The 72,089-nt window shown below is 44.7% G+C and overlaps 1 pseudogene; it reads left to right on the top strand.

The window, feature by feature from the left end:
• Positions 1–28,079: 28,079 nt before the first annotated feature.
• LOC118396026 (pyruvate dehydrogenase protein X component, mitochondrial-like) lies at positions 28,080–66,893 on the top strand (annotated as a pseudogene).
• The last annotated feature ends 5,196 nt before the right edge of the window (positions 66,894–72,089 follow it).

Raw genomic sequence — 72,089 nt, 5'->3', positions numbered from 1 at the left:
AAACAGAACTGAACAAAATATGTTAACTATGATCCAATGTCAATTGGGAGACATGTTAAAAGTGCACAGGAACAACATTTAATGGAGGAACATAATTTAAAAAATTTAATCGGGACCTTGGTGATGCAGTACAGGAACGTTTGGATCGCTGTCGTGATTGCTCACACAGAAAGTGCCCCCTGCCCCAATGATTTGGCTATTCAAAGAAGTATCCAGCAGATGGCAGCATCATACCATACCGGAGTCAAGGAAATCAAGTCTGTTTTGAATAACACTGGAAAGATCTCAAATTTATACTCCTTGCATCCTCTCTCCTCATCTCCTTCTCAAAGCCCATTGGAGGAGATGTCAGAGGGGAGGGACCTCTGGCTTTCTCATTCAATGGGTTTTGAGAAGAAGATGAGGAGAGAGGACACGAGAAGTATGCATTTGAGATCTTCCTTAGGTCTTTCTCATTTGGTCTGTCCTGGAATCCTTGTGTCCTCGACAAATCAGAAGGTTAGCTTTCTGTCCTCGCACTTTTCATCTTTATTTGAGTCCTTGTGTCTTCTCACTTAATTTTCAAATCGCATTGGATGAGAAGATCCATGTTATCCAATGCACTTTGAGAAAGAGAGGAATCAAGGAAAGTTGTTGAGAAAGACACACTGTTCCTGGATGATTTGACATGCTAAGATGGATTCATTGTAGTCATACTTGGGAGTTAAAATTGGTCAAACTGTCCAAACAGATGGTTTGTTTCCTGGGGCAAAAAGGTCACCGATACGGTGCCATCTGTTCTCAAATCTCCATGTTATGAATAGTCCAGTGCTGTATGTCTATGATGCGGCATATTTCATGGCATTTTGAATTAAAATAATATTGTCCTTAATTCACATAGCCCACTGTATGGCCTACAGGTGTGGAGGCCTGCTGGTTGCTCAGCATGACTCAATTTTCTCAATTAATTAAAAGTGAGCAGACTCAGGTTGGTGGTCAGAGTTGTGTGACCCAGAACATTCTGGGATGTAATGGTGAGCATGATGGGGCCTTTGGCTTTTGTCGTGGATGTTGCCCTGAAAATGCCTAATGTAAAAACATGATTGCACAAAAATCCTTAGCTATACTCCTTAGGTCATTTGGACCAGTTGCTGCGTGGGGTGCAGAGCTGTTGGCCGGGGTTAGTGTAGCCAGATGGAAAGCATGGCCAGCCGTAGAGAAATGTTTATTGAATTTCTCGATTATCGTGGATTCATCAGTGGTGACATTGTTTTCTAGTCTCAGTGCAGTGGGCAGCTGGGAGGAGTTATTCTTATTCTCCATGGACTTTACAGTGTCCCAAAACTTTTTGGAATTAGTGCTGAACGTTGAAATTCAAACATGAAACCAGAAAACAAAATGAAAACAGACAAATTCTAATTAAGTGGTGACCTGTTGAACTGGTGACATTTCTGCTGTTTGTCTTTACAATCAATGACCAACAATCTGTGGATCTGGTTATGGTAATAGGGCTTTTATAAGGCTGGAAGAAAAAACATACTCTATGAAATAATTTCAGTCAATGATGGAGTGGGGCAGGGCAATGTCTTACAGACAGTCCTCGAGCTGAAAGATCCTGATGTAGCAGGCTCTCTCGTTCTCGTTCGCTCACGCTAACCCCTCCTCAACATTGAACACACACATGCACAGCACACACTCAATTGCACATTGGGTTCCACTGCCTGTTCGGATTCAGAGAGCCAGGATTATGAATGGGGGGGTTTCAGAGGGCATGCTTTCAGGGCATTGCTGTGCTCATCCAGACCTGAGTTCCTTACACATGACATGCAGAGCAGAAGGAGACTGTCGTACATTAACGGCAAAATAAACACATGGACAACCACACGATACAAGGTTCCCTCTTTTCTCCAGCAGCTTTGGCCCACCTCCTTGTATTATTTGGGTCTTGCAGGACCTTTAACCTTTATTTAACTAGGCAAGTCAGTTAAGAACATATTCTTATTAACAATGAGGGCCTTCTCCGGCCAAACCCTAACCCGGACGACGCTGGGCCAATTGTGCACCACCCTATGGGACTCCCAATTCAGGCCGGTTGTGATACAGCCTGGAATTGAACCAGGGTCTGTAGTGACACCTCTTGCACTGAGATGCAGTGCCTTAGACCGCTGCGTCACTAAGGAGCTCAATGAATCAGATTGTTCGGAAATCATTTCTGTAGTTAGAAACAGACAATATTAGCATTGAAATGTTATTTGATCTCTGAGAATCAGTCACCTAACTAGATGATTAATGCTGGGTTCCACATAAAAAGGGCATCAACTAAATATTATGGCTGCTGTACAGTATCAGCTCTCTATGTCTGAGTAGTATGGAGATGCATCTTGGAATGGTATGAAGATGTATCTTCATCATATGTATTCCTTGTGAATCTGGTGATGTTAAATTAGCCATTTAAATTGAGTTCATAATTTACCATGACATTTTACTCTCTAGATGCCACATCATTTTACAGACAGTCTTATTCAGAAAGATTTACGAGCGAAATTAGGATTAAGTGACACATCAGTGGCACATCAGCTCTGGGCTTTGAACTAGCAACCTTTTGGTTACAGGTCCACTGCTCTTAAGCACCAGGCTACCAGCTGTTATACATTTCACTGGTCTTTTCTATTTTACCATTGAAGACTATTAGAGACCATAACATTTGAAACCATTAGAACTGCTGTAGCCTAATGGTTTGATTGTTCACCAGGAATGGGCTAACTAATCCAGACCTTTTTTGAAGGGATTAAACCAAACACAGATGGTCTATTTCCTGGACACAGATTAAGCCTAAGAGAATGATGAACGACATTGCTTTCATGGAGGACTGGCTTGATTGTGAAGATGACCACATTATATATTTTCATCATGAGTTAAAGCTATTGGTTTCCTGTTGTGATCTTTTTAATAAGCTCAGGAGACCAGCAAAATTGATAAAAGGTTGTGGCGGTAGCAGGAACAGCAGCATCTTGTGGGTGAAACCTGGGACTTTCACACTAATTTATGGTAAATATTGTAAGCAACTTCAATTTACAACATTAACAATGTCTACACTGTATTTCTGATCAATTTGATATTTTAACGGACAAAATATTCGCTTTTCATTCATTACAAGGACATTTCTAAGTGACCCCAAACGTTTGAATGGTAGTGTAAGTCGTTTATTTTTGGTATCTGCCCTTTACTACTTTTATTTTTGACTACTTTTACTTCACTACATTCTTCCAGAAATAATGTACTTTTTGCTCCATACATTTTCCCTGATACCCAAAAGTACTCGTTACATTTTGATTGCTTAGCAGGACAGGAAAATGGTCCAATTCACACACTTATCAAGAGAATATACTGGTCATCCCTACAGCCTCTGATCTGGCAGACTCACTAAACACAAATACTTCACTTGTCCTTTGTCCTTGTCTTGTCCTGTCCTGTATATATATAGATATATATATATATATATATGCACCTTTCTTCGCATATCTTTTATATATTTCATTTTCCAAAAACTCAACTTCAAAACACTCTCCTGCAACCCGCCTCACCAATTTAAAAAATGTATTATTTACCTCAAATCTGAAATCCACAATAGAAGCTAGCCAGAAGCTAGCCAGAAGCTAACCAGAAGCTAACCAAAAGCTAGCCAGAAGCTAACCAGAAGCTAGCCAGAAGCTAGCCAGAAGCTAGCCAGTTTACTGGCTAATGTTAGTATTAAGCTAACCATGGTTTGTGGTCATCAGCTATCCTTTAGCTTGAAAATCTATCGGCAGTTTTGTACAACGCGACTCAGACCAGAGCATACCGGACCTATTTTTCTCTCCATGCCCCCGGATTTCAACCGCAAGCTCTGGACATTTACACCTGGATCTCGCAGCTAGCTAGCTGCTATGCATGTGACTATTGGCTTACGTCGATCCCGGAGCAAACATAAATTATTCCGGAGCTAGCCAGCTGAAGAGTTCCATCAGCCACTCCTGGGCTACAATCCCCTATTCGGACCCTATTCAGCCTTCACGACTGGACTACTGACGTTATCTGCCCGAGGGAGTTATCCAACTGGCCCCTCCGTCGCGACGTTACCTGAATGCCCATCTGCGGCCCGCTAATCGTTAGCGGTCTTATCGGCTGCTATCTGAATAAGTCTATCGGGCAATTTTTCTTGGCTTACTATAACTATATCTATTTTGCCAATTCGATTGTTCCGCTCTACCACACGGAACCCCACTAATCTACAGAAGGAAACAAACGAGGTGGCTAAAAACAGACCTCCATCCTATACTAGCTTGCTACCGATGGCTTGGCTAGCTGTCTGAATCGCCGTGACCCCAACCAACCTCACTATTCACTGGATCCTTATGATCACTCGACGAAGCATGCCTCTCCTTAATGTCAATATGCCTTGTCCATTGCTGTTCTGGTTAGGGTTTATTGGCTTATTTCCCTGTAGAGACTCTAGCCCTGCTCATTATACCTTATCCAACCTTTCAGTTCCACCACCCACACATGCGATGACATCACCTGGTTTCAATGATGTTTCTAGAGACAATATCTCTCTCATCATCACTCAATACCTAGGTTTACCTCCACTGTATTCACATCCTACCATACCTTTGTCTATACATTATACCTTGAAGGTATTTTATCGCCCCCAGAAACCTACATTTATTCTTTGTTCAATATGTTCAAGACGACCAATTCCGTACCATTATCCTACTCCTCCTCTGTTCCTCTGGTGATGTAGAGGTGAATCTAGGCCCTGCCATGCCTAGCTCCACTCCTATTCCCCAGGCGCTCTCTTTTGATGACTTCTGTAACCGTAATAGCCTTGGTTTCATGCATGTTAACATTAGAAGCCTCCTGCCTAAGTTTGTTTTATTCACTGCTTTAGCACACTCTGCCAACCCGGATGTTCTAGCCGTGTCTGAATCCTGGCTTAGGAAGACCACCAAAAATTCTGACATTTTCATCCCTTACTACAACATTTTCAGACAAGATAGAACAGCCAAAGGGGGCGGTGTTGCACTCTACTGCAAAGATAGCCTGCAGAGTTCTGTTCTACTATCCAGGTCTGTACCCAAACAATTTTAACTTCTACTTTTAAAAATCCACCTCTCTAAAAACAAGTCTCTCACTGTTGCCACCTGCTATAGACCACCCCCAGCTGTGCTCTGGACACCATATGTAAACTGATTGCCACCCATTAATCTTCAGAACTCGTGCTGCTAGGTGACCTAAACCCCAAAGCAGTAAACACGGGCACCCTCATAGATATCATCCTAACCAACCTGCCCTCTAAATACACCTCTGCTGTTTTCAACCAAGATCACCAGCGATCACTGCCTCATTGCCTGCATCCGTAATGGGTCAGCGGTCAAACGAACTCCACTCATCACTGTCAAACGCTCCCTGAAACACTTCAGCGAGCAGGCCTTTCTAATCGACCTGCCCGGGGTATCCCGGAAGGATATTGATCTCATCCCGTCAGTAGAGGATGCCTGTTTTTTTTTAAACGTCTTCCTCACCATCTTAAATAAACATGCCCCATTCCAGAAATGTAGAACCAGGAACAGATATAGCCCTTGGTTCTCTGCAGACCTGACTGCCCTTAACCAACACAAAAACATCCTATGGCGTTCTCCATTAGCATCGAACAGCCCCCGTGATATGCAACTTTTCAGGGAAAAAGGCAGTTAGAAAAGCCAAGGCTAGCTTTTTCAAGCAGAAATTTGCTTCCTGCAACACAAACTCGAAAACGTTCTGGGACACTGTAAAGTAAGTAAGTCCATGGAGAATAAGAAAACCTCCTCCCAGCTGCCCACTGCACTGAAGATAGGAAACACTGTCACCACCGATACATCCACTATAATTGAAAATTTCAATAAGCATTTTTCTACGGCTGGCCATGCTTTCCACCTGGCTACCCCTACCCCGGTCAACAGCACTGCACTCCCCACAGCAACTCGCCCAAGCCTTCCCCATTTCTCCTTCTCCCAAATCCAGTCAGCTGGTGTTCTGAAAGAGATGCAAAATCTGGACCCCTACAAATCAGCTGGGATAGACAATCTGGACCCTTTCTTTCTAAAATGATCTGCCGAAATTGTTGCCACCCCTATTACTAGCCTTTTCAACCTCTCTTCCGTGTCGTATGAGATTCCCAAAGATTGGAAATCAGCTGCGGTCATCCCCCTCTTCAAAGGGGGACACACTCTTGACCCAAACTGTTACAGACCTATATCTATCCTACCCTGCCTTTCTATGGTCTTCGAAAACCAAGTCAACAAACAGATTACCGACCATTTCGAATCCGACCATACCTTTTCCGCTATGCAATCTGGTTTCAGAGCTGGTCATGGGTGCACCTCAGCCACACTCAAGGTCCTAAATGATATCTTAACCGCCATCGATAAGAAACAATTCTGTGCAGCCGTATTCATTGACATGGTCAAGGCTTTCGACTCTGTCAATCAGCACATCCTCATCGGTAGACTCGACAACCTTGGTTTCTCAAATGATTGCCTCGCCTGGTTCACCAACTACTTCTCTGATAGAGCTTAGTGTGTCAAATCAGAGGGTCTGCTGCCCGGGCCTCTGGCAGTCTCTATGGGGGTGCCACAGGGTTCAATTCTTGGACCGACTCTCTTCTCTGTATACATCAATGATGTCGCTCTTGCTGCTGGTGCGTCTCTTATCCACCTCTACGCAGACGACACCATTCTGTATACTTCTGGCCCTTCTTTGGACACTGTGTTAACAACCCTCCAGGTGATCTTCAATGCCATACAACTCTCCTTCCGTGGCCTCCAATTGCTCTTAAATACAAGTAAAACTAAATGCATGCTCTTCAACCGATCGCTGCCTGCACCTGCCCGCCTGTCCAACATCACTACTCTGGACGGCTCTGAATTAGAATATGTGGACAACTACAAATCCCTAGGTGTCTGGTTAGACTGTAAACTCTCCTTCCAGACTCACATAAAACATCTCCAATCCAAAGTTAAATCTATAATTGGCTTACTATTTCGCAACAAAGCATCCTTCACTCATGCTGCCAAACATACCCTTGTAAAAATTGACCATCCTACCAGTCCTTGACTTCGGTGCTGCCAATGACTGAAACAACTACAAAAATATCTGAAACTGGGAACACTTGTCTCCCTCACTAGCTTTAATCACCAGCTGTCAGAGCAGCTCACAGATTACTGCACCTGTACATATCCCATCTATAATTTAGCCCAAACAACTACTATTTATTTCTATCTCTACTTTGCACATTCTTCCACTGCAAATCAAATCAAACCAAATCAAATCAAATCAACCATGCTGGGTCATTTATGAACATTTGAACATCTTGGCCACGTTCTGTTATAATCTCCACCCGGCACAGCCAAAAGAGGACTGGCCACCCCACATATGCTCTCTCTAATTCTCTCTTTCTTTCTCTCTCTCTCGGAGGACCTGAGCCCTAGGACAGTGCCCCAGGACTACCTGACATGATGGCTCCTTGCTGTCCCCATTCCACCTGACTGCTGCTGCTCCAGTTTCAACTGTTCTGCCTTATTATTATTCGACCATGCTGGTCATTTATGAACATTTGAACATCTTGGTCATGTTCTGTTATAATCTCTACCCGGCACAGCCAGAAGAGGACTGGCCACCCCACATAGCCCGGTTCCTCTCTAGGTTTCTTCCTAGGTTTTGGCCTTTCTAGGGAGTTTTCCTAGCCACCGTACACCTGCATTGTTTGCTGTTTGGGGTTTTAGGCTGGGTTTCTGTATTTGAGATATCAGCTGATGTACGAAGGGCTATATAAATACATTTGATTTGATTCCACTGCAAATCAACCATTCCAGTGTTTTACTTGCTATATTGTATTTACTTCGCCACCATGGGCATTTTTTGCCTTTACCTCCCTTATCTCACCTCACTTGCTCACATTGTATATAGACTTATTTTTCTACTGTATTATTGACAGTATGTTTGTTTTACTCCATGTGTAACTCTGTGTTTTTGTATGTGTCGAACTGCTTTGCTTTATCTTTGCCAGGTCGCAATTGTAAATGACAATATGTTCTCAACTTGCCTACCTTGTGACTAGGGGGCAGTATTTTCATTTTTGGAAAAATAACGTTCCCGTAGTAAACGGGATATTTTGCCAGGACAAGATGCTAGAATATGCATATAATAGACAGCTTAGGATAGAAAACACTCTAAAGTTTCCAAAACTGAAAAAATATTGTCTTTGAGTATAACAGAACTGATGTTGCAGGCGAAAGCCTGAGAAAAATCCAATCCGGAAGTGCCTCATGTTTTGAAAGCGCTGCGTTCCAATGCGTCCCTATTTAGCAGTGAATGAGCTATCAACCAGATTACTTTTTCTCCGTATTCCCCAAGGTGTCTACAGCATTGTGACGTAGTTTTACGCATTTATGTTGAAGAATACCCGTAAGCGGCTACATTGCGCAAGTGGTCACCTGATGCTCCCAGAGTGATTCTAAAATACAGAGGTAGCCATTATTCCAATCGGTCCTACTGAAAAATGAATTGTCCCGGTGGATATATTATCGAATAGATATTTGAAAAACACCTTGAGGATTGATTAGAAACAACGTTTGCCATGTTTCTGTCGATACTATGGAGCTAATTTGCAATATTTTTTGGCGTTTTCGTGACTGCAATTTCCAGGCGATTTCTCAGCCAAACGTGAAGAACAAACTGAGCTATTTCACCTACAAAAATAATATTTTTGGAAAAAAGGAACATTGGCTATCTAACTGGGAGTCTCGTGAGTGAAAACATCCGAAGCTCCTCCTAAATTATTTAATTTGATTGCTTTTCGGATTTCCCTGACCAAGTTACCTGCTGCTAGCTGGACAAAATGCTATGCTAGGTTATCGATAAACTTACACAAATGCTTGTCTAGCTTTGGCTGTAAAGCATATTTTGAAAATCTGAGATGACAGGGTGATTAACAAAAGGCTAAGGTGTGTCTCAATATATTTCACTTGTGATTTTCATGAATAGGAATATTTTCTAGGAATATTTATGTCCGTTGCGTTATGCTAATTAGTGTCAGTCAATGATTGCGCTCCCTCATGTGGGATGGGGAGTCACTAGAGGGTTTAATTAAATAAAGGTAAAATAAAATTAAAAAATTAAAAAATGTAAATTATGTCTGAGTGTTGGAGTATGCACCTGGCTGTACGTAAATGGTGTCATCTGTTTTGCTTAATATAAATTATTTGAAATTATTTATACTTTTACTTTTGATCCTTAAGTACATTTTATCAATTACATTTATTTTGGTACTTAAGTATATTTAAAATCAAATACTTTTAGACTTTTACTCAAGTAGTATTTTACTGGGTGACTCACTTTTACTTGGGTTATTTTCCATTTACTTGTCTTTTACTTTTACGTAAGTATGACAATTGTGTACTTTTTCCAACACTGGGTGAGAGTGCTGGTTCCAGAGTGTTAATCATTGACCCTGTGAAAGGCAGGCAGAGGAAGGAAGGCAGCTGATGGCTGCTGCCATCTAATTGGGACAGTGAAACATGGCCGTTGTCTATTCGTCACCAGGTAGCAACGCTGTTCCCCCTCGCTGCCATAGACACACAGCCATTCATTAGAGACAGGCAGACAGGCAGCCCATACACCACTCCTATTGGTGGCTTTACATCGGTGTAGCCTCTGTGTTGCCATGTGGCTGCTCTAACACTGGAAGGGAATGTATATCGTGGTATAGAGAGAATATTTATCAGCTTTTTATAAAGACTTATGGGTATATGTTTCTAGAGAATGTAGGTGTAACCGATGTGAAATGGCTAGCTAGTTAGCTGGATGCGCGCCAATAGCGTTTCAATCGGTGACGTCACTCGCTCTGAGACCTTGGAGTAGCTGTTCCCCTTGCTCTGTCTGAGACTCACATTTTCCACTTTAGAATGTATGCCAAACAAAAGCCAATGCTTGATAAGTTAAATAAACCATACAACTATATGCACAAAGGTATCTTATTACAATTTCCACAGATAATTCTACGAAAAATGTTTTACTTGAACAACAGTGCAGATGCCAAGTTCTGTAACAGAATTACAGTTTGTGCTGCAATTTTTTTTATGTTGTTGCAATGTAATTATTATACATTTTTTTTAACCTTTATTTAACTAAGCAAGTCAGATAAGAACAAATTCTAATTTACAATGAGGGCCAATTGTATACCACCCAATTACAGTCAGTTGTGATACAGCTGGCTTCGAACCAGGGTGAACGTTGTGAAGCGTATAGCACTGAGATGCAGTGCCTTAGACTACTGCGCCACTCTGGAGACCACTTTGGTTTTAGTTTGACATACATTTTAAAATTGGAAAATCGGAGTCTCTGCTTCATTCCATGGAATTGCCCAAAAGATATTGAATCCTCCCTTTCAGGTTGTGGATTTGATTCACCAGCCCTGTAGGAGACATGAGGTGATATTGGGGAAATCATCCACCAGAACCCATCTTCCCTTCTTCTCTTCCTGTACACCCAGTACTGCTGCTGTCCCCCACTCTTTCTCCTGTGTGTCTGTAGGTGTGATGTGCATAATATGGATGTGGTGGAGGGAAGCAGAGTTTCCTAATTGCAGTCTTCTTTCATTGCTAAGCAGATGTTAATGCCTTCCAGAGATGTAGCCTGATATCAAACTTTCCAGGGACCTCGCCTGGTCTTTCCCATTAAATATTGAACGTGCTGTTCGTTTGATATTTTCCCGAAACATCTGGGTTTTTTAACACCACAGAGTCCGACTAGTTGCTATGGTGCACATTCTGCAGGATGATATAAACTGACTTATTTAGCATATAGCATAAATGTATGATGTATGTATGCATGATGTAGCCAGAAATTACCTAATGATCAGGCTGTTACAGCATTCCTTGGAAATTGACTTTCTATACTACGGTCTATTGCCTATTTTTCATGTATCTTTAATTTCGTATCCCAGCTATTAGCTTAAGTCTTTGATGACATTCTAAGTGGTCTGACTGTTGCTTGTGTCCTACAGGTGAGGCAGTGGCAGCTGGCTCTCTGTTAGATCGAGACAGACAAGGCTGTGGTTACACTGGAGTCCAACAATGATGGTGTCCTGGCCAAAATACTGGTGAGTGAACAGTGTGGGTGCGTGTGGCAGCTCTTCGGGCTTCCCACCTCTATAATTGGCAGAACATCACTGATGAGGTGTGCTTCATGACAACTCTCTCTCTCTCTCTCTCTCTCACTGTTTCTCTGCCTCTGTTTAATGTGGAAATATGAATGGTTTTAACAAAGATGGACAGATCAACTGTCTCTCATTAACACTGTCCCACATGTTTGTCCCTCCAAACAGTGTGATGAAAGCAGTTTATCGTCTGCTGTCAGATTGATCTGGCAGAGATGGAAAACACCTCCTATTACATCCTAACGAGAGAGAGGATGTTGATTGCAACTCAGTGTGGTACTGCTACGGCTGGAAAACACTCCCTCCTTTCCTCCATCCTCTTCATTATCAGAGCTAAATGATCCAGCAGCCATAATTACTTATTTGTTGCCCTTTCTAATTGGAACCCAGCATTCATCAACTAATTAGGTGACCCTGATTATACACACGCACACACCCATGCCTGTCTTAAAGTTGATGTCATTGTCCCCTCCAGTCAGTCATCCGACTAGTGAGTGTCACATCATTCAGAGCAGTGTCCAACTGGCAATTATTAGTGGAATCCAGGCCACTTAGCACAGTGCAGCATGTCCATATTGTTTTAGCGGTTCAGGTGTTGTCTATGAGTGTACCCTAAATAAAGAGCGGATATGGAGCTGGTCTACTCTACCACATGCATATTGGAATTACTTAGATCTTCCAATAGGATGGACTGGACCAAGTTATCACTAACAGCAGGGGAAGTGATCTCTCTCATGTATGTACTTTCAGTTATTATAATAGGTCTCTCCCTCAGCCATGGCTATAAGGGATCCAGCTTTTGTCAATTTCACATCAGATTTGACATTTCATAGCAGGTTAGGAGAACATAAACAGCAGGTTAGGAGAACTTAAGCAGCAGGTTAGGAGACCATAAGGTAGGTTTAAAATATATACATATATATTTCACCTTTATTTAACCAGGTAGGCCAGTTGAGAACAAGTTCTCATTTACAACTGTGACCTGGCCAAAATAAAGCAAAGCAATGGGACAAAAACAACACAGTTACACATGGGATAAACAAATGTACAGTCAATAACACAATAGAAAAGGTCTATGTACAGTGTGTGCAAATGTAGTAAGATTAGGGAGGTAAGGCAATAAATAGGCTATAGTGGCGAAATAATTACAATTTAGCATTAACACTGGAGTGATAGATGTGCAGATGATGATGTGCAAGAAGAGATGCAAAAGAGCAACAAAACGTTTTTTAGGAGGTTAGGAGAACTTAAGCAGCAGGTTAGTTGAACTTAAGCAGCAGGTTAGGAGAACTTAAGCAGCAGGTTAGGAGAACTTAAGCAGCGGGTTAGGCGAACTTAAGCAGCAGGTTAGGAGAACTTAAGCAGCAGGTTAGGAGAACTTAAGCAGCAGGTTAGTTGAACTTAAGCAGCAGGTTAGGAGAACTTAAGCAGCAGGTTAGGAGAACTTAAGCAGCAGGTTAGGAGAACTTAAGCAGCAGGTTAGTTGAACTTAAGCAGCAGGTTAGGAGAACTTAAGCAGCAGGTTAGGAGAACTTAAGCAGCAGGTTAGGAGAACTTAAGCAGCAGGTTAGGAGAACTTAAGCAGCAGGTTAGTTGGAAAATGGTTATCTAAAATTCTCTTGCTCTCGTTGTAGGTCTGTCTTTTTTAGCCCTTGCTCTATTCCTGTATTGCTCATTCTCTCTCACTCTCATTTTGTATTTTTTACTGCTTTCTCTTTCTCTTAAACTCCCCACTCTCTCCCTCCTTCCGATCCATGTCTCAGCTGGGGATGAGGTCATTTCCATGGCAACGGTCTAGGAGTTGGGGGTAGGGGCTTAGGAGGACTGGGAGCTGGCAGAAAAAGAGAGAGGCAGTGAATTATATAAGCCCTCCCAGGCTCAGACAGTATCCAGATCAACACCCCACTCCACTCCTGAAAAACCCACCCCTGAACAACCTGTAGTGGGCGTGTTGGAGAGGAAGCATACCAGTATCTTTGTGTGTGTGTGTGTGTGTGTGTGTGTGTGTGTGTGTGTGTGTGTGTGTGTGTGTGTGTGTGTGTGTGTGTGTGTGTGTGTGTGTGTGTGTGTGTGTGTGTGTGTGTGTGTGTGTGATGTGTTTCTTGGCTGTGTGGGGCATGGACAGTATGGTCTCTGCTCTGTGTAAGTCATATCGGAGATTATCCCACAGTGAGTGTAGTATGGTGGTCTCTAAGTATGTACCCACTAGGATTCTAAATTAGCAGCCAGTTTAATGTGCAGCCTGTGGGGATAGGGCAGGGTATGGGCTAGTCAGGTTGCCTGCAGAGCTCCACTGGTGTTATTTATGAGGGTCAGGCCTTGCTGCATCCTTCAACCTAGCTCCTCTGGCTCCACAGGCTAAATATCTGGTGCCTCATTTATCAATATTGTGTGGAAACTATTCTAAAATACTACTTTCAAACAGAATTTAGGATGTTTGTACATATAGAAAAAGTGTGATATATCAAACAGTCTTACAGACGTCATATGCACACCGGTAGGAGATAAGCAATCATACATATAAATGTTCTCAGCATCAGTGCTTGTGCACGACCTTGGCTATTTGAATTTTGTAAACGCTCCTAATTAACCATATATAGTCAATTATCATTTTAAAGCCCACGGGGAATATACATTGCCATGAAAATAAACTGCACAACCAAGAAAAGTGAAGAAAAAAATATAGTTTTCTGATACTGAAATAGAGGTGCTGGTGTCAGACATTGAGTACAACCAAAATATTTTATTTGGCTCGCTCAGTTGTGGCTTGACCTGTGAAAATAAAAACATAGCTACAAAGAGAACCGTTAGGACAATTCAAGTTGCTTTAGCAATGGCAAATATTATACACTTCAAATGAATAGGCAACACTCATCCATCCTCAACAGCTCCCTCCCATAAGCCTATAGGCCAACATTGCAGTTCTGCAGAATGAATGAGTCATGCGTGCCACCAAATCACCTGCACATTAATTAAGAGTGGAAGTCTTTTGTGTTTACATATTTGAACAGGTTCTGTGGGTTCTGTGCTGTCTATTGATCCGTTTGTACAGTATTTGGAACCCATTGATGGAAAAGAAACGCCTGTTGATGTCAACCTGTTGTGCAATAGTGTATGAAATTGTATGTTAGTTTGTTTCGCTGATAATTGCATCCAAAACATTGGTTTATTGAGGGCTGTGAGACATGTTCCCAATGGAAATAAAATACAATCCAAAAACGATTTTAATTATTACTCTCACAATTTCACACATTTTCAAAATATATATTCCCCATTCTACATTTGACAAACAGTTCCCTTATTCCATCGCTTGTCTTATTCATGGTCATGGCTGTACATACATTTACACACACTCTTAAGCATATCAATAAATCTAGCACTTTGCCACACTTGGTTTATGCACAGATTTGTGCCTACGCATGATTGATAAATGAGACCCCAGGAGAGGGGGATGTTACTCATAGAGGAAGTGGGGTACGCACCAACACCGATAACAGAACCACTACCCCACCCCACTCTCTACCCTGACCGTATGGCTTCAATATGAAAATCTGATCATGATGCGATCAATCACACCAATACACACACACTGGCAAAAACACAAGTAGTATTACTGTGAACCTACAATATATGCATGAACACACAAAAGGCTGACATGGCACATGTAGCGATCCCCCACACATTGATTGGTGGGTGGATGAAGGGCAGGTAGGGGGGCCTGGATTGAGATATGGATTGATACTGTGGACAGAATTTATGTCAACGTTTAGCCATCGAGATTACCAGTGGCGAGACGGATAGATGAATAAATGGAGGTAGGGGTACATGGAAGAAGAAAGGCTAGATGAAGATATCTGACATGGTCCACAGTGCTTACATGATAAAAACCATCATGCAATGTATCACTCTCTGCTTCCTCCTTCTATCCCTACACAGTTTGTCAGGACACTGTTATTTTATGATAGATGAATCTTAATTGACTGGACTTCATCCAGGAGGGAGGTTTTTGGCTATGACACCCACATTCATACTACACAGACATCACAACTGCTAGTACCAGACTCGTGTTATACTGATCAATTTATACACTTGCCCCCCCCCAATACACTGCCTTTTATTTTATGTTCGTATTCTTATATTTCGTTTTTTTCTTATTGTTGTTGCATTATCGAAAAGGAACATGCAAGTCAGCATTTCTTTGAACAATGTATACCATGCATATCCCGTAAATACGACTAATACAACTTGAAACTTGATGTCTCAACTGACAACTTCCGTGTACTGTAACTGGCCAAAGCCTTATGGAGCCCGTCATTTGAGACATAGCTATTGTGTTGAGTGATCCCAATGATGGTTTCCATTGGTCTACTTCTTTCCTCTCTTTGATCTGGTGAGAATGTGACCCACAGGGTAAAACAAAAAAGGACAATTTTACAATATAGCCTACAGCTATTCCCTCCCTGTCAGTGTAAGTCATGTGCACATAAGAATTGGCCTTTAAAACCTCTCTAGGGTAGGGGACAGCATTTGGAATTTTGGATGAAAAGTGTGCCCAAATTAAACTGCCTTCTACTCAGACCCAGAAGATAGGATATGCATATAAATGGTAGATTTGGATAGAAATTACTCTGAAGTTTCCAAAACTGTTAAAATAGTGTCTGTGAGTATAACAGGACTGATTTGGCAGGCGAAAACCTGAGAAAAATCCATTCAGGAAGTAGGATTTTTTTGTTGTTGTAGTTTTCTATTCAATGCCATTACAGTATCCATTGACTTAGGACTCAAATTGCAGTTCCTATGCCTTCCACTAGATGTCAACAGTCTTTATAAATTGTCTTTATAAATTAATGTCTTCTGAGTGCAACCATATGAAGATCATCAAAGGTACAGTGGGGAGAACAAGTATTTGATACACTGCCGGTTTTGCAGGTTTTCCTACTTACAAAGGATGTAGAGGTCTGTAATTTTTATCATAGGTACACTTCAACTGTGAGAGACGGAATCTTAAACAAAAATCCAGAAAATCACATTGTATGATTTTTAAGTAATTCATTTGCTTTTTATTGCATGACATAAGTATTTGATACATCAGAAAAGCAGAACTTAATATTTGGTACAGAAACCTTTGTTTGCAATTACAGAGATCATACGTCTCCTGTAGTTCTTGACCAGGTTTGCAAACACTGCAGCAGTGATTTTCGCTCACCCAGATGGTCATTGGCAAACTTCAGACGGGCCTGGACATGCGCTGGCTTGAGCAGGTGGACCTTGCGTGCGCTGCAGGATTTTATTCCATGACGGCGTAATGTGTTACTAATGGTTTTCTTTGAGACTGTGGTCCCAGCTCTCTTCAGGTCATTGACCAGGTCCTACCATGTAGTTCTGGGCTGATCCCTCACCTTCCTTATGATCATTGATGCCCCACGAGGTGAGATCTTGCATGGAGCCCCAGACCGAGGGTGATTGACCGTCATCTTGAACTTCTTCCATTGTCTAATAATTACGCCTACAGTTATTGCCTTCTCACCAAGCTGCTTGCCTATTGTCCTGTAGCCCATCCCAGCCTTGTGCAGGTCTACAATTTATCCCCGATGTCCTTACACAGCTCTCTGGTCTTGGCCATTGTGGAGAGGTTGGAGTCTGTTTGATTGAGTTTGTGGACAGGTGTCTTTTATACAGGTAACGAGTTCAAACAGGTGCAGTTAATATAGGTAATGAGTGGAGAACAGGAGGGCTTCTTAAAGAAAAACGTTCTGTGAGAGCCGGAATTCTTACTGGTTGGTCGGTGATCAAATACTTATGTTATGCACTAAAATGCAAATTAATTACTTAAAATTCATACAATTTGATTTTCTGGATTTTTGTTTTAGATTCCGTCTCTCACAGTTGACGTGTAACTATGATACAAATTACAGACCTCTACATAGTTTGTAAGTAGGAAAACCTGCAAAGTCGGCAGTGTATCAAATACTTGTTCTCCCCACTGTATATATATATATATAATACTTATTTTCCACCATCATTTGCAAATAAATTCATAAAAAATCCTACAATGTGATTTTCTGGATTTTTTTTCTAATTTTGTCTGTCATAGTTGAAGTGTACTTATGATGAACATTACAGGCCTTTCTCATCTTTTTAAGTGGGAGAACTTGCACAATTGGTGGCTGACTAAATACTTTTTTGCCCCACTGTACATACATAGACGTAGGTGATCATACCACTAGGGAGTGATCACATGTATACAATCAGCTATGCCCTTAAGTGGGGTACAGCACTTACTCTGAAACATACAAGCTGTGTTTCCGTTGTAAATTCCTGTCCGCATGCCATGAACGTCGTCAGGGAAATGACCGGACCAAGGTGCAGCGTGGTGAGCGTACATTTCTTTTTATTATGAATGTCGCCAACAAAAACAAGAAAACAAAAACAACAAAAAACAATGTGAAGCTTGGTAGGGCTATACAGGCCACTAACAAAGTCAACTACCCACAACTAAGATGGAAAAACAGGCTGCCTAAGTATGATTCCCTCACTTCCGTTGTGTCATTCACTTCCTTTATCAGAGTCCCCTTAAGGAGAATTGTGGTTGCTTCTCCATGTTCTTTTGTCAGTGGTATGAGAGGGTAGATCTGTGTATAGTCACCCGGGGGTCCTCTGGGTTGAGTCTCATATGGCGGTGGGGAGTACTCCTGTTCTGCCTCTGTCCTGACTCATTTCTTTCCTCCCGCACTTTATTGTTCTCTCCAGCTTTAGTTTGATCACGGTAGCCTTGTTCATGAAGATCATCATTCCTATCACGGTTTCTGAAACAAGGATACCTTTCTTCTTCCCCTCCTTTTTGTCAATTTTTCTTGTCTGAATTATCTCCTTGACTAAATCCAACCTAGTCTTGTTGAATGAACCATCCAGTGGATATTGTTTTCTCCTGCCATCTCTGTCCAGACATGCCATTTCTTAAAAGTTAATGTAAATAGAAAATAGATGATTATCGTTGAACCATCTCTCCAAAAACAAAATAACTAGTATTTAATTCAATCATAATCGGCCACCCCCGTAGGATAGGGCAGCCTCAGACAGCCTCACAGCCTCATCAAGCCACCTCTACAAAATCATCCTACCTCTACCTCTCTACATTCATTCATCAATCATTCATTCCATTCATCATATATTGACATCATGCATTTCACCAATAGCCAGTTATGTAATATCTCCTATCTAGAATTCGACTATGTCATATTAAAAGTGTATGTATATATTTGGGTTGAGTGAGGTGTCACTTACTTGTTAGAGGGAAACCACACCAGCGAATGCCAATGAATTACAGATTTAGATTAAAACGATGGGTGACCAGAAGTTTGTGTCCATCTATCACCTGCGGAGTAACGAGATTACTGAGAGGGCTAAACAAATGATTAAAGGGGGGCTTGCAAAAGCCTGCCATTCCACAAAAATGAACTGGGTGGAATGCTTGCCCCTTGTTAACGAAGGTATTGGGTGTACACTTTACGGGATGTTAACAGGATGACCCATGAACACACCAGGTGTTCGACCTATGACTGACCGACAGATAGACATAACTGGGGTCTCTCCACTCTGCCCACAGGGAAGCAAACAAGGTTCCCCCAAGTAAAGACCCTGACAAGCTTCCCATTAACAAAGACTGGGTGAAATTCAGAGTCCACAAACAAAAATTGAACCAACCACGATGGATGGGTCTGTTCCAGGTAACCATAGTGACACCAACAGCCCTGTGAGTGGCGGAGAGGTCCGGCTGGTATCATCTCTCCCACTGCAAGCACCCCCCAGAGTGGGAGCCATGGATGAGCCACTAGAGGGAGAGCAGGGCCCCGAGAACATCTGAAGGAGAAAGAAGGTCCGAGCCAAAGGAAAAAAGCAGAGGGCCCAGACCTAAAGGCCGGAAAGAAAGATGAAGAAAAAGGCTCTAGCCAACGAGCAGAAGAAGGAGTCATCATTTCACACTCACAATCAGATTCTATAACTAGGAAACAGAGTCTACACCGGGTCTGGTGGTTTGTTTTCCCCATCATCCTTACCATGGGTCTCCTTGTTGGCTCAGCCACGAGACCCCCTGGGGGATCTGAGGAAAACAACAAATGGATGCAAATGGTGAGAAAAATTGGAAATCAGACTAAGAGGCCAGGAACCCAGGTTTTAGTGTTTAGAAAGCCTACATCAACCACTGAACTGTTTGGGAGACAGGTTGAGCCTATGAGAAGGACGGAGTTTGAATGTGTTTTTTTTATACTTTATGCTGAGAGGTAATGAGAAAAAACCTACTAAGCGAAGGGAGACCACAGGACTGTTCTTTGGGAGAAGAACTGAGCAGTTAGCCGGGGATCATGTGACACATGTACAGTATACACAGGGTCAGCCATTTCCAGTACCATATTTACAATGTGCGGGGATACTGGAGTAATAAGAGTTAGATTTGTATAGGGGTAAGGTGACTAGGGATCAGAATATATGATAAACAGACTAGCAGCAGCGTATGATGATTGTATGTGAGTGCGTATGTGTTTGTGTGTAGAGCCCATACAAATGTATGTGCATATTGTGTAGGAAGTGAGTGTTTGTGTGTAGAGCCCGTATAAATGTATGTGCATATTGTGTAGGAAGTGAGTGTTTGTGTGTGTGTGTTGGAGTGTCAGTGTGTGTGCATATTAACATTACAAAAAATGTATATAATCATATATAATTAATGGTTATTTTCTGAAATCCATGCATAGCCTACTAAAACTGGTGTCCTCATCCACCTCTTGACATATCGTTCTTCACTGAAATCAAGTTATAATGTGAGTCAGTTGTGTTAAAACGGCATTGTTTACCTGTCTGGTCCATTAGATGTGCTGCTCATGTATTTGACTAAATTACTCTGAGTGACTGAATGGCTCAGTAGCTGTCCTTTAACAGCCAGATGATGGCAGTGTTGAGCCCCACTGGTGGTGTTTGTGTTTCGTCTCTCACTCCCTCTGTCTCTCTCTAGTCTAAATGTGTGTTTATATGCCTTTACTTCATTGATGGCGACATCCACACATAAGATGTTATGCCATAATGTGACGAATAAAAAATAAAATGACAGTGGCAAGGGGGGGTGTTTGTGTGCGTGTCCGTGTGCGGGTGCTTGTGTGTGTGTGTGAGTGTGAATTACAGCCCCCAGCAGCAGCTTCTTTGGCAGCTGTATTAAATAAGTCTATAAATACCTGGTTGTCTAATTGATGTTTATGGAGAGCCTATTAGTGGGGAGGGAACATCACTGGGCTTTCTCTCTCCCTCACACCCCAGTCACATGCTTTGTGTGGCACATTGTGGAACACTCCGTGGTTGTACATTTCCTTGTCCACTGCTCATTATGTGTCCCACAAAACATCAAGCTCTAATCTGGAGTAGGAAAAGGCACCATAGTCACAGTGAGAATTTAATGGTTTTATTTTGTAGTACAATAGACTAGCTGCATGTATGTCTATTGGGATGGTGATTGTCAGAGACAGTTTATGATATACTGCGGTGTTGCACTGATCCAATACAATTAAGATGTATGGATACCTCATCTGCCACCTTTCCCCATCCTCCACTCTGGATTATAAGCCGGATAAACACAATCACTGCCCCACTGCTCCATCTCTGTCCTTCTTGCTCTCTCTGTCTCTCACTCACTCATACACTGAGTGTCAAAAACCTGGCTGCAGTCCTAACCAAACACTCATTACAGCCTGTCAATGTGTAATCATTAGTGGCATTTCGTTCTCCACTGCTGTCTTTAGTGGTCCTCATGTTTATAAATATGTTACACGGAGAATCATAATAACCCTTTGGGGTATACACGGATAAGATGGTGGCGCTTAGGAGGGCACCCGTCTTGCCGGTTCCTGCTCGACTTTGCTTCTTGGACTGAAAACCCACAGGACGGTAGATCTCCAGGAAGAGGGTTGTGCAGCCCTGACCTAAGGTAACACCGATGACAAAGAAGAGTAAGGAGAGAGGGAATCCAAGCTACGCTGAAAAGATGGGCTACACAGCCTCTTCCTAGTATCCTGATGGCTAATGTCTAATCACTGAAAAATTAAGTTTGTGAATGCAGAGCAAGGCTTCAAGTGATGAAACGGGGCTTATGGAGAATACACTCGACTGTGCTTTTCAACCAGACTGCTTCTCCATATTCTGAATGGATTGATCGGCAGCTTGTGGTATGAGTTGGGGGTGGAGAGGTATGTTTTTTAACACAATTCCTGGTCAACAAGATATCCCAACATGTATCCTGCCCTACAAGAGGATCCAGTGTGTTTGACCATATATACACAAACATCCATGACCCATACGAGGCCATCCCCCACCCCACTTTGGCCAATCAGATCAAGTCTCTCTTCCTACTCCCCACCTACAAGCAGCAACTCGGTGGACCCACCAGCGAAGATTCATCCACCCACCTCCTGATTTGCGCAGCAGTCTAAGCTGCCACTGCAGCCTCTGGTTCAATCCCAATCCCAGCCAGCCGTGACCGGGAGCCCCATAGGATGGCGCATAATTGGCCCAGCGCCGTGAGGGTTTGGCCGGGGGATTTCCTTGGCTCATTGTGCTCTAGTGACTCCTTGTGGTGGGCCGGGTGACAGCAAGCTGACTTCGGTTGTCAGTTGAACGGTGTTTCCTCCGACGCAGTGTGTTAAGAAGCAGCGCAGCTTGGTGGGTCATGTTTCCAAGGACACATGACTCGACATTTGCCTATCCCGAGCCCGTTGGGGAGTCGCAGCGATGAGACAAGATCTTACCTACCAAATGGATATCACAAAATTGGGGAGAAAAAGGGGGGAATGCAAAAATGTAATAATAAAATGATTTATCCATCAACATTGAGGAATACTCATCGTCAATCACATGCATTAGGAAATGTGTTGATGATGTTATACCCACAATAAAAATCCAGGTATACCCCAACCAAAAATGGAGGACCGGGGATATCCCTACCATGCTGAGAGCCCGTGCTGTGTTTTTCAATGTCAGCAGAACAACCCCTGATGTATTGGTGGCGCACAACGCATGCAAGGCAAGCAGGTACAATCTCCGCAAATCCACTTGGGATGCAAAACGATAATACATACTCAAACATGAATAGACTCGTGTCATATATGGCAAGGACTACAGAATATCGATGCAGTGCCCATTGAAGCCTCCCTCCCAGACAGGCATAACACATTTCATGCTCGCTTCGAGGCAGACAATACCGATCCATCCACGAAGAATCTCGCTGCTATGGAGGACCAGGTGCTTTCACTCTTCGAGGCTGACATGAGGAAAACTTTCGAGTGAATACTCACAAAGCAGCCAGCCAATATGGCATCCCTGGCCGCGTCCTCGGTGTGTGCTGAACGGCTGGGTGCGTCTTCTCGGACATATTCAACCTGTCCCTGTCTCAGGCTGTAGTCCCCACCTGCTATAAGGAGACCACCATTGTCCCAGTGCCCAAGAAAAACAAGGTGACATGCCAAAATGACTATCGCCCTCTCACGCTCACCTCAGTCATCATGAAGTGCTCCAAGAGGCTTGTCAAGGCCCAGATCAAGGCATGCCAGGCACACTGGACCCACTCCAATGTGTCTACCGTTCCAACAGATTCACAAAAGATGCCCTTTCTATCGCTATTCACATGGCCGTAACACATCTGGACAAGAGGAACACCGATGTGAGAATGTTGTTAATTGACTACAGTTAAGCATTCAACACTATTGTTCCATCGAAGCTTGACACCAAGCTCAGTGCCCTGGATCTGGACACAACCCTCCGCAACTGGATCCTTAACTTTCTGAGAGGAAAACCACAGGCTGTGAACATTGGCAACAACACCTCCTCCACATTGACTCTTAACACAGGGCAACCCCAGGGGTGTCTCATCATTACTCCTTGTTCACCCACGAGTTGACCGAGCACCCAGAGCTCTAGAGCTCCTCTGTGGAGATGGGAGAACCTTCCAGAAGGACAACCATCTCTGCAGCACTTCCCCTGTTTAGGCCTTTTATGGTAGAATGGCCAGACGGAAGCTACTCAGTTAAAGGTACATGACAGCCCGCTTGGAGTTTGCCAAAAGGCACCTAAAGGACTCTCAGACCATGAGAAACAAGATTATCTGGTCTGATGAAACCAAGATTGAACTCTTTGGCCTGAATGTCAAGCGTCACGTCTGGAGGAAACCTGGCATCATCCCTACGGTGAAGCATGGTGGTGGCAGCATCATGCCGTGGGGATGTTTTTTAGCGGCAGGGACAGGGAGACTTGTCAGGATTGAGGGAAAGATGAACGTAGAGAAGTACAGAGAGATCTTTGATGAAAACCTGCTGCAGAGCACTTAGGACCTCAGACTGGGGCTGAAGGTTCACCTTCCAACAGGACCTGATGATCACCAATGGTCACCTTCCAGCAGCTACAGTATATGCCTAGTTTCAGTCTCCTAATATTCCTTACACCTTTGAAGATTCTAGCCACTTCCATGCTAGGCAGAAGAACATAGGTCTTTTATCTCTGAGCAGTGAAAAGATTGTTTTTCAAAAGACAGTCGGATAAGGGGAACCTTATGTGGTGTTACCAACACTTAGTGGAGACTAGAGATCCTGACTGCCAATGTGTCACCCTCAAGGAAAAACCAAGTGTTGACTATAAACATGTTTTTATTTTAATGAAATATTCTTATTAACTACTATTTTCTTTACATAGATGAATGTGCTGACCACAAAATCACACAAAAATATCAATGGAAATCAAATGTATCAACCCATTGGAGTCACACTCAAAATTAAAGTGGAAAACCATACTACAGGCTGATCCAACTTTGATGTAATGTCCTTAAAACAAGTCAAAATGAGGCTCAGTAGTGTGTGTGGCCTCCACGTGCCTGTATGACCTCCCTACAACACCTGTGCATGCTCCTGATGAGGTGGCGGCTGGTCTCCTGAGGGATCTCCTCCCAGACCTGGACTAAAGCATCCTCCAACTCCTGGACAGTCTGTGGTGTAACGTGGCTTTGGTGGATGGAGCGAGACATGATGTCCCAGATGTGCTCAATTGGATTCAGCTCTGGGGAACGGGCGGGCCAGTCCATTGCATCAATGCCTTCCTCTTGCAGGAACTGCTGACACACTCCAGCTACATGAGGTCTAGCATTGTCTTGCATTAGGAGGAACCCAGGGCCAACCGCACCAGCATATGGTCTCACAAGGGGTCTGAGGATCTCATCTCGGTACCGAATGGCAGTCAGGCTACCTCTGGCGAGCACATGGAGGGCTGTGCGGCCCCTCAAAGAAATGCCACCACCATGACTGACCCACCGCCAAACCGGTCATGCTGGAGGACGTTGCAGGCAGCATAACGTTCTCCACAGCGTCTCCAGACTGTCTCGTCTGTCACATGTGCTCAGTGTGAACCTGCTTTCATCTGTGAAGAGCACAGGGCGCCAGTGGCGAATTTGCCAATCTTGGTGTTCTCTGGCAAATGCCAAATGTCCTGCACGGTGTTGGGTTGTAAGCACAACCGCCACCTGTGGACGTCGGGCCCTCATACCACCCTCATGGAGTCTGTTTCTGACCGTTTGAGCAGACACAAGCATATTTGTGGCCTGCTGGAGATCATTTTGCAGGGCTCTGGCAGTGCTCCTCCTGCTCCTCCTTGCACAAAAGCGAAGGTAGCGGTCCTGCTGCTGGGTTGTTGCCCTTCTACGGCCTCCTCCACGTCTCCTGATGTACTGGCCTGTCTCCTGGTAGCGCCTCCATGCTCTGGACACTACGCTGACAGACACAGCAAACCTTCTTGCCACAGCTCGCATTGATGTGCCATCCTGGATGAGCTGCACTACCTGAGCCACTTGTGTGGGTTGTAGACTCCGTCTCATGCTACCACTTGAGCGAAAGCACCGCCAGCATTCAAAAGTGACCAAAACATCAGCCAGGAAGCATAGGAACTGAGAAGTGGTCTGTGGTCCCCACCTGCAGAACCACTCCTTTATTGGGGGTGTCTTTCTAAATGCCTATAATTTCCAACTATTGTCTATTCCATTTGTACAACAGCATGTGAAATTTAGTGTTGCTTCCTAAGTGGACAGTTTGATTTCACAGAAGTGTGATTGACTTGGAATTACATTGTGTTGTTAAAGTTTATTATTTATTTTTTTGAGCAGTGTATATTAAAAGACGTGTACAACATAAGACATAAGTAAAAGTATTTTAAAAGATTCCCAAGTCCCCTGCCAAAATATTTGCAAAATATTTACCAAAAAATATATGGGGATTGGAAATGATACCGACAATAACATTGATGGAAGCTACAATCTTTCTGCAATATTAAAGCTGATCTTCAGTATTGTACTGTGTAACGGATGTCGTCTGGAGATAGAGAGGAGGACCAAGGTGCAGCGTGGTAAGTGTTCATGTCTTTTTAATAAACAAACTGAACACTGGAACAAAACAATAAACGATGTGAACAAAACGAAACAGTACCGTGTGGCCCAAACACTCACACAGAAACAAACACCCACAAACCAAAAGTGAGTACCTAAGTATGATTCTCAATCAGGGACAACAATTGACAGCTGCCTCTGATTGAGAACCATACTAGGCCGAACTCAAAAACCAACATAGAAAAACAAACATAGACTGCCCACGCCAACTCACGCCCCCCTGACCATACTAAAACAAAGACAAAAACAAGGGAACTAAGGTCAGAATGTGACATACTGAGAAAAACGTCAACCCTTTGGGCACTTTGGAGGAGGTGGGGCTGAACAAGTCACAGCTGTGGGTTTTCCTCCAAAACTTATGGTTCAAAACCAACTGACATTCAGCCAGTTACAAGGGCTTGTGGTGTGATCTAACGCAGAAACCAACTTCCTGATCAAGTTCCGTGTCGCCATGATCAAAAGAGACGGCTCTCCCTTTCGCCAACAGCTGTTGTTGTGCTTTCTGTCTTATTTGTCCTTCCTATCTGGCAAACAGAGCTACGCCCTTTAGCAGGAATGACAGCTCAATAAGTGGATCCCTTTTGGAAATAGATGGAGTGTCGCGGCCCTGGCCCATCTATTGTGCTAGCCCTATCATTTAGAACTAATCAATATTGACAGAGGAAAAACACCTAGCTGACTGTGGGGGGGAGGAGACATCCATGCCGTGCCTTTTTGACTCTGTTAGAAAGGGAAATGGATAGCTAGAGAGAGGGAGATAATCAATGTGCGATGGGAGGGGGGGTTAAGAAACTGTAAGCAATCCATTCCCCCCTCTATTAGTCTTTACCATTGTTTGTGTTTTGTTGGAATATAACAACGGCAAGGGAAAATTAAGTAGATTGAGTAGGCAGTGGGGATGGACGCACAGCGAATTGAAGGGTCTGCCCATGGTCCCTCTGGAAACAGTATTGAATGTTGTGTCGAGGTGCACATCTTTTGAAAACCCTCTCTCTCCTGGGTTGTTCTCTTTCCATTCTTCCTATCATTTGGCCTCTCTCTCTTTAGTTTCTCACTCATTCTCCCTTTTTTCTTCTCCCCAGTGCTCCTCTTCCTTTCTCATTTCTTTACTTGTGCACTCTCTTTCTCCCCCTCTCCTCAGTCTTCTTGAGCAGTCTAAGTCAAATCAAATGCTATCTGATGAAGTGATTATTATTTTAAGTGTGCCTCTGTCTTCCCACAGATGGAGGAGGGCAGTCGTGCAGTGCATCTGGGGACTCTGATCGCCCTCATGGTGGAGGAAGGGGAGGACTGAAAGACGGTGGAGATCCCTCCCCCTGGGGCAGCCGTGCCCACCCAGGCTGCCCCAGGGGCATGAAGCCAGCCTAGCCTATCCTCTTTTGCATGGCCAGATAAACTTTCAGAATAGATAGCTACAGTCTTTAGAAACAACAATTGAAAAACAGATGCGTTTCAGGTCCAATACAAATTAAGGCATTTTAATTAATTATGTAAAGAGTGCCTTGGTCCTCCCTTCTTTTTGATGACCAATTTACCAAAGAGCACCTTCTGTCCACCAAAACCTACTATCGTCTACCTTAGCAGCGCTTCCTTCCTTCTTTTTCTACTTTAGAACCTTTAAAATATAATAAATTGGAAGGTTGTGCATAACTATGGTAGATGTAGGAACCAATCTATCTTTTCAGACTGTCGAGTATTTATCTGGTCAATATGTCAGTGTATTATGTCTGTTTGTAACAGTGCGTTATACAGTATCATAATGTATGTGGACACCTGCTCGTCGAACATCTAATTTCAACATCATGGGCATTAATATGGACTTGGTCTCCCCTACTATAACAGCCTCCACTCTCCAGGGAAAGCTTTCCACTAGATGTTTGGAACATTGCTACGGTGTTTTGCTTCCATTCAGCCACAAGCATGATTGAGGTCAGGCACTAATGTTGGGCGATTATGCCTGGTTCGCAGTCCGCGTTGCAATTCATCTCGAAGGTATTCGATAGGGTTGAGATAGGCCTCTGTGCAGGCCAGTCAAGTTCTTCCACACCAATCTCGACAAACCATTTCAGTTAGGACCTCTCTTGTGCATGGGGGCATTGTCATGCTGAAACAGGAAAGGGCCTTCCCACAATTTTTGCCACAACGTTGGAAGCACAGAATCATCTAGAATGTCATTGAATGCTGTAGCCTTAAGATTTCCCTTCACCAGAACTAAGGGGTCTAGTCCGAACCATGAAAAACAGCCCCAGACCATTATTCCTCCTCCACCAAATTTTACAGTTGGTGCTATGGTTTGGGCAGGTGGTGTTCTCCTGGCATCCGCCAAACTCTGATTCATCCGTCGGACTGCCAGATGGTGAGGCGTGATTCATCACTCCAGAGAACAGATTTCCACTGCTCCAGAGAACTATGCGGTGAGCTTACACCACTTCAGCTGAGGCTTGGCATTGCGCATGGTGATCCAAGGTTTGTGTGCGGCTGCTCAGCCATGGTAACATTTTTCATGCAGCTCCTGACGAGTTATTGTGCTGAAGTTGCTTCCAGAGGCTGTTTGGAACTCTGTAGTGATTGTTGCATCCGAGGACAGACAAATGTTACGCGCTACGTGCTTCAGCACTTGGAGGTCCCGTTCTGTGATCTTACCACTTTGCGGTTGATCCGTCGTTTCTCCTAGAAGTTTCCACTTCACAATAACAGCACTTACAGTCGACCGGGGCAGCTCTAGCAGGGCAGAAAGTTGACGAACTGAGTTGTTAGAAAGGTGGCATCCTATGACGGTGCCACATTGAAAGTAGCTGAGCTCATCAAGAAGGCCATTCTCCTGCCAATGTTTGTCTATGGAGATTACATGACTGTGTGCTCGACTTTATACACCTTTCAGCAACGGGTGTGACTGAAAGAGCAGAATTCACTCATTTGAAGTGCGTCCACATACTTTTGTATATACAGTGTATGTTAAAATGTATTTGGATTATACATTGAATTTGTATGTTTAAGGACTCTTGGAAGATTATTCCAAATGAGGACTAAAAGAGATCCTAATACAATAGAATATTCTCTGACCAATCAGAACATTACGGTGAGACTAACTTTGTGTGTGTCCCTCGGTCCCTGTCTTTCTGTGTGTGTTTTGTCTTCTCCCCCCAGGTTGTGGCTGAGCTCGGCAGCACACGGTCTAGATCCCCAGCTGGCCACACCCACTGGACACGTGTATCGTCACCAAGGAGTGAGTAGTTTACACAAGCTGTGTTCAGGGTGGAAAAATGTTCCAAATGTTACAGATAGTAATTTAATGAATATGGTGTACATGAGTCCCCTATTCTAATCTAGCTCTAATCTAGCTACGTGGCAGACGATCATTATCGTGTAAGTACAGAGTGTGGGCACTGGGTGGTATGTACTGAGTGTACAAACATCAAGAACGCAAGCGCTTTCCATGATAGACCAGGTGAAAGCTATGATCCCTTATTGATGTCACTTGTTAAATCCACTTCAATCAGTGTAGATGAGGGGGAGGAGACAGGTTAAAAGGAATTTGAAGCATTATTGGTGACAGGTGCACCGGTTTGTGTCAAGCACTGCAATGCTGATTGCTTTTTCATGCTCAACAGTTTCTTGTGTTTATTAAGAATGCTCCACCACCCAATGGACATGCAGCCTACTTGATAGAACTGTGGGATGCATTGGAGTCATGGGCCAGCATCCCTGCTTTTGACACCTTGTACAGTCCATGCCCTGACACATTGAGGCTGTTCTGAGGGCAAACGGAGGGGAGGAGGGGTGTACCTCAATATCAGGAAGGTTTTCCTAATGTTTGTAATACTCACTGTATGTGTTATACAACACTGAACAAGGTCAATGCAAGAGTGCAGATATCTCTGAGGAGGAAATAATGAACTGTCCGTTTGAGACAAACATTCATGTCCGAGGATGATAATAATTTTTACTAGGGGTGGTGTTGGGGGATAAAAAGCTGTGCAGTTCAAAGAACTTCCAGGTACTATCAATAAGAGGCCAGATTAAAGCTGATGCTCACCTCAGAAATAAGCACACACATTATTGGAAAATGCAGAGCTGACAATTTGTTACTTCAGAAAACCAAGAGTGACAGCGTGACTGAAAGGGAGAGAGAAAGAGCCAGCGAGGTATGAAGTTAGTGAGGGAAGTGGTGCTTTAACCCTGTTATGTGGGTGGGCTCACACAAGGGGAAGCTGTGGAACTGCGCACACACAGACACACACGTTTCTAATGGCCACCTGCTGTCACGTGGGTCTGATGGAACGTTCTCATTTCCCACCCCATACCCTGCTGGGGAATCTCATTAAGACACAGCTGTCTCCATGGCAACCCAGTCTCTGGAGCTCACTGGTGGCCATAGAAAGGCAGACCATATGTTTTGAGAGACGTGTGTGCGTGCGTGTCTGTGTGTTTCTGTGTGTCATTTTGTTTGTTAGTCGTGTTTGTACACATGTGTCATTTCGTTTGTTAGTCGTGTTTGTACACGTGTGTGTGTGTCTGTGAAAGAGAGAGTGTAAGGAGATACTGTATGAGGAACCACACCCGACACAGAAAGTTCACCTAGGGTAAACAATGCAGCAAAGTATTTAGCCTACTTCAGTGAGGGGAGATGACCAGGTGAAGGAAACCTAATCCCTTCAATCAGTGCTTACCTTGACATTTGATAGGCTGTGATGTGCCATGGTTTCATGTGTCCTTTGTTAAAAACATGCTCGGTTACAGTTTATTGGTTATTTTGTCACCCAAATCTCTTTATTAACCGCTCAACACAAAATAGCCAAATGTGCTCACTTTGGAGAAAATATTATTTCTATTTTATTCAGCTATGTTCAGTTGTGTTCTTCATACTATAAAATCATCTCTTCCCTCTGCTCAAACCTTCTCCAACCTATCTCCTGATTCTGCCTCCTCAACCCTCCTCTCCTCCCTTTCTGCATCCTTTGACTCTCTATGTCCCCTATCCTCCAGGCCGGCTCGGTCCTCCCCTCCGGCTCCGTGGCTCGATGACTCATTGCGAGCTCACAGAACAGGGCTCCGGGCAGCCGAGCGGAAATGGAGGAAAACTCGCCTCCCTGCGGACCTGGCATCCTTTCACTCCCTCCTCTCTACATTTTCCTCCTCTGTCTCTGCTGCTAAAGCCACTTTCTACCACTCTAAATTCCAAGCATCTGCCTCTAACCCTAGGAAGCTCTTTGCCACCTTCTCCTCCCTCCTGAATCCTCCTCCCCCTACCCCCCCTCCTCCCTCTCTGCAGATGACTTAGTCAACCATTTTGAAAAGAAGGTCGATGACATCCGATCCTCGTTTGCTAAGTCAAACGACACCGCTGGTTCTGCTCACACTGCCCTACCCTGTGCTCTGACCTCTTTCTCCCCTCTCTCTCCAGATGAAATCTTGCGTCTTGTGACGGCCGGCCGCCCAACAACCTGCCCGCTCGACCCTATCCCCTCCTCTCTTCTCCAGACCATTTCCGGAGACCTTCTCCCTTACCTCACCTCGCTCATCAACTCATCCCTGACCGCTGGCTACGTCCCTTCCGTCTTCAAGAGAGCGAGAGTTGCACCCCTTCTGAAAAAACCTACACTCGATCCCACTCGATCCCTCCGATGTCAACAACTATCCCTTCTTTCTTTTCTCTCCAAAACTCTTGAACGTGCCGTCCTTGGCCAGCTCTCCCGCTATCTCTCTCAGAATGACCTTCTTGATCCAAATCAGTCAGGTTTCAAGACTAGTCATTCAACTGAGACTGCTCTTCTCTGTATCACGGAGGCGCTCCGCACTGCTAAAGCTAACTCTCTCTCCTCTGCTCTCATCCTTCTAGACCTATCGGCTGCCTTCGATACTGTGAACCATCAGATCCTCCTCTCCACCCTCTCCGAGTTGGGCATCTCCGGCGCGGCCCACGCTTGGATTGCGTCCTACCTGACAGGTCGCTCCTACCAGGTGGCGTGGCGAGAATCTGTCTCCTCACCACGCGCTCTCACCACTGGTGTCCCCCAGGGCTCTGTTCTAGGCCCTCTCCTATTCTCGCTATACACCAAGTCACTTGGATCTGTCATAACCTCACATGGTCTCTCCTATCATTGCTATGCAGACGACACACAATTAATCTTCTCCTTTCCCCCTTCTGATGACCAGGTGGCGAATCGCATCTCTGCATGTCTGGCAGACATATCAGTGTGGATGACGGATCACCACCTCAAGCTGAACCTCGGCAAGACGGAGCTGCTCTTCCTCCCGGGGAAGGACTGCCCGTTCCATGATCTCGCCATCACGGTTGACAACTCCATTGTGTCCTCCTCCCAGAGCGCTAAGAACCTTGGCGTGATCCTGGACAACACCCTGTCGTTCTCAACTAACATCAAGGCGGTGGCCCGTTCCTGTAGGTTCATGCTCTACAACATCCGCAGAGTACGACCCTGCCTCACACAGGAAGCGGCGCAGGTCCTAATCCAGGCACTTGTCATCTCCCGTCTGGATTACTGCAACTCGCTGTTGGCTGGGCTCCCTGCCTGTGCCATTAAACCCCTACAACTCATCCAGAACGCCGCAGCCCGTCTGGTGTTCAACCTTCCCAAGTTCTCTCACGTCACCCCGCTCCTCCGCTCTCTCCACTGGCTTCCAGTTGAAGCTCGCATCCGCTACAAGACCATGGTGCTTGCCTACGGAGCTGTGAGGGGAACGGCACCTCAGTACCTCCAGGCTCTGATCAGGCCCTACACCCAAACAAGGGCACTTCGTTCATCCACCTCTGGCCTGCTCGCCTCCCTACCACTGAGGAAGTACAGTTCCCGCTCAGCCCAGTCAAAACTGTTCGCTGCTCTGGCCCCCCAATGGTGGAACAAACTCCCTCACGACGCCAGGACAGCGGAGTCAATCACCACCTTCCGGAGACACCTGAAACCCCACCTCTTTAAGGAATACCTAGGATAGGATAAAGTAATCCTTCTCACGCCCCCCCCTTAAAAGATTTAGATGCACTATTGTAAAGTGGCTGTTCCACTGGATGTCATAAGGTGAATGCACCAATTTGTAAGTCGCTCTGGATAAGAGCGTCTGCTAAATGACTTAAATGTAAATGTAAATGTAATAAAATAATAAAATATAATGCCATGGAATTCTAAGCAAATCTTGTCTGCAAAATGAACCAGTGTAGCCCACAGACATATGCAATAGCCATATCAGGGCTTAACATAAGGACGACTCAAAGTATGCTATTCTGTTCTGAAATAGATTACATTTTCTTCCTATCATGTTTCTTTAGACCTGTCTAAAATTACAATTAAATGTATTTATTGTGAAGGTGTAGGCTGTATTAAGTGGATTTATTGGACTTTTTAAAATGTAGATGTTCTAGAGGTCTGTATCAATGGCTTGTAGGCTATGCATGGCATCCAGGAGATGCTGGACATGTTTATGTTAATTAACAGTCAATTCCCATGAGACCGGCAGTTATTTGCTTGACAATCACCGGGTGACTAAATTTCATGACACATCAGCCCTGGGTGCGTGCCACGCACAAGACTTTCCCGAAGCGGATCCTTTGTTTGGCTTACCACCCAGGACAATGGATCGGATCCCAGAGACCGAAAACAATGACTCCGTAGAAGGGGCAGACAGAGCGGTCACCCACCGCTCCCGATTGTACTACTTGCCAATGTCCAGTCTCTTGACAACAAGGTAGACGAAATCCAAGCAAGGGTAGCATTCCAGAGAGACATCCGAGACTGTAACGTTCCGTTTCACAGAAACATGGCTCACTCGAGACACACCAGCAGAGTTGGTACAGCCACCTGGTTTCTTCACTCATCGCGCCAACAGAATCAAGCATCTCTCTGGTAAGAAGAAGGGCGGGGGTGTATGCCTTATGATTAACGAGACGTGGTGTGATCATAACATACAGGAACTCAAGTCCTTCGATGGCCATGAAAGAACTTCATTGGACTCTATGTAAACTGGAAACCACATATCCTGAGGCTGCATTTATTGTAGGCAGACAATTTAACAAGGCTAATCTGAAAACAAGGCTCCCCAAATTCTATCAGCATATCGATTGTGCTACCAGGGCTGGCAAAACCATAGACCACTGTTATTCAAACTTCCGCGATGCATAGAAGGCCCCCCCCCCCTTCTGAAAAGCTGACCACGACTCCATTTTGTTGCTCCCAGCCTATAGACAGAACCTAAAACAGGAAGCACCTGTGCTTAGGTCTGTTCAACGGTGGTCCGACCAATCGGATTCCACGCTTCAAGATTGCCTCGATCACGTAGACTGGGATATGTTCCGCATTGCGTTGAACAACAACATTGACGAATATGCTGATTCAGTGTGTTTATTAACAACTGCATCGGTGATGTTGTACCCACAGCTTCTATTAAAACATTCCCCAACCAGAAACTGTGGATTGATAGCAGCATTTGCGCAAAACTGAACTTGCGAAGCACTGTAGGGCAAGTTGACCGGAAACATGACCGAATAAAAACAGTGTAGATATTCCCTCCGCAAGGCAATCAAACAAGCTAAGCGTCAGTACAGAGACAAAGTGGAGTCGCAATTCAACGGCTCAGACAAGAGAGGCATGTGGCAGGGTCTACAGTCAATCACGGACTACAAAAGAAAAACCAGCCCTGTCGCGGATCACGATGCCTTGCTCCCAGACATACTAAACAACGTTTTTGCTCGCTTTGAGGACAATACAGTGCCACTGACACGGCCCGCTTCCAAAACCTACGGGCTCTCCTTCACTGTAGCCAACGTGAGTAAATCATTTAAACGTGTTAACCCTCCCAGGGCTGCAGGCCCAGACAGCATCGCCGGCCGTGTCGTCAGAGCATGTGCAGACCAGCTGGCTGGTGTGTATACAGACATATTCAATCAATCCTTATCCAAGTCTGCTTCAAGAGGGCCACCACTGTTCCAGTTCCCAAGAAAGCTAAGGTAACTGAGCAAAATGACTACCGTCCTGTAGCACTCACTTCCGTTATCATGAGATGCTTTGAGAAATTAATCAAGGACCATATCACTCCCACCCTACCGGACACCCTAGACCCACTCCAATTTGCGTAACACCCCAATAGGTCCACAGACGACACAATCGCCATCACACTGCACACTGCCCTAACACATCTGGACAAGAGGAATACCTATGTAAGAATGCTGTTCATCGATTACAGCTCAGCATTTCACACCATAGTTCCCTCCACACTCGTCATTAAGCTCGAGACCCTGCGTCTCGACCCCGCTCTGTGCAACTGGGTCCTGGACTTCCTGACGGGCCGCCCGCAGGTGGTGAGGGTAGGTAACAACATCTCCACCCCGCTGATCCTCAACACTGCGTCCCAACAAGGGTTGCATTCTCAGCCCTCTCCTGTACTCCCTGTTCACCCACGACTGCGTGGCTATGCATGCCTCCAACTCAATCATCAAGTTTGCAGACGTCACTACAGTGGTAGGCTTAATTACCAACAACGACGAGACGGCCTACAGGGAGGAGGTGAGGGCCCTTGGAGTTTGGTGTCAGGAAAATAACCTCACACTCAATGTCAACAAAACAAAGGAGATGATTGTGGACTTCAGGAAACAGCAGTGGGAGCAGCTCCCTATCTACATTGACGGGATAGTAGAGAGGGTGGAGAGTTTAAAGTTCAAGACAGCGCGGTGAAGAGGTGCAGCACTGCCTCTTCAACCTCAGGAGGTTTGTAACCATAAACACTCACAAACTTTTACAGATGCACAATTGAGAGCAGCCTGTCGGGCTGTATCACCGCCTGGTACGGAAGCTGCTCCGCCCATAACCGGAAGGCTCTCCAGAGTGTAGTGAGGTCTGCACAACGCATCACCGGGGGCAAACTATTTGCCCTCCAGGATACCTACACCACCCGATGTCACAGGAAGGCCAAAAAGATCATCAAGGACAACAACCACCTGAGCCACTGCCTGTTCACCCCGCTATTATACAGAAGGCGAGGTCAGTACAGGTGCATCAAAGTGGGGACAGGCAGTGGTGCTTCTATCTCAAGACCATCAGACTGTTAAATAACTAAACTAAAGCAAAAGTCAAGGTGCCGTTGTTCGGCAGTTATAGACTGAGAGGCCAGAGTAACCTACAGTGGGGCAAAAAAGTATTTAGTCAGCCACCAATTGTGCAAGTTCTCCCAGCAGAGACCGTGAAGGAGTTAATGGGGAAATTGGAGGGGAGAGAAATGAGGGAGTTGCTGTGTTGGTGCTTTTTGCATGGAATTCGCCCGACGGAACGTGTCGGGGATTTGATGGCACCTGGGTCAGCGCTCCATACTCGTCCTGAGGTGCGTGTTAGTCGGCTGGTGAAGTTGGTGCCAGCCTCACGCATCAGGCCTCCTGTGCACATCCCTAGCCTTGCACGTCCTGTGCCAACACTGCTCTCAAGATCTCCAGTACGCCTTCACGGTCTAGCCCATCCTGTGCCACTTCCACACACCAGCCCTCCGGTAGCAGCTCCCCACTTCCACACACCAGCCCTCCGGTAGCAGCTCCCCCCTCGGCCCAGTACCACCAGTGCCAGCACCACGCATCAGGCCTACAGTGCGCCTCGCCTCTCCTGCGCTGCCGGAGCCTCCCGCCTGTTCAGCGCTATCAGAGCCTTTCTCCTCTCCTGCGCTACCGGAGTCTCCCGCCTGTTCAGCGCAGCTAGAGCCTTCTTCTTCTACAGCGCTGCTGGAGTCTCCTGTCTGTTCAGCGCAGCCAGAGCTGTCAGTATGCATGGAGCAGCCAGAGATGTCAGTCTGCATGGAGCAGCCAGAGCTGTCAGTCTACATGAAGCAGCCAGAGATGTCAGTCTGCATGAAGCAGCCACAGCTGTCAGTCTGCATGAAGCAGCCAGAGATGTCAGTCTGCAAGGAGCTGTCAGTCTGCAAGGAGCTGCCAGTCTGTAAGAAGCCGCCAGAGCTGTCAGCCCACATGGAGCAGCCAGAGATGTCAGTCTGCAAGGAGCTGCCAGTCTGCAAGGAGCTGTCAGTCTGCAAGGAGCTGTCAGTCTGCAAGGAGCTATCAGTCTGCAAGGAGCTGCCAGTCTGCAAGGAGCTGTCAGTCTGCAAGGAGCTGCCAGTCTGCAAGGAGCTGTCAGTCTGCAAGGAGCTGTCAGTCTGCAAGGAGCTGTCAGTCTGCAAGGAGCTGCCAGTCTGTAAGAAGCCGCCAGAGCTGTCAGCCCACATGGAGCAGCCAGAGATGTCAGTCTGCATGAAGCAGCCAGAGATGTCAGTCTGCATGGAGAAGCCAGAGCTGTCAGTCTGCATGAAGCAGCCAGAGCTGTCAGTCTGCATGAAGCAGCCAGAGCTGTCAGTCTGCAAGGAGCTGTCAGTCTGCAAGGAGCTGCCAGTCTACAAGGAGCTGCCAGTCTGCAAGGAGCTGCCAGTCTGCAAGGAGCTGTCAGTCTGCAAGGATCTGTCAGTCTGTAAGGAGCTGTCATTCTGCAAGGAGCTGCCCGTCTGTAAGAAGCCGCCAGAGCTGTCAGCCCACATGGAGCAGCCAGAGATGTCAGTCCGCATGGATCAGCCAGAGATGTCAGTCTGCATGGAGAAGCCAGAGCTGTCAGTCTGCATGAAGCAGCCAGAGATGTCAGTCTGCATGAAGCAGCCAGAGATGTCAGTCTGCAAGGAGCTGTCAGTCTGCAGGGAGCTGCCAGTCTGTAAGAAGCCGCCAGAGCTGTCAGCCCACATGGAGCAGCCAGAGCCGCCAGTCAGCGTGGAGCAGCCAGAGCTGCCAGTCAGCGTGGAGCAGCCAGAGCCGACAGTCAGCATGGAGCAGCCAGATCTTTCAGTCTGCCCAGCGCCACCAGTGCCGCCAGTCTGCCCAGCGCCGTCAGTCTGCCCAGCACCGCCAGTCTTCCCAGCGCCGCCAGTATGCCCAGCGCCGCCAGTCTGTCCAGCTCCACCAGTGCCGCCAGTCTGCCCAGCGCCGCCAGTCTGCCCAGCACGGCCCGCGCCGCCAATCTGCCCTGCGCCGCCAGCACCGCCAGTCTGCCCTGCGCCGCCAGTCTGCCCAGCGCCGCCAGTGCCCCCAGTCTGCCCAGCGCCGCCAGAGCCCCCAGTCTGCCCAGCGCCGCCAGTCTGCCCAGCGCCGCCAGTGCCCCCCGTCTGCCCAGCGCCGCCAGTGGCCCCAGTCTGCCCAGCGCCGCCAGTGCCCCCAGTCTGCCCAGCGCCGCCAGTGCCCCCCGTCTGCCCAGCGCCGCCAGTGGCCCCAGTCTGCCCAGCGCCGCCAGTGCCCCCAGTCTGCCCAGCGCCGCCAGTGCTGCCAGTCTGCCCAGTGCCGCCAGTCTGCCCAGCGCCGCCAGTGCCGCCAGTCTGCCCAGCGCCGCCTGACCTGCCAGTCAGCCAGGATCTGCCAGTCTGCCAGGATCCGCCAGAACTGCCAGTCAGCCAGGATCCGCCAGTCAGCCAGGATCCGCCAGTCAGCCAGGATCTGCAAGTCAGCCAGGATCCGCCAGTCAGCCAGGATCTACCAGTCAGCCAGGATCCGCCAGTCAGCCAGGATCTGCAAGTCAGCCAGGATCCGCCAGTCAGCCAGGATCTGCCAGTCGGCCAGGATCCGCCAGTCAGCCAGAATCCGCCAGATCCGCCAGTCAGCCAGGATCTGCTGAGACCACCAGCCAGCCAGGATCTGGTAGATCTATCTACCTGCCTGAGCTTCCTCTCATTCCCTTAGCTTCCTCTTACTCCTGAGCTTCCTCTCACTCCTGAGCCTCCTGAGCTTCCTCTGACTCCTGAGCTTTCTCTCACTCCCAAGCTTTCTCTCAGTCCCGAGCTGCCTCAGTCCCGAGCTGTCCTTCAGTCCCGATCCGCTCCTCAGTCCAGTGGGGTTCTGGGTGAGGACTACTAGGCCATGGTCGGCGGCGAGGGTGGACTATCCAGGGACGCAAGGAGAGGGGACTAAGACATTAACTGAGTGGGGTCCACGTCCCGCACCGGAGCCGCCCCCATGGACAGACGCCCACCCGGACCCTCCCTATTGTTTTGTGGTGCGTTCGGGAGTCCGCACCTTAGGGGGGGGGGGGTTCTGTCACGCCCTGGTTGAAGTATTTTGTGTTTATCTTCATGTATTGGGTCAGGCCAGGGTGTGGCATGGGGTTTTTGTATTGTGGTGTGTTTTGTCTTGGGGTTTTGGGTTGTATGTATTGGGATTGTAGCTAGTAGGGTGATCTAGCAAGGTCTATGGCTGTCTGGAGTGGAACCATATTTAGGCAGCCATATTCTTTGAGTTTGTCGTGGGTGATTGTCCTTAGTGTTCTGTTTTCGGTTTTCGTTACGTCCTTTGTTTTGTAGTGTTTGTGTTTTAGATTCGTGTTACGTTTTTTGTTCATTAAACATGGATCGCAATCTACATGCTGCAGTTTGGTCCGACTCTCCTTCACCACACCTAGAAAACCGTTACAGAGAGGGAGGGATGGCTATCAACACCAATGTTATGCACGGCTTGAAGACGTTGTACACGTCTCAAACCAAAGGGCTTTATCAATCAATCAGTCAGTCAATAAATACATTTTTACATGGTGTCCTGTTAACACTGTGACCTTGGTGCCAGGCCATAGAAAACGCTGTCAACAGCACACATTCCAAATTACAGTGAGGTTAGAGGAGTTGGTCAGGAGCAGGTCAGAGGTCTATGTCTTCAGCTCTCTACACTGTCTCCACTGACCAGATGTTTCGGTCTGGATACCCCGTGCACAGCCAAAAGTCCCAGGTCTCTGTCTGTCAGTCTATCGGATGGCTAGGTCTCTCGTTGTGCATGAGGAGTAAGGCGATAGGCGTTCATGCTCACCTTGCATGGCATCATAAGGGCTGTGAGTAAACTCTCCTTTGTGCAAACAATGATAAGGATCTGTTCCATAGAAAACCTACCAGAACACATATGGCTTAGGGGGACTCAGAGGAACTATTACGACACTAGTCTTCTATGACCAATTATTCATACACTCTGGAGCAGAATGGTAATACAATGTTTGTTAATATCTGAAGCCTAGTTGTTTGTGTTTGGTTAATTCCCTAGTATTTCTTCCAAACCCTGCTGGAATACAAAATAACTCACAAATCTCACTGGCTATAACATGCTTATTATTACCAGTACATGGGAAGAGATGCCACAACAGGAATAAACAGGACGAAATTAAGGACATGAAAGCCACAAATCACACCATTTAAATACCGATAGGCACGTGGGAAATATTTGCATAACCTTGGCTTTCTGATTGAGGGACTTATTTACTGCAATATTCTGTTATTCCCCCACAGGACATTATACAAATGTTACATAAGGCTAGAAAGAGTCTCCAACACTTACAGGCAAGTGAGTCATGTGAAGTCAGGAGTCAATCAAAGTGAACCTTCTATGTGAATCTGTGACAACGTACCATCAATTCAACCAATCATAGATCTTGATAAATTGTGGGTAATGTCAATTATCTACAGTGAATTGCAGCACTGAGAGAGGGCAAGGTAGAGTGTGTGTATAGGGTAAGGAGGGTAGGAGCCCATAGTGAGTCCTACTAACCTTGAGGTGGTCCCTGACTCCCTTTATCTGCTCGCACACCAGTCTTGAAGAGTTAAAAACACTCGTCTCTAACCCTGGCCATAACATGCTCGTCTATCATGATGTTTTTCACTGAGTACAGGTGCACGGCAGTCATGTACTTTCTTAGAAGACATTGCCCATCCCAAATCAATCCCTGGCCCCAAGAGCACTTTGTGTAGATCTCGATCTAGAATTGTGAGTGTTTAGTGCTAGGGCAGTTTGCTGTGTGTGTGTGTACTTACTAGTGCTCCAGGCTTGCCAGGTAAGGATTGAGGGGGGTACATGGGCCTGCTGTCTGGGGGTGTTGGGCAAGTGCTGGGGTGGCCATTGGACTGGGGACAGCCATTGCTGGGGCTACCGTATCTGGAGCTGCCTTGGAATCAGGAAACTTTTTCAGGAGAGTCGGCCCGGCCCGCCCGTTTCTTTGTGCGGGATTGATCATTGTAACCCTGGTGTTTGCTACAGATGAACGTGTTTGTGTAATTAGTGCTGGACTGTTTTTGTTCCCTGTGTCTGGGACATTTTGTTTGAGCACCCAAAAGTGGGGTGGCCGTGTGTGCATTAAAGGAGCACTATATTGAACTCTCTGCTTTCCTGCGCCTGACTTCACCCTCACGACACCCAGTACCTTACAGTAAGTATAATTTGAACAAGACCAAAGTAATGTAGGCTATGAGTACAGTATGACTCATGGAGGGTGGATCTGGGACCATGGGCTTTGAAAAGACTGAACACTGGGCCACTCCTCTGACACCCTTACAGTCCAAACATCCATATGCGCAAACACTCATAATGGAAATAAAAACTGCCCTCACTTTGCTCTCACACACCTGTATGCAGAATGACAGTAGATGCAGAAACACCAGTATGTAGCTAGGTAGCTAGGCAATAAGCAGCTATTTATCTGTGTTGTGTTATTGAAAGTCTGAGGAAAGCATACATGATGTACTTTCTATCCCAGCGTACACATCCAACTCTGGCCTTACCTGAGTGGCTGGGCCTATTGATATGGACCCTGCTTGGTTTTGGGGGAGAAAACACAAATATCTAAATGTATCTCAACCACAACCGGAGTCGAGAGCAAGAGTGGTAACTTTCAGTTTTGAATAGGACCAGAACAGAGATTGGACGTGAGAAGACAAGCACTCACCAATCATGAACAAACACTTCCCCACAATGGAGGCCAGGATCGGATGTCAGATGCATTCACTCTCTCATCTGACAAACAGAGCATGTGTTTCACATGGGCACACTGGGCAGGCTGATCAAGTTAGGAGATGTAGGTAAATAAAAAACCAACAGAACAAATATGAGCAACGAATGACGTCAACAACACCCACACATCGCTCTCCAAATTATTATCTTTATCAATCCAACGACCAATCACAACCACTGAGTGAAAACAAAACCTGACTCTGATTATCATTAGTTTCATCAAGAGTTCCTGAAGCATAATTAATGTGGTTTGTCAGAAAAGCACCTGGCATGGAGGTTCAAAGTTGGCAGCCATCTTTATGGTCAAAGTGGATTTTAAAAACAAATATATCTTGATTAGATACGTATTCACCATCCCCAATACAAGTCTCTTAGAACCGTATTCTCTAAGAGCCATCATTCTTTTCAAAATTCTTCAAGCTCTGTCAAATTGGTTGTTGATCAACCTGTGCTTAGCTGTATTATGTGTATTTTCATCAAAAAAAAACATCCTTGCCGATGACAAGCATACCTATAACATGATGCAGCCACAACCATGCTTGAAAATATGAAGAGTTGTACTCAGCGATGTGTGTGTTGGATTTGCCCCAAACATAAGACTTTGTATTCAGGACATAAAGTTAATTTCTTAGCCATTTTTTTGCTGCATTACTTTAGTGCCTTGTTGCAAATTTCAAATATTTGTATTCTGTACAGGCTTCCTTCTTTTCACTCTGTCAATTAGGTTAGTATTGAGGAGTACCTACAATGTTGTTGATACATCCTCAGTTTTCTGGCATCACAGCCTTTAAAGTCTGTAACTGTTTCAAAGTCACCATTGGCCTCATGGTAAAATAACTGAGCAGTTTCCTCTTAGGCAACTGAGTTAGGAAGTATGCCATCTTTGTACTGTGTGTCCATCCAAAATGTAATTAATAACTTCATTGTTCTCAAAGGGATATTCAATATCTGCATTTTTTTTTACCCATCTTCCAATAGGCGCCCTTATTTGCGAGGCATTGGAAAACCTCTTTGGTCTTTGTGGTTGAATCTGTACTTGAAATCCACTGCTCGACTGAGGGACCTTTCAGATAATTGTATGTGTGGGGTACAGAGATGAAGTAGTCATTAAAAAATCAACACTGTTATTGAGCACAGAGTGAGTCCATACATCTTATCATGCAACTTGTTAAGCACAGTTTTATTCCTGAACTTATTTAGGCTTGCCATAAAAAAGGGATTGAATACTTATTGACTCAAGACATTTCAGCTTTACATTTTTATTAATTTTTAAACATTTCTAAAAACATAATTCCAGTTTGACATTATGGGGGATTGTGGGTAGGCCAGTAAAACAAATCTCAATTTAGTCTAATTTAAATTCAGGCTGTAACACAACAAAATGTGGAAAAAGTAAAGGGGTGTGAATACTTTCTGAAGACACTGTATGAATAACAGGGTTTGACGTGTTGTGATCGACCCACTCAGTTTTCCCCCACAATACACCAGAAAATTGCCAAAAAGACTACAACCAGCTCACCTGCTTTTACACGATGATTTGACTATTAGAATATCAACACTTCCTTAGATAAAAATTAAAAAGGAATAGTTCCACCATATTAAAATGAAAGTTGACCTGCACTTTAGCAAGTATTTAGTCATATAAAAAACATAATCTTGAATTCGCCATGTGGTCTATATTAAAGGGCACTTCATTTAATTTAACATGCTTTTAAAATTCTATATTTTAAAAGCACAAATTCTATTTCAAAAGGGACTGGTTACATGAAACGACCCATCTGCTGCAACATTTGGATTTATTTTAAATGATCATATAAAATAAAATTAACATTGCCAGTTAGACTCTAAACAATGACACCGCCACTCCTACAAAGAGAGCAGTGTGGAAACGTGAAAGTAAAGGGTGGGGGAGAGATGGAGGAAGTGAAACTAAGAGGAGGAAAAAGAGATGTAAATAGAATAGGAAAGTTCAGCCCCAGTATTCCTAATCTTTGCTTTCAGGGAGGGTGTCAAGGCTGGGAGGTGGGGCAAGGAGGGTGAGGCAGGTATCAGGTGTGATTGCTCAGAGGTCTCTAGTTTCACACCAGTGCACTGAGGCCCTCCTACCCCACATCTTTGTCTGAGTCAGCTGCCCCTGCTGCCCTCGTTCATACAACAGGGAGAAGGCTGGGCCCCACACCCTGCTCTCATTTTCCTTTTCCATGTAGTCCCTCTCTCCTTACCTCCCTCTCTCCTTCCTTCTCTCCTTCCCGCCCTCCCTCTCTACTTCCCTCCCTCTCTCCTTCCCTCTCTCTACTTACCTCCCTCTCATTGTTCTTGGTTATTGTTTGTGGGGACCTTGTTGGAATGTTGGAAATCTTCTAACCACACATAAGAGAGTGACACACACAAACAAATGTGCAGGAGCGAACGCTTTCACTAATAACTGCAGAGTAAGCAGGCAGGCAGAAGAACCCGGTTCCTTCAGGTTAGGTAAGCTGCAGGAAACTACATGCCCTCTGAAAATCTAAGCCAATTTGCTTGGGTGGCCAAATCACTACCTGCCACTCCTCTCTCCCTACCCATTCTGCTGATACATGCGCATCTGAATTCGCATGACAGCTCCTATTCAGGCTAAGAGAACATGGTGAGCCCAGCCAGTGAACAAGAGGAGATATGAGATTTAACACCACTGACTATGTCATTACCTCCCTGTGGAGTTTCTTGAAAAGGGACGAGGGCTGCATAGGGAGATTTTCACATTATAACTTGAAGAAAATCCCCACAATATACGTGCACCATCTACCAAGTATCCTCCTATTCCTCTGTGTGATGGAGTGAGGTACAGTTCTCCATAAATCCCAAAGCAATATGAAGTGTCTTTTCCATGTGATGAGAACATCAATTGATCAGCTCATAAATCCTGAGCCCAGAGTCCCCAGTGTGTGGTAATGACATCATCCACTGATAGGCTACTGTGTGCTGCTAGCTGGCTCACTGGCTGGCTGATACATCCTTCCTCACATAAGGCATCTGCTTTTCACACAGGCCATTTATACTCCCACTGATAGACAGACAAGGCAAAAGAGCCTCTGGGATATAAAAGACACAGACAGACAGACAGACAGACAGACAGACAGACAGACAGACAGACAGACAGACAGACAGACAGACAGACAGACAGACAGACAGACAGACAGACACATGCACAACTCCCCACCCCACACACCATCCCAACTGTCCTGAGTCAAACCCAGACTACACTGCCATCTGGGACAGAGTGATGGTCATGAAAACCTCTTCCTTCCAGTGAAGAAAAGCCTCATGTCCTCACAGAGAGGGAAATATCTGAGTCTCTCATCATCAAGCACTAGATCTACCATGGTCTATCATTCTATGAAAGGAATTCTGTGTTGAGGTATACTGTAAAGACATAAAACGTAATGCTGATGTTGGTAAAACTAAAGCTTAGAGACATCTAGAAAATGTATGCTGCGGACAGGTGGAGAATAAATCAAAAGTTTACCTAAAATAAATGTACAGCGTACCTTGAAATAACTTACGACCACAGACTTCCTTGGACAAATGTTTGTATTTCTGAACCAACCGTTCCCATAAAAACACTATAAATCAGCAGCATTAAAAAACCTCTACAGCATTTCTCTACCCTCCGGCAGGCAAACATACAGTAGCACTCTGAAATGGTGGATGTGCCTTTAACTTGGTATTGATGTTAACAACGGGGGACATAATCCACTATAATACCCTTATTGTATGAAGACAATATGGCTGGTTTATACACACGTCCCTCTGAGGCAGACTAAATGTAAATGTTCACTTTTTAAAGACAAAGTCCACTATATGCTTATAAAAGAACATGCCCTGACATGATAACCTATTACGTAATGTGACATTAGCAGGTGAACACCCAATAGTCTAATTTACAGCCTCAGTAGAAAAGGGAATTACCACAGATATTACAAAATAATGTCCATGCTACGATATTCATGTATCAGACTTGTGTAAATCAATATCATTAACCATTTATTATGTCGGAACACATATGGCAAGTGATAAATAGTCATTTCCAAGCCATTGAGGTGAGGTGAAGCATGGTAGAGATAGGTAGTGGTGCTTTATCAATCTGTAGCTACCCAGGCATGTGTGTTCTCTGAACATTCCATACCTGTCAGTCTTAGAGAGGGGGGAGAAAAGAGAGCAGCCACATGCCTATTATTGTTATTGGATATTTTGTGTTTTCCAAGGTTAAACATGACAGACACGGGGAATGAAAGCTTGAAAGCCTATCAAGATCTTTTTCTCCCACCTTCACCCCACACACTTCCCTCCTCTTGAGTTTCATGGTAAACAATGTTCTCCAGAAACACAGGGCCTTCCTCTTCTTCATGAAATGAAGATGAGTAGAGGAAAGAGAGAGAGAGAGAGAGAGAGAGAGAGAGAGAGAGAGAGAGAGAGAGAGAGAGAGAGAGAGAGAGAGAGAGAGAGAGAGAGAGAGAGAGAGAGAGAGAGAGAGAGAGGGAGAGAGAGACAGACAGACAGACAGACAGACAGACAGACAGACAGACAGACAGACAGACAGACAGACAGACAACAGACAGACAGACAAAGGGAGAGAGAGAGAGAGAGAGAGAGACAGACAGACAGACAGACAGACAGACAGACGGACAGACAGACAGACAGACAGACAGACAGACGGACAGACAGACAGACAGACAGACAGACAGACAGACAGACAGACAGACAGACAGACAGACAGACAGACAGACAGACAGACAGACAGACAGATAAAGGGAGAGAGAGCGAGAGAGAGACAGAGAAAGAGAGAAAGAGAGAAAGAGAGAAAGAGAGAAAGAAACAGAGAGTACTGTTTACTGTTCATTTCTGATAGCTTATTTAATTTTTGTTTATTGTACATTTCACTTGCTTTGGCAATATAAACATATGTTTCCCATGCCAATAAAGACCCTTTGAATTGAATTAAATATATATAGAGAGAGACAGAGAGACTAATGATTTCACAGTTGAGTTTGTGTCAGAGCTGTCATATCACCACTCCACATAACATCTGTTTATTTTAGTTAGAAAACTCACTGAAATGCTACTTAACAGAGTGGGAGTGTCCGCATGTTTGTTTTGAATTACTTCCCTGCTATATTGGGTGTCTATGAGGGATATTTGTATAGTCAATCACTGAATTAACCTGCCTGACAAGACTCACAAAAATCAAATCAAGTCAAATCTATTTGTCACATACACATGGACAGCAAGTGTTAATGCAAGTGTAAAGAAATGCGTGTGCTTCTAGTTCCGACCATGCAGTCATATCTAACAAGTAATATAACCTAACAATTTCACAACAATTACCGTATACACACAAGTGTAAAGGAATGAATACGAATATGTACATAAAAATATATAAATGAGTGATGGCCGAACGGCATAGGCAAGATGCAGTAGATGGTATAGAGTACATTATATACATATGAGATGAGTAATATAGGGTATGAAAACATAAAGCGGCATTGTTTAACATACAGTTGAAGTCAGAAGTTTACATACACTTAGGTTGGAGTCATTAAAACTAGTTTTTCAACCACTCCACAAATGTCTTGTTAACAAACTATAGTTTTGGCAAGTCGGTTAGGACATCTACTGTGTGCTTGACACAAGTCATTTTTCCAACTATTGTTTACAGACCGATTATTTCACTTATAATTCACTGTATCACCATTCTAGTGGGTCAGAAGTTTACATACACTAAGTTGATTGTGCCTTTACACAGCTTGGAAAATTCCAGAAAATTATGTCATGGCTTTAGAAGATTCTGATAGGCTAATTGACATAATTTGAGTCAATTGGAGGTGTACCTGTGGATGTATTTCAAGGACTACCTTCAAACTCAGTGCCTATTTGCTTGACGTCATGGGAAAATCAAAAGAACTCAGCCAAGGCCTCAGAAAAAAATTGTAGATCTCCACAAGTCTGGTTCATCCTTGGGAGCAATTTTCAAACACCTGAAGGTACCACGTTAATCTGTACAAAAAAATAGTATGCAAGTTTAAACACCATGGGACCACGGAGCCATCATACCGCTCAGGAAGGAGATGCATTCTGTCTCCTAGAGATGAACGTACTTTGGTGCGAAAAGTGCAAATCAATCCCAGAACAACAGCAAAGGACCTTGTGAAGATGCTGGAGGAAACAGGTACAAAAGTATCTATATCCACAGTAAAACGAGTCTTATATCGACATAACCTGAGTGGCCGCTCTGCAAAGAAGAAGCCACTGCTCCAAAACATCCACATGCACATGGGGGAAAGATTGTACTTTTTGGAGAAATGTCCTCTGGTCTGATGAAACAAAATTAGAACTGGCCATAATGACCATCGTTATGTTTGGAGGAAAAGGGGAAGAACGAAGATCAAGCCAAAGAACACCAATCAAACTGTGAAGCATGGGGGTGGCAGCATCATGTTGTGGTGGTGCTTGGCTGCAGAAGGGACTGGTGCACTTCACAAAATAGATGGCATCTCAACGCCCTGCCCTCTTACCCAATATAATATTTGTGGGCAGAACTTAAAAAACGTGTGCGAGCAAGGAGGCTTACAAACCTGACACAGTTACACCAGCTCTGTCAGGAGGAATGGGCCAAAATTCACCCAACTTATTGTGGATAGCTTGTGGAAGGCTACCCGAAAAGTTTGACCGAAGTTAAACAATTTAAAGGCAATGCTACCAAATACTAATTGAGTGTATGTAAACTTCTGACCCACTGGGAATGTGATGAAAGAAAGAAACTGAAATAAATCATTCTCTCTACTATTATTCTGACATTTCCCATTCTTAAAATAATGTGTTGATCCTAACTGACCTAAGACAGGGATGTTTTACTAGGATTAAATGTCAGGAATTGTGAAAATGTATTTGGCTAAGGTGTATGTAAACTTCTGACTTCAACTGTATTTGTACTTTTATTTGATAGCTTAGTTTTGTTAAGCCTGATTTGATGCCTTTGTTTAGAGTAGTCTAGTGATTATTGGACAATTCCGTATTGTGAAGTTGATAGAAGGCTCCTCCTGTACTCAGACAGAGACCAGACCCTGGCCAAGCTAAGAGCCAGGCCTGTCCAAACACGCCAAGCAGCAGCCTCATAAAGACGACCCAGACTAGTTGGGGTTGGCCATGGTCAGGCACCCAGCCTGCTTTCCATCCCTGCCTCTTTATCACTGTAATGGGGATGGAAAGATCTTGTTTAGTTTCATGACTTTGTTGAGTACTAAATGTTGCATTACTGCAGAAGGGGTTACAGAAGGAAAGATTTACACAGGAAATTAGGAAATTATGTCCAGGATTTAGTCATAATGGTTATTTCAGTAATGTTTATAAAAACGGCACATTTCCTCCTCGTCTTGTTTCCCATATTGTATTTCGAAGACCATTACATTGACAAGACACAAATAAATGATCCAATATACCACCTTAGAGTTGGTCCCATTTTTAGTTCAGCGACATCGATCACAATCAATCAATCAATCAATCAATCAATCTATCTTCTGTAACTATTTTTTCAATATCATCGAGAGTAATAGCTATAGCTTCAGAGGAAAGTCTAACTTCAGATGTGTCTGTAACCTGTAATGGGAGGAAGGGTTGGGGGGGTTAAATTTCAGGTGAAAGTGATTTTGTTACTGAGTCATAAAGTCATCCAGAAACATAAATCTGCACATTGACCGACTGACATTCTTCAATTTTCTCCTCTCCTCTCTTCTCCTAGGGTACCTACACAGAGATCACTGCCTCCAACGTATGGTGTGTCATTGCCCAGAGGCTAACGCAGTCCAAGACAACCATCCCCCATGCCTACGCCACCGTAGACTGTGACCTGGGTGCCATCTTGCAGCTGCGCAAGGAGATGGCCAAAGGTGAGGCCACAGCACAACGTAACATAACACAGCATAACAGGGCACAACACACAAGAACACTACATAACAGAACACATCATAACAGAACACAACACATCAGAACACAACATATCAGAAGACAATACATCAGAACACAGCATAACAGAACACAACACATTAGAACACAACATAACAGAACACAACACATCAGAACACAACATATCAGAAAACAATACATTAGAACACAACATATCAGAAGACATCAGAACACATCATAACAGAACACAACACATCAGAACACAACATATCAGAAGACATCAGAACACAGCATAACAGAACACAACACATTAGAACACAACATATCAGAAAACAATACATTAGAACACAACATATCAGAAAACAATACATTAGAACACAACATATCAGAAGACATCAGAACACATCATAACAGAACACAACACATCAGAACACAACATATCAGAAGATATCAGAACACAACATAACAGAACACAACACATCAGAACACAACATATCAGAAAACAATACATTAGAACACAACATATCAGAAGACATCAGAACACATCATAACAGAACACAACACATTAGAACACAACATATCAGAAGACATCAGAACACAGCATAACAGAACACAACATATCAGAAGACATCAGAACACATCATAACAGAACACAACACATCAGAACACAACATATCAGAAGAAAATACATCAGAACACATCATAACAGAACACAACACATTAGAACACAACATAACAGAACACAACACAACATATCAGAAAACAATACATTAGAACACAACATATCAGAAGACATCAGAACACATCATAACAGAACACAACACATCAGAACACAACATATCAGAAGACATCAGAACACAGCATAACAGAACACAACACATTAGAACACAACATATCAGAAGACAATACATCAGAACACAACATATCAGAAGACAACACATTAGAACACAGCATAACATAACACAACACATCAGAACACAACATATCAGAAAACAATACATCAGAACACAACACATTAGAACACAACATATCAGAAGACAATACATCAGAACACAACATAACAGAACACAACACATCAGAACACAACATATCAGAAGACAATACATCAGAACACAACACATTAGAACACAACATATCAGAAGACAATACATCAGAACACAGCATAACAGAACACAACACATCAGAACACAACATATCAGAAGACAATACATCAGAACACAACATAACAGAACACAACACATCAGAACATAACATATCAGAAGACAATACATCAGAACACAACACATTAGAACACAACATATCAGAAGACAATACATCAGAACACAGCATAACAGAACACAACACATCAGAACACAACATAACAGAACACAACACATCAGAATATAACACATCAGAACACAACACATTAGAACACAACATATCAGAAAACAATACATCAGAACACAACACATTAGAACACAACATATCAGAAGACAATACATCAGAACACAACACATTAGAACACAACATATCAGAAGACAATACATCAGAAAACAACATAACAGAACACAACACATCAGAACACAACATATCAGAAGACAATACATCAGAACACAACACATTAGAACACAACATATCAGAAAACAATACATCAGAACACAGCATAACAGAACACAACACATCAGAACACAATACATCAGAACACAAAATATCAGAAAACAATACATCAGAACACAGCATAACAGAACACAACACATCAGAACACAGCATATCAGAAGACAATACATCAGAACACAACACATTAGAACACAACATATCAGAAGACAATACATCAGAACACAGCATAACAGAACACAACACATCAGAACACAGCATAACAGAACACAACACATCAGAACACAGCATATCAGAAGACAATACATCAGAACACAACACATCAGAAAACAATACATCAGAACACAACACATCAGAACACAGCATAACAGAACACAACACATCAGAACACTAAATAATACAACACATCAGAATACAATATAACACATCAGAACACAACACATCAGAACACAACATATCAGAAAACAATACATCAGAACACAGCATAACAGAACACAACACATCAGAACACAACATATCAGAAGACAATACATCAGAACACAGCATAACAGAACACAACACATCAGAACACAGCATAACATAACACAACACATCAGAACACAACATATCAGAAAACAATACATCAGAACACAACACATTAGAACACAACATATCAGAAGACAATACATCAGAACACAACATAACAGAACACAACACATCAGAACACAACAATCAGAAGACAATACATCAGAACACAACACATTAGAACACAACATATCAGAAGACAATACATCAGAACACAGCATAACAGAACACAACACATCAGAACACAACATATCAGAAGACAATACATCAGAACACAACATAACAGAACACAACACATCAGAACATAACATATCAGAAGACAATACATCAGAACACAACACATTAGAACACAACATATCAGAAGACAATACATCAGAACACAGCATAACAGAACACAACACATCAGAACACAACATAACAGAACACAACACATCAGAATATAACACATCAGAACACAACACATTAGAACACAACATATCAGAAGACAATACATCAGAACACAACACATTAGAACACAACATATCAGAAGACAATACATCAGAACACAACATAACAGAACACAACACATCAGAACACAACATATCAGAAGACAATACATCAGAAAACAATACATCAGAACACAACATATCAGAAGACAATACATCAGAACACAACACATTAGAACACAACATATCAGAAAACAATACATCAGAACACAGCATAACAGAACACAACACATCAGAACACAATACATCAGAACACAACATATCAGAAAACAATACATCAGAACACAGCATAACAGAACACAACACATCAGAACACAGCATATCAGAAGACAATACATCAGAACACAACACATTAGAACACAACATATCAGAAGACAATACATCAGAACACAGCATAACAGAACACAACACATCAGAACACAGCATAACAGAACACAACACATCAGAACACAGCATATCAGAAGACAATACATCAGAACACAACACATCAGAAAACAATACATCAGAACACAACACATCAGAACACAGCATAACAGAACACAACACATCAGAACACTAAATAATACAACACATCAGAATACAATATAACACATCAGAACACAACACATCAGAACACAACATATCAGAAAACAATACATCAGAACACAGCATAACAGAACACAACACATCAGAACACAACATATCAGAAGACAATACATCAGAACACAGCATAACAGAACACAACACATCAGAACACAGCATAACAGAACACAACACATCAGAACACAACATATCAGAAGACAATACATCAGAACACAGCATAACAGAACACAACACATCAGAAAACTAAATAATACAACACATCAGAATACAATATAACACATCAGAACACAACACATCAGAACACAGCATAACAGAACACAATACATCAGAACACAGCATAACAGAACACAACACATCAGAAAACTAAATAATACAACACATCAGAATACAATATAACACATCAGAACACAACACATCAGAACACAGCATAACAGAACACAACACATCAGAATACAATATAATACATCAGAACACAACACATCAGAACACAGCATAACAGAACACTACATAACAGAACACAACAGGGCACAGCACAACAAAAAGCTGGTCAAAGATGAAGGCTGGCTGTGTTCAAATACACAGTAGCACTACATGATACAACCCAGCTGAACACTCATGAGACCTATGTGAGCACTGTATGAGACCTGGATGGGATTTAGCTCATAGTAGCACAGAATATCACAATGTAGTATATAACACAGTACAGAGCGGGAGAAGGAAGTGGGGAGGGAGTTAGAGAAACTGAATAAGATATGGAGAGAGGAGGGGTAGTTTTTACTTTGTTGTGATCGGATGTGAAGTAATTAGGCAGGCCTGTCAGTGTCTAGCCCATTCTGTCCTGCCTGTGCTACTCTCACAGTCTCACCTCCCATCCCATCTCTCCACCAATGAAATTAGCCAAAACATTTTGCACAACATGTGTTCCATGTTACTTCTGCTTAATGGCTATTCTTAGTGAAGGGTGGTACATGCACTCGCCAAGTAAAGAGAGAGAGGGAACATCGTAAGAATGTCATAACAACCACCCAAAGGTGTTTTTGGAACTTGGACCAGAGCCAGTCCAGAAACCCCTGGAGATGTGAATGGGTGCCGCAAGGTCCCAAGTTGTTCCTTCTTAGTTTACATGGTCAGGTGAAACTCCTGGTTCTGCTCATTATTCCCTTTGAGAGATGAACACTTTGTAAAGACTCCTCATTCCATCTAAACCTGACAGTTAAACCTCACTTTATTCATATTCTCTTCAAGATGACGTTGACAATGCGTTTAATACATTTCCATTTTCTGGGATGATAGGATGAACATATGATTTAGCCTGATTTGATCAACATTCATACAGCTCTTCAGCCCTGTTTCAGCCCTGTGTGTCTGTGATGCAGAAGAAACAGAGAGAGACTGGCCATTCCAGTCCTATTAGCAGCAGGGTGGTGTGTGTGTTAAGGGATTCTCTTTTCGTCCGGTTGTTTTCCCTGGCTCTCTTTGTTCAGAAGCACAGTGATTTCACGGTTAGCTTGTTGGTCATCCCGCTAAGAGCATTCATAACCGTTTGGCACTAATAGGCGCTCTCATACAGCCCAGTGTTAACGCAATGCCAGGCACTGCCGCCACACCATGGGCACTGTATGGAGAGAGCAGAGAGGGAGAGGTATAGAGGAGAGAAAGAAAGAGAGGGAGGAGAGATGGAGGACATAGAATTAGAGGGATGGGAGAGGCAGGGCGGAAGGTCAGGGAAGTTGAAGGAGAACAGTAATAGAAAGTTGTGGGTGTTCTCTAAAGGAGTGGTCTTAGTTTTGGGGTTTTTTAATTATTCGCACCAAAGAAAAGAAGTGAAAGACAAAACAGTACAAAAAAATAATAATGTGAAAACGGTGTGCAAGTGAGGTTGGAAGCCCAAAAGGGCTTATATGAAACCACACCACAACTATAAGTACCCACAAAAAAAAGCATGTGTTGGTTTGTTAAACTGGACATTATTGTGAGAGAAAGTATGGGTGGGTGGGTGGTTGAGTTTATATTGCACTGGGTGGGGGAGTGAAGGGTGTTTGTTCATATAGACATTTTCTCCACCACCCAGCTGCCCCTCACCCAGTACCCCCTGCCCTGTATGACAACACTGCCCTTCAACTGGAGGAGAGAAGAATGGAAAATAAACTCCACTAGTAACAACAATAACAGCATAAGGCCTCTCTTGATCCTAACACACATAATTAGTATGTCTGATTCTCTTACAATGCACATAATCCTATAGCGTGCACACCAGATGTCATCTGCCATGCTTGTTGGAGAAGTTGGTATGGGATACTTTGCTTTGGCGAATAAGAAAGCATTTTTTAAACATCCTGCTTTGGGCTGGATGTGTCAATGTATAGTTCATACATGTATAACCTGTGAGCAGAATTACTGTCTTACCTCAATTAGCCATGAAATCCCTAGTTTGAAAGCAACTGTATTCTTGAAGAGGTGCCGTGGGCCAGCTCCCTAGCAATTTGAGTTCTAGCCAATGAACTTCAGCCCCTCACATTTGAGTGATAGCTAGCAAGAGGCCTGCCCAGGGTTATCCAATGAGGTTGTAGTGGACACAGCAGAAAGAGAGAGAGAGAGAGAGCAATGACGTAGTGCACATATCTGCACATATGTGACAAGTGCACAATTTCCGGGGACCACTTTTGGCTTGAGTGCTACTTTCAGAACTATGGGCTAAAACATGTGCAAAAGAATCCCTAACACTTATCTGACTAACAGCACTTGAATTACATATCTGTAGTGTTTGACAACTGTTGTCTCCTTTCTTTCCAGCAGAGATCAAAGTGTCCGTCAATGATTTTATCATCAAGGCAGAAGCTGCTACACTCATGGAGTATTAACTACCCTTCCAGTTTCTAACAATGTTCATGTTTCGATACACAGTGCATTCAGAAAGTATTCAGACCCGTTGACTTTTTCCACATTTTGTTACGTTACAGCCTTATTCTAAAATGGATTGAAATGGTTTTGTTTTTCCTCAATCTGCACACAAGTACCCATAATGACAAAAAAAAAGTTTTTTTTAGAAAATGTTGCAAAGTTATAAAAAATAAATATGTATTATTTAATTTACTTAAGTATATCAAATCAAATCAAATTGTATTTGTCACATACAGTGACAAATAATATACAGTCACATACAGTTGCCGTACCAGGCGGTGATACAGCCCAACAGGATGCTCTCGATTTTGCATCTGTAGAAGTTTGTGAGTGCTTATGGTGACAAGCCAAATTTCTTCAGCCTCCTAAGGTTGAAGAGGCGCTGCTGAGCCTTCTTCACGATGCTGTCTGTGTGGGTGGACCAATTCAGTTTGTCTGTGATGCTGTACGCCGAGGAACTTAAAACTTACTACCCTCTCCAATACCGTTCCATCGATGTGGAAAGGGGGGTGTTCCCTCTGCTGTTTACTGAAGTCCACAATCATCTCCTTAGTTTTGTTGACGTTGGGAGTGAGGTTATTTTCCTGACACCACACTCCGAGGGCCCTCACCTCCTCCCTGTAGGCCGTCTCGTTGTTGTTGGTAATCAAGCCTACCACTGTTGTGTCGTCCTCAAACTTGATGATTGAGTTGGAGGCGTGCGTGGCCACGCAGTTGTGGGTGAACAGGGAGTACAGGAGAGGGCTCAGAACGCACCCTTGTGGGGCCCCAGTGTTGAGGATCAGTGGAGTGGAGATGTTGTTACCTACCCTCACCACCTAGGGGCGGCCCGTCAGGAAGTCCAGTACCCAGTTGCACAGGGCGGGGTCGAGACCCAGGGTCTCGAGCTTGATGACGAGTTTGGAGGGTACTATGGTGTTAAATGCTGAGCTGTAGTCGATGAACAGTATTCTCACATAGGTATTCCTCTTGTCCAGATGGGTTAGGGCTGAGTTGAGATTGGTTGAGATTGCATCGACTGTGGACCTATTTGGGCGGTAAGCAAATTGGAGTGGGTCTAGGGTGTCAGGAAGGGTGGAGGTGATATGGTCCTTGACTAGTCTCTCAAAGCACTTCATGATGACGGAAGTGAGTGCTACGGGGCGGTAGTCGTTTAGCTCAGTTACCTTAGCTTTCTTGGGAACAGGAACAATGGAAGCCCTCTTGAAGCATGTGGGAACAGCAGACTGGGATAGGGATTGATTGAATATGTCCGAAAACACACCAGCCAGCTGGTCTGCGCATGCTCTGAGGGTGCGGCTGGGGATGCCGTCTGGGCCTGCAGCCTTGCGAGGGTTAACACGTTTAAATGTTTTACTCACCTCGGCTGCACTGAAGGAGAGTCCGCATGTTTTGGTTGCGGGCCGTGTCAGTGGCACTGTATTGTCCTCAAAGCGGGCAAAAAAGTTGTTTAGTCTGTCTGGGAGCAAGACATCCTGATCCATGACTGGGCTGGTTTTCTTTTTGTAATCCGTGATTGACTGTAGACCCTGCCACATACCTCTTGTGTCTGAGCCGTTGAATTGCGATTCTACTTTGTCTCTATACTGACACTTAGCTTGTTTGATTACCTTGCGGACGGAATAGCTACACTGTTTATATTCGTTCATGTTTCCGGTCACCTTGCCCTGATTAAAAGCAATGGTTCGCGCTTTCAGTTTCACGCGAATGCTGCCATCAATCCATGGTTTCTGGTTCAGCATATCAAAGTATTCAGACCATTTACTCAGTACTTTTTTGAAGAACATTTGGCAGGGATTACAGCCTCGAGTCTTCCTCTCCCTCGATCCTGACTAGTCTCCCAGTCCCTGGCACTGAAAAAAATCCCCACAGCATGATGCTGCCACCACCATGCTTCACCATTGGGATGGTACCAGGTTTCCTCCAGACATGATGCTTGGCTTTCAGGCCAAAGAGTCCAATCTTGGTTTCAGAGAATCTTGTTTCTCATGGTCTGAAAGTTTTAGGTGCCTTTTGGAAAACTCCAAACGGGCTATCATGTGCCTTTTACTGAGAACTGGCTTCCGTCTGGCCCCTCTACCATAAAGTCCTGATTGGTGGAGTGCAGCTTAGATGGTTGTCCTTCTGGAAGGTTCTCCCATCTCCACAGAGGAACTCTGGAGCTCTGTGAGAATGACCATCGGGTTCTTGGTCCCCTCCCTGACCAAGGCCCTTCTCCCCCGAATGCTCACTTTGGCCAGCGGGCCTTAGTGACCAAGAGTCTTGGTGGTTCCAAACTTCTTCCATATAAGAATGATGGTGGGAGGCTACTGGGTTCGTGCAGACCGTCAATGCTGCAGAAATGTTGTTGTACCCTCCCCCAGATCTTGGCCTCGACACAATCCTGTCTCGGAGCTCTACGGACAATTCATTCGACCTCATGGCTTGGCTTTTGCTCTGACATGCACTATCAATTGTGGACCTTATATTAACAGGTTTGTGCTTTTCCAAATGATGTCCAATCAAGTGAATTTACCACAAGTTGACTTCAATCAAGTTGTAGAAACAGGAGGATCAATGAAAACAGGATGCACCTGAGCTAATTTCCGAATCTCATAGCAAAGGGTCTGAATACTCATGTAAATAAGGTATTTCTGTTTTTTATGTTTAAAAAATTAACTAAAATGTATAAAAAAAAATGTTTTATCTTTGTCATTATGTGTGTAGATTGATTATGTGTGTAGATTGATGAGGAAAATGTTTTATTGAATCATTTTAGAATAAGGCTGTAACGTAACAAAATGTGGAAAAAGTACTGAGTACTTTACAAATGCACTCTATCTACAGTGCCCATAGAAAGTATGCAACCCTTTGCACAAATATCACAGCTTTGCCTCACAGCCTGGAAGGTAAATGTATTGTTCAGCTTCAGTTTCCTGAGCAACAAAGCCACATCACGTCACCCCGTTACAGATCCCCTGAAGCCATTCCTCTACAACCATCCCTGGTTCAAACACCCCCATGTATATTTATCAACTGACTTTAACTGGTGGCAGGCTGAGGCAAAGAGCCTGCTATTGTCTGGCTGGTGGACAGATCTATAAATAGACACCAATTCCCAGTAAATTCTATCCTGTCTTTCTGCCATTTGATGGGAATTCTGAGGAAATTGGCTGAGTATTCATCTCTAACCAGACAGGTTTATTAAATTCCTTTTCTAAATTATTCAGGGAGAGGATAGAGAGAGAAAGAAAAAGTGCATCCTTGTCTCGTCTTAGTAGGGAAATGTCTGTAGATCTTCCTTTCTCTGTGTTTTACCCTGGGCTCTCCTTGATAAATTTCAATGCCTTATTCCATCCTTTCCCCTGTAGTTCCTTATGTAGGAAAAATATAACACATGACACTCTCTCCCTCCCCCTCTTTCTCCTTCTCTCCTCTTACCCTCTGTGTGAAGACTGGGAATGTAATCACCAAACAAACTCCCTTGGATTTAGCTGGGTGCCTTGGCTAGGATAAGCTTTGAATTGATTTTCATAATGTGCATTTTGAGTATGAAGGTGGCTCCTTTGTGTGACTGACTGTATCCATGGAAACAGAGACATAGGTGAAAAGAAGATGAGACCATCTCTACCCACTTTGTTAGGCCCTGTGCTCCTGCCTTTGGTCAGACCACTGAATCTACTGTAACACTGGGCTGTTCACCTTTCACCCTGACCCTCCCTTACTTCTGTGGAAACATTATCATATCTAGTCTCTTATCTTATCAATTGCGGGGATAGGACAGGGTATACCGAAATTCTCTGTCCTGTCTTGTGAAGGCCATGGATGGAGTGTAATTTAGTCCTTTTTCCTCTTCCATCCCTCCACTCTCTCTTCCCCTCAGTCCTCTTCTCCTCCTCCTTGAATCCCATCTAGCAGAATATGTCCTAACCTCTGACCTTGTCCTTTAGGCTCTGCCGGAGGTCAACGTGACCTGGATGGGGGAGGCCCCCCAGGCGCTGGACTCCATCAGCATCTCCATCGCTGTGGTGACTGAGAAGGGCCTCATTAACCCCATCATCACAAATGCTGCTGACAAGGGAGTGCAGGAGATCTCCGATAACGCCAAGGTAGAGTGGAACTCTACTGATACCTGGGTAGTGTGGAGCTCATAGTTCAGAATCAGGCCCTGTGCTGTTGGAGAAATACATGCATGTTGGAGAAATAAAATCATGAAATGTTACAGTATCTGAAATGGAACTAGCTATCTCAATTATTTAGTGGCAGTTACAAAGCACTCAAATTAAAGTTCTATCAAATGAGTGAAGAACGGTAATATCACCAGCAGCCCCTTACCTTGAGACTGTGGCTGAATCCCAAATCACCCTTGACCCTCCATTTGCTAAATCACGCGTGCCTCTACAATATCCACATGTCCCAAAGCTGAGGTTGTGAAAATAATGGAGGGTGTAGGGGCTAATTAGACCCTCCAATAGCCACTTTGACATAGTCCGCTATGCTGCCGCCTTCAGAGTGAAGTGGTATCCCATAATTCACTGCATAATATTATAGCTTGCTCAATTTTATACACAAAACATTTTCCACCTGTATTTGTTCGTCAGATTTTGAGAAATGACACAAGTAACATTGGAAATCAAATAAAAAACTATTACTGAGGTTTATATCTTGTAAAACGACAGTGGGACTTTTCCCATTTGAATTTCCTGCTAATTTTATAATTTAAATGTGGAACATGAATTACATCATTCAAGTCACGAGTGTGTCCCGAAGTTGATTGGTTTATTTGATCCCTTCGCCAGTATTGAAGTCACCCTCAGAGTTTTGTCAGCAACATTTGACAACGGAGGTCCCTCCAATCGAGTTGGTCGGGGCGAGGTGCTGGTTTCAGATTCAGTGTGTAACTGCATTCCTCAGGTGCTTTCTTTGGAAAGCTCAGGCTGGGAATGAATCACTCTCTAGGTAAACACATTATCAGGGTTGGAGGTGTTTACATTCCTGGACAGGGACCAGAGATTGTTGTACTGCAGGGTTAAACCAGACCATTATCTGCATCATTTTTTACAGCTCTTAAATCTGCCACCATTGGGCTTCTCATAATGATTTTGGTGATGATGGTGGATTGCTAAAATAACTTAGTCAATTGTTTTGACACAGTAGATAACCATAGGAGGGGAAATCGATACAGTTACATATGGCATATTATTTTTGACAATATCGCAATATTATTTTTACGACTGCTAGTCAGCTGTACCTACACCAAAGCTCACCTACTTCTTTTTAAATAGTGAGCCAAATTTATTTTCAAGCTATTTAATATCCATGTTTAATCAAAACTTGTTTTCTCATGACTCGCTTATCCCTCTGCGGCAGTCATATGGTGAGCAATATGTTTGGAACATCGAATCACAATAAATGCTAATAAATTACTTAAAAATCATACAATGTGATTTTCTGCATTTTTTTTTTAGATTCCGTCTCGCACAGTTGAAGTGTACCTATGATACAAATTACAGACTTCTACATGCTTTGTAAGTAGGAAAACCTGCAAAATCAGCAGTGTTTCAAATACTTGTTCTTCCCACTGTATGTCTGTATGATATGACACTATAGACACTGTAGTTCTCTCCATCTCAGCAGCCAGCTATGAAGTGAACGTGCCATGATTATGAATACATAAATGTACAATGCTAGATCATTAAAAGCGATGGAGGGTTAAATAGGGGGCAGGTACATATGCCTCAGCAGCTGGGTACACACACACACACACACACACACACACACACACACACACACACACACACACACACACACACACACACACACACACACACACACACACACACACACACACACACACACACACACACACACACACACACACACACACACACACACACACACACACACACACACACACACACACACACACACACACACACACACACACACACACACACACCAGTGTGCCAGCTTAAGAAATAGAGAATGTGACAATGTAATTCCAATGTATTCCCTGCAAAGGACAACGTGTGCTACCGATTTGTAGCCTGCCACAACACATTCATTAAACACATACACACTTGCAGTGCCACACACACACAAGCACGCACAGTGGTCTCCTGTCCGTGTGTTCCCACCCAGAGTCAGAAGCCTGGTTTGAGTTAGGGCAGAATGTAAACCCCTTATCAGCAGCTAATTGAATACAACATGTGGTCTGGACAGGGCACAGAGCGCTCAGTGGCTACCATGCCTGAACCCACAAAACACATGATTGCTTTTCCTTTCGATGCTGTTATCGCTAATGTTTCCCCATGTATTCTAATGTGTCTCTGGGTCTTTTGACATACTGTTTTTTTTAGATAAAAGCAGTGTCTCTGCAATATCTCTACAGTAAATGTCGATTTAAATGAGCATGACGTGCATGCGTGTTAGATGTAGTATTGCACATCTGCTGCAAATGATTTCCTATATTTGGTCCAGGGTTGTCATGTTGGCCCATAGAAAAGAGAATATTAAGAGAGTATCTTACATAGGGTTGTATGACATGCTTCAATGTGTGTGTACTGTTTGTGTTTGTGTATACTTATGTAGCCTCTGTGTCCCAACGGTTATATCCGCAGGGTGGGGCAGATCATTAAATATTGTGTAGATAAAGGCCGGGTGGGTGGCGGGTTGAATAAACATAAAAAACAGGACCTTAAAAAGATCTATAAATGTGTCTTTGTTGTTCAATTTATATCTATGTGCTACATTGAGGTTTTTATTTCCTTATTTTAGGCTGGTATTAGTGCATAGGCTTAATTAAGCTTCAGGGCCTAACTATAAGCGCACAAAATAGCCTACACGCCAATCGCCAAATTCTTTTGGGACTGGGTAGAAAAAGTTAACTTGATCCATGGAGGCAAACATTATTCAGCAAGAGTAAAAACTGCAAAATGTAGAGTTGAAAATAATGAAAAGGGAGGGCAAGAAAAGTAATGTTTGGGAAAGATTTGGTGATGTGCTATAAGGGGATGACAGGAGTGTATGTGTGATGATTGTGAAGTGCATTAAAATTTGACACAAGATCAGGACTTCAAATAGGCCTGTGGCACATAAAGGAACTGTAGAGTCGCCAATACTGTTCAGACGGGTAAATAGAAACTTAAATCTGGACACTGACTGTAGGTCTATAATCTCTCACATAGCCTTAATATTAACTCATGCAGAATTAAGCATTTCTTGCAGTGAAAGGACACACCAAATGTAGGCTACATTTTGACAGGAGTGAAGAAATATGATTTCTTTCTTTCAGCATTTTGAGAGAATGCGAATGCACAGTTGGATTCATAAACACTGAGAGTATTTCAACCACATAAAATATGGATCCAAGCCGATTTCAAATCTGATCCGATACATGTTGGGACATTTTCACAGCTTTCTATGTCCTTACAACCAGTCAAACTGATGTCATTAGAAATTTTGCACAGAGAATCTTTCCAGTTTTTTTCTCCCTGGTTCGTAAACGTCTTTGCTCTGCAAAAGAAGCTGATATGGCAGAGAACTTTACCGGTCAACTAGATGGAAGCATTTTTTCTATTGATTTATGACATTCTGGTGAGACAGGGTTTATTTAGTCTTTTAGGGCAACATGTAATAACAGGAGGGAAGCTACATGTACAATATCTAATTATAGACAAGTTGACTAACAAATAACCAAAATGTTGGAAAGTATAAACAGAAACATATCTAAATCGGCAAATAAATTCCTGCCACCCCCTGTCAAATAAATTCCTGCCACCCCCTGTCAAATAAATTCCTGCCACCCCCTGTCAAATAAATTCCTGCCACCCCCTGTCAAATAAATTCCTGCCACCCCCTGTCAAATAAATTCCTGCCACCCCCTGTCAAATAAATTCCTGCCACCCCCTGTCAAATAAATTCCTGCCACCCCCTGTCAAATAATTTCCTGCCACCCCCTGTCAAATAAATTCCTGCCACCCCCTGTCAAATAAATTCCTGCCACCCCCTGTCAAATAAATTCCTGCCACCCCCTGTCAAATAAATTCCTGCCACCCCCTGTCAAATAAATTCCTGCCACTCCCTGTCAAATAAATTCCTGCCACCCCCTGTCAAATAAATTCCTGCCACCCCCTGTCAAATAAATTCCTGCCAACCCCTGTCAAATAAATTCCTGCCACCCCCTGTCAGAAAATGTTTCTGCCGTCTCTGACTGTAGTGTACAGAGCATATATCTATATTAGCGAGTTGGGGCCAGGTACAGGCCTCAGATTTTCACTTTATCTCCTATAGTCGGGCGGTTGCGAATGCATTATTAGCAATTAAAGGCGGGTGTGAGTGAACACCTGAACCGCGCACTAGTAATGTGTGAATGTGAGGAACATATGGATGGTTTTCCACCTCACATGCACTGGGATGAGACTCAATAATCCAGAAAATACACACACACACACCTATATAAAGTGCAACAGTGCAGCCTCCAAGCTCTTTATGTAGCGTATTGATTTGTGCTCTAGTAGCATATTGATTCATGTTGACTTTTGAGTGATGGAAGACAGGGGGGTGTTTAATTGTTTCTTAAGCACCATTACATTAGAGAACTCGTCTTCTCTCTGCTCACTGAGTCATGTCAACTCCCTTACTCCAGCTTGCCAAGCCACAGACGGAGAAAGCCCACTCAGATCAATACAGAGAGTACACACAAGATCACTTTGGCGAAGCAGCAACTTGGACTGACACACCACTGTATGCAGGAGAGGAAAATATATACCCTACAATGGTGGAATAGGGTAGGGCCTGATGTAGAAGACCCTGGAATTGGAATCAGCAGTGTTAAAAATTGATGATGCAGTAGGTCTACATGCATTCAGACAAAGTGGTCAATTTTGTATAAAAATGTGTCATTATTCTAGTGCAGTCCCATTCCACCCCATATGGCCTGCTTGGAACCCTCCTAAAGACTAACTTTCAATGATTTTTCTTTAAAAGCAATTGCCTGCACTGTTTCTTCCTGCTCAGCCAATTTGGTTTTCATTGTGTAAATGTAAAAGTGTTGCCTTCGATGGGGTTTGATGAGTGCTGATTAAACTTGGAATATTGTTAATTATCAACTGTCCTATTGAAAAATTGAGTGCTATAGTCTAGGGTCTACATCAGAAGTTAATGGTTATCTGTAGGAGGAATGTATATGGTGGAGGCAATTAAGTTTGGAGTGTATTGAGTAAAGGAAGGTCAATCACATGTGGCAGGCACGGATAAGGGTGGAGAGATGTGGTGTAGAGAGGAAGGGAGTCGAGGTTAGGTCAGGTTAGGAACAGTTTATTGCTCGTATCACTTAACTACCTTCCTAGCAATAAAGATGTGATGTTTAGAGAGAAGGAGGAGACTCCACCCAAATTGGAGTATTTACACTACCACTGGTGGAAATAGTTTTTTTTCTTATGCAACTGTATGACCCAGTGGGTGAATAAACTCAGTTTGAGCATCTGTGAGTTTTTTACTTTATTTATTTAGAACCTAACAGGTTCAACACAGTGGGATTGAACTGCACTCTGCTCTAGCTCTGTGTGTGTTGATGCCTGGATTTATTTAAGTAATGCTTAAATAAGAAGCTCTTGTGTGAAGCATTTGGAGTATGCAGTCTGAACTCTGAGTGAGGGCTGCCTTGGAGTGTTGACTATGACAAGCTGAAGGGAGGTTATCAGCATGACATTATTTCAACATTATCGTTGAACCATGAGGTCCATACTGTATCACTGAGACGGCTAGAAGCGTGATTGATGGATCTGATTGAACCCTCACCACCTCTAGACAGTAGATCATTGATTAGCCTATGGCTCACAGTGGATCCCTGCCTCTGACTACAGTAGATGACTGACTGCTGATCTGTTTTCTCTAGGCACTGGCCCAAAATGCTTGGGATTGGAAGCTGCTTCTTCATGAGTACCAGGGAGGCTCATACAGGTAAACACAACACACCTTATTATCTGGGAGCCAGATAATACTAACCCTCAGTCCTTTACACCTGGAATATTATTTAGATAGATATGCTTTGAACAAATGCAGTGTAGACTTGGCTGTGGGATTTCTCTCTTGGCTTGTTAGACGGTGAACTGGTGGTGTTTGACTCAGGTTCTTACTTAGCACTTCAACATAGTCAAACGTTTGAATATGCAGACATACAGGTCTACGGTGTGGGAGAAAGGTGTTCAATAACTGTATCTGGATCACCGCTGACAATCTGCAGCATTTGTACCAGGCTAATCGTTTCTTGAATAGGTCAGTAGGCTACTGGTAGGGAAGCAATCAGTAATGTCCTGCTATTAGAGTTACAACCAACACAGTTAGTCCATATAATATACAGATTCTACATTATCACATGCAGGCATGAAGATAATATGTGGCCAGACGACAAGAGCCATCAATTATGTGGCCATCCATTCCAGGGGAGGGCGGGCTGTTTTAACTCATTTGAATTAATTGGGTAATTTAGACATAAATGGGGTTTCTGTGTCAGAGAGGAGGATAATTCATTTCTATAAAGGATGTAAGCTCTTTCTATCTCTTCTTGAAGATGTATGCATGCTTCTTCCCTCCCTTTATCCATCCCTCCATCCCCCAGGCCTGGTTATGTTATTAACCCTCACAGGAAATTGCCTGTGGATGTTATTGCTCACTAAACACAGAGATAGGATGGTCTCTCTCTCTCTGTGAGTTCACCTCAAGCTGTTGGAAGTGGCACAATGTCTTTATGTGTCTATTGAGGAAATGTCTCCTGGTATCCTCTTTTGTATTCTCCTTAATTCACCTCACACACAGCCTCTTTGTGTTTTGAGTGCATGCTGTCTTCACTGAATTAGTAACAGGGAATAGGTAGCAATAAGGCCCCATTATGTCTGGCTGTAATCTCCCCTTGGTTAATTGTCTGCATGTTTTCCCTGGCTGAGCCAGACTAATGATGCAATGCCCAATTTCTCCTCTCTCTATCATTCCCCTCCCTTCGTCTCTCACCACCCTCCTTCTTCTTTTTTTCTCTCTTCCTCCTTCATTCTCTCTCGCTCTCCTCCCCCTACTAATTCCTCCCGATTCCTCTCACAAATTAAAATGAGCTTTATTGGTACAAATGGAAAAATCTTTCTCCTTCCCGTCCTGTCTCTCCCTGACAGTATTTCTAACCTGGGCATGTTTGGCATCAGTGGGTTCAGTGCGGTGATCAACCCTCCTGCAGGTGTGTATCCGGTCCCTGGGCACCTCCAAGGCTGTGCACCGTCTGACCGAGGAGACCAGTGCCCTGAGCACCGTAACCCTGTCTAGTGACGGGTGCCTAGTGGACGACAAGCTGGCATCACGCTTCCTGGACAAGTTTGTGTCAATCTGGAGAGGCCGCAGTGCATGTCACTAGCCTGAGATGGAGGGATGGAGAATGGGAAGGAAGGAGAGAGGGAACACTTCCATTTATGTATACAGCGTATGTGTAAGTCATTTTATGTGATAACACTTTGCTTTATACACAGGAAGCCATATGTTAACCCTATATCCTCCTACTGTATATCTGCACCAGACAAGATAATCTCCTTCCTCATCTCTGCCAATCTCGTTTTATTAAAAATGTAATCCAGTCCATTGTAATGGTCTCATTTTCCCTTCATTGTACTGCCTAGTATATAGTGTGTATATATGGATACAGGGGGGGTAGCAACTGCTGCAGGCAGATACGGTAGGTTTGATTCCCCTCTGAGAACCATCGGCCCATAGATTAGATCTGGCCAAAGGCCTGACTCAACAGAACCACAGGAGAAAGGGAGCGGATGTGGAGAGGTCCATCAAAGACAGGCTCTCACATGCTAGGGGGATTCATGAGGAGGGAGGAGAGGGATGAAAGGAGGGAGAAAGGGGTGGTCTTTGCTCCGGAGAGGGGTGTACACATCCTTTCACGACTCTAGTTGGGATGCCAGACAGAGAAGGCTACGACCACAAAAACTTGGCACTAGACAGGTGGAAGCATTGCTATCGTGGATACACTCACACAGCCAATAGCAACTCATGTAGCAATGGTACACAAATCACAACCTTGCTGGTCTATTGACAAACAGCGGGACTGTCTTTTATCTGGGAGCCAGAAAGTGTTCCAGAATGCCAATAGGAATTTCATCCCCGTAAACCCCCCTGGCAGGACAGATTCTGACATTTTGCGGCATCCTACCACGGAGTGACATTTCCTTCCTTGAGTGGAGGCTGCAAGTCTCTGTCATTCAGCCCAATCTCATTACCCAGAACGTCTGGAGCCGGGGACCGCTCGCTGCAGAGGAACACATCCAATTGGCTGTTTTAGAAGGACATGGTTTTGATGAAATGAGGATTGCCAGCATGTTATAGTTACTGGGGTGTATGGCTGGAGGGCACACTCACGGACACACAACAGGGTGAATCACGTGACATCAGTAGTACCATGGGCAGTTGCCATGGAGACAGAAGAGGGCAAATCCTCTCATGGTGTGATGGCTTGTCAATTATAATAGTGACCAGATGTCCTTCTGATCCAACTTGAGGGCGTGTGTGTTAGATATGCGTAACTGGCTGTAAGGGCAACCCAGCGCAAACCAGTCTATCGTGCACATACTTGAAACAACAAACAATTCCACACACAGACATGGGGGGAAACAGAGGGTTGTATACATGTCTAATACTGAGGGAATTGAAACCAGGTGTGTAGGAAAACAAGACAAGATAAATTGAAAAATTAAAGGTGGATCAGCAATGGCTAGAAAGCCGGTGACGTCAATCGCCGAACGTCCCCCGAACAAGGAGAGGAACCGACTCTGGGACGACCCGGAGGGCGAGGTGCAGGGCGGTCCGGATGGAGAAGGTGGAACTCCCACAGCATTGAAGGGTCCAACACTCCACCGGAACCCAGCATCTCTCCTCCATACCCCTCCCACTTCACAAGGTACTGAAGGCCCCTCGCACGACGCCTCGTACACCGGGCGGAGGAACCTCCCGCACCTCAGACTCCTGGAGCGGACCAGCCACCACCGGCCTGAGGAGAGACACATGGAACGAGGGGCTAATACGTGAATCGGGGGGAGCTGTAACCTGTAACACACCTCGTTTAGTCTCCTCAGGACTTTAAACGGCCCCACAAACCGCAGACCCAGTTTCCTGCAGGGCAGGTGGAGGGGCAGGTGGAGGGTCGAGAGCCAGACCCGGTCCGGGGCCTCACTGCGGTGACGGTCTGCGCTGGCTTTCTGGCGCAGCATGGCGCGCTGAAGGTGAACATGGGTGGTGTCCCATGTCTCTTCCGTGCTCCGGAACCAGTCATCCACCGCAGGAGCTTCGGTCTGACTCTGATGCCAAGGAGCCAGACCAGGCTGGTACACCAGTACGCACTGGAAGGGGGAGAGGTTAGTGGAGGAGTGGCGAAGCGAGTTCTGGGCCATCTCTACCCAGGGCACGAAAGCCGCCCACTCCCCTGGCCAGTCCTGGCAATAAGACCGCAGACACCTACCCACATCCTGGTTAACTCTCTCCACCGGCCCGTTACTCTCAGGGTGAAAACCTGAGGTAAGGCTGATCGAGACCCCCAGACGTTCCATGAATGCCATCCAGACCCTCGAAGTGAACTGGGGACCCCGACACTATATCCTCAGACACTATATCCTCAGGCACCCGGTAGTGCCGGAAGACGTGCGTAAACTAGGCTTACGCAGTCTGTAGGGCCGTAGGGAGACATTTACATTACATTTACATTTAAGTAATTTAGCAGACGCTCTTATCCAGAGCGACTTACAAATTGGTGCATTCACCTTATGACATCCAGTGGAACAGCCACTTTACAATAGTGCATCTAAATCTTTTAAGGGGGGGGGGGGTGAGAAGGATTACTTTATCCTATCCTAGGTATTCCTTAAAGAGGTGGGGTTTCAGGTGTCTCCGGAAGGTGGTGATTGACTCCGCTGTCCTGGCGTCGTGAGGGAGTTTGTTCCACCATTGGGGGCCAGAGCAGCAAACAGTTTTGACTGGGCTGAGCGGGAACTGTACTTTCTCAGTGGTAGGGAGGCGAGCAGGCCAGAGGTGGATGAACGCAGTGCCCTTGTTTGGGTGTAGGGCCTGATCAGAGCCTGGAGGTACTGAGGTGCCGTTCCCCTCACAGCTCCGTAGGCAAGCACCATGGTCTTGTAGCGGATGCGAGCTTCAACTGGAAGCCAGTGGAGAGAGCGGAGGAGCGGGGTGACGTGAGAGAACTTGGGAAGGTTGAACACCAGACGGGCTGCGGCGTTCTGAATGAGTTGTAGGGGTTTAATGGGACAGGCAGGGAGCCCAGCCAACAGCGAGTTGCAGTAATCCAGACGGGAGATGACAAGTGCCTGGATTAGGACCTGCGCCGCTTCCTGTGTGAGGCAGGGTCGTACTCTGCGGATGTTGTAGAGCATGAACCTACAGGAACGGGCCACCGCCTTGATGTTAGTTGAGAACGACAGGGTGTTGTCCAGGATCACGCCAAGGTTCTTAGCGCTCTGGGAGGAGGACACAATGGAGTTGTCAACCGTGATGGCGAGATCATGGAACGGGCAGTCCTTCCCCGGGAGGAAGAGCAGCTCCGTCTTGCCGAGTTCAGCTTGAGGTGGTGATCCGTCATCCACACTGATATGTCTGCCAGACATGCAGAGATGCGATTCGCCACCTGGTCATCAGAAGGGGGAAAGGAGAAGATTAATTGTGTGTCGTCTGCATAGCAATGATAGGAGAGACCATGTGAGGTTATGACAGAGCCAAGTGACTTGGTGTATAGCGAGAATAGGAGAGGGCCTAGAACAGAGCCCTGGGGGACACCAGTAGTGAGAGTGCGTGGTGAGGAGACAGATTCTCGCCACGCCACCTGGTAGGAGCGACCTGTCAGGTAGGACGCAATCCAAGCGTGGGCCGCGCCGGAGATGCCCAACTCGGAGAGGGTGGAGAGGAGGATCTGATGGTTCACAGTATCGAAGGCAGCCGATAGGTCTAGAAGGATGAGAGCAGAGGAGAGAGAGTTAGCTTTAGCAGTGCGGAGCGCCTCCGTGATACAGTCTCAGTTGAATGACTAGTCTTGAAACCTGACTGATTTCGATCAAGAAGGTCATTCTGAGAGAGATAGCGGGAGAGCTGGCCAAGGACGGCACGTTCAAGAGTTTTGGAGAGAAAAGAAAGAAGGGATACTGGTCTGTAGTTGTTGACATCGGAGGGATCGAGTGTAGGTTTTTTCAGAAGGGGTGCAACTCTCGCTCTCTTGAAGACGGAAGGGACGTAGCCAGCGGTCAGGGATGAGTTGATGAGCGAGGTGAGGTAAGGGAGAAGGTCTCCGGAAATTGTCTGGAGAAGAGAGGAGGGGATAGGGTCAAGCGGGCAGGTTGTTGGGCGGCCGGCCGTCACAAGACGCGAGATTTCATCTGGAGAGAGAGGGGAGAAAGAGGTCAGAGCACAGGGTAGGGCAGTGTGAGCAGAACCAGCGGTGTCGTTTGACTTAGCAAACGAGGATCGGATGTCGTCGACCTTCTTTTCAAAATGGTTGACGAAGTCATCTGCAGAGAGGGAGGAGGGGGGGGAGGAGGATTCAGGAGGGAGGAGAAGGTGGCGAAGAGCTTCCTAGGGTTAGAGGCAGATGCTTGGAATTTAGAGTGGTAGAAAGTGGCTTTAGCAGCAGAGACAGAGGAGGAAAATGTAGAGAGGAGGGAGTGAAAGGATGCCAGGTCTGCAGGGAGGCGAGTTTTCCTCCATTTCCGCTCGGCTGCCCGGAGCCCTGTTCTGTGAGCTCGCAATGAGTCGTCGAGCCACGGAGCGGGAGGGGAGGACCGAGCCGGCCTGGAGGATAAGGGACATAGAGAGTCAAAGGATGCAGAAATGGAGGAGAGGAGGGTTGAGGAGGCAGAATCAGGAGATAGGTTTGAGACGGTTTGAGCAGTGGGAAGAGATGATAGGATGGAAGAGGAGAGAGTAGCGGGGGAGAGAGAGCGAAGGTTGGGACGGCGCGATACCATCCGAGTAGGGGCAGTGTGGGAAGTGTTGGATGAGAGCGAGAGGGAAAAGGATACAAGGTAGTGGTCAGAGACTTGGAGGGGAGTTGCAATGAGGTTAGTGGAAGAACAGCATCTAGTAAAGATGAGGTCGAGCGTATTGCCTGCCTTGTGAGTAGGGGGGGAAGGTGAGAGGGTGAGGTCAAAAGAGGAGAGGAGTGGAAAGAAGGAGGCAGAGAGGAATGAGTCAAAGGTAGACGTGGGGAGGTTAAAGTCGCCCAGAACTGTGAGAGGTGAGCCGTCCTCAGGAAAGGAGCTTATCAAGGCATCAAGCTCATTGATGAACTCTCCGAGGGAACCTGGAGAGCGATAAATGATAAGGAGACCGGGCAGAGGAAGGAGATGGCAGGACTTAGAGAAACGAACCACAACAACCAGGATTGTGGGGGATATCGGTAAGGAAATCAATTGACAGGTGCGACCATGGCCTTGGTGGAACGGGTGAGGGCGTAATTTACCTCGGGGCAGGTGCCTAGGAGCCTTGCACTGTGCGCACACCGAGCAAGAGGAAAAATAAACCCTCACGTCCTTAGCGAAAGTGGGCCACCAAAACTTC

This window comes from Oncorhynchus keta, chromosome 17 (genome assembly GCF_023373465.1).
Source record: "Oncorhynchus keta strain PuntledgeMale-10-30-2019 chromosome 17, Oket_V2, whole genome shotgun sequence".
Lineage (NCBI taxonomy): Eukaryota > Metazoa > Chordata > Actinopteri > Salmoniformes > Salmonidae > Oncorhynchus > Oncorhynchus keta.
Note: the sequence above shows the minus strand (reverse complement) of the source record. Positions and strands in the feature narration are given on the sequence as shown.